The 62,637-nt window shown below is 42.9% G+C and overlaps 1 protein-coding gene across 1 annotated transcript; it reads left to right on the forward strand.

Annotated features, from left to right (window-relative positions):
• The first annotated feature begins 26,813 nt into the window (after positions 1–26,813).
• On the forward strand, positions 26,814–31,362 carry RGS2 (regulator of G protein signaling 2). Its single transcript, XM_034779811.1, has 5 exons — positions 26,814–27,013; positions 28,341–28,442; positions 28,553–28,614; positions 29,527–29,693; positions 30,286–31,362. Exons 1-5 carry the CDS (start codon positions 26,907–26,909, stop codon positions 30,478–30,480), a joined length of 633 nt encoding a protein of 210 aa, XP_034635702.1. The 5' UTR covers positions 26,814–26,906; the 3' UTR covers positions 30,481–31,362.
• The last annotated feature ends 31,275 nt before the right edge of the window (positions 31,363–62,637 follow it).

Consider the following 62,637-nt stretch of genomic DNA (forward strand, 5'->3'; position numbering starts at 1 on the left):
GGGGGGGGGGGGGAGGGGGGGGGGGGGGAGGTGGGGGGGGGGGGGGGGGGGGGGGGGGGGGGGGGGGGGGGGGGGGGGTCTGACCCGGCCCCAGATGCCATGCAGGGGAAGAGGAAGTCCCGTCCTCCCCAGCCCAATTGGGACTAGCAGCTGAGCCCAGCGCAGGGTAGGATCCACCAGCCGGGTCTTCCCAGTCCCTCCTCCTGCCCCACAGTGATTTACCTCTCTGCTGGTTGCCTTGGGCACCCAAAACATACTGCTGGGAGGATCACATGACCGCTCTTGTGGCTTCCCTATCAGAAAATCATTTTTTTTGCAGAGAAGCAAAGAAATCTGGGGGCGGGAGGCATAAATTCTGCACTTGCGCAGTGGTGCAGAATTTCCCCAGGAGTACAGAAATGCAACTCTTAAAAGGTTTAATTCCACATCTTCACTCTACAGGCAATTCATTCAAAACAGCCTGCAGAGCCAGAAAAGACTTTAAATTACAAGATGAACAAGGAAGCCACAAACAGATGTTTCTGTAGAATTAAAACAAAGTATTTGAGTATGGCAGCTAGTGGTTTCTCTTGTTCCCCATTGTCAATGTTTGCTTTGTTTCACTTAATACAAAACATCTCTCCTCTGCTCACATTCTGGCAGCAATTTGCTGAATATAGATCCCTCTGGAGCTAAATGCCTGTCAGGGAGGTCACTAGAAACCAACGTAAGGTGTTCCATTCCCAAAATCAGCTGTGCTAATGCTCTGCTCCCAGATTATTCCAGCATGCAAGCAAGGGAACCAGCTTGGGACCTGAATTCAGATCCACAGCTCCGAATCCAGCTACCTAGCCCCCATTCCTACTTACAGTGACTACACCCATCTGCAACTAGATATGTGTTGGTGTGGGAGAAGGGAGCACACTGGAGTTACAGACCAGAGCCTCAACTGGTGAAAATCAGCATAGCTGCACTGAAGTCAATGGAGCTATACTGTTTATATCAAAGATGATTTAGTTCTAAGTGTTTTGTTTCAGGCACAGATCAATATTGCTCAGCACATATCTGCTTTTGTTTGCTTTCTTAGCCCTTTATGAAATCTTTTCCTTTTCCCAGTATGAACTATTTTGAAAATGACATTCAAATTGTCCGTAAAGAAGTAATTCTTCAGTTGTGAGAAGGAAAGCAAAAGCTCAATGAGTAAGCTCCATGACTCCTTATTTGCTCCAGGAGCAATTACAGAAGCAGAGGGAAAATCCAATGTCAAAGTATGTAAGCAAAGTAATCTTTATTCAAAGGAGAGCCATAGCTCGTGGCAAGGAGACTGGAATCTGGCTGTCCAGCCTTCAGAGATCACGCCATACAGTAACATGACAAACAATCTCTTCAGAAATGAATACAAAGATCTTCTCATCAATTAAGCTGTGGATCACAATTAAAAGAATGATAATTCTTTGTTCAAGGAACCAAAAAGTTAGAGAGAGGCAGAAAGCCAGCAGTAATAGCAGCTCCAGAGCAAGCTGCAACAACTTTTATGAGGCTGAGCCACAGAACACTTAGTCAGTCATAGCAGGTCTCCATCTTCTTGAGGCTGTATCTGTATCATTGGTTCCTACTCGATTTTGTTAAATATCAACAGGATTATCAAATTCTCCCCTATGGGCAAACAGGAGAGTAGCCATAGAGTGAAAGATTGTTTTTGTTATTAGATGATGGCTCATATTTAGGAAGCAAAAATTAGGGTACAGTTGAATAAAATGCCACCAGTTTTCTAATTTATAAAACAAACTAAGCATTAGGATACCAAGAAAAGGACTAGACCACTCTTTGTCCATCATCCTAGTGTAAATGCAAATATCAACCAGCTAAGAAAACAAAACAAAACCCAAACAGGTTCTTCTGGCTCAGCGTGAGGTTGAAACAAAACAAACCTTTGTTTCAATTCCATATTTTTTGTTTGTTTTAATAAATACAAATCAAATAAAATGGGCAGGCTGAAGCCTTAGTAAGAAAACTCAAATTAGGAAACAGGTTTGAAGCATATGGCGAGGTTGCGTAATCTACCTGCACAAGCGCCACTGCACAGCAGAAGAAGAGGAAACAAGAAACCAACCACCACATCCTTGTTTACTTACAGCCAACTGTTTTAGATGCCCCTAACAGAAACATTTGTTTTTCAGCTGGGGTGGAGGAGAGGAGGGAGTTGCAAGTACAGATGCTGCTTCTTCTCCAGACTCCCTTTCTTTCTCTGTGAAATCTGGGACAGGCAGGATGAAAAAGATTCACAGCTTGAACGATCTGAGTCAAATAAATTCTGTAACAAAGGGAAGACAAGAAAACCACTTGTAGAGAGTGGGCCAACTCACACCTATGCAAACCCATGCATCTTAAGGAGTTACTGAAGTCAACCAGCTGGGTTTCATGGTTGTAATTGAAATCAGATTCTTGCCCTTTACCAGCAAATACACACTGCATATGCCAGGATGGTAAAGAATTAGTGCCAAAATGTTCTAAAGCTTGTCTGGACACAAGTAGCTATTTGAGTGTCCATTGACAGGTGTAAGTTGGGCGCACACAAGATATTTGAAGATTTGGTGTTGGTAACAGTCACGTGTCCCAAGCATTTTGCATTTGCTTTGCTTCAAGAGATAGTGAATTTAGACCTCAGGCACTCAATTGGTATTTTCAAAAGCAATCTGGGTACTCAAGGACTATTCCAATAAAGCAAGAGGAACATCTAAGTCAGGAGGAACAGGTTAAGGTACTCAAGCAGCAGCCCCTCAGTGGCTGCCTGTCTCACAGTGTAGATTAATGCAACCATACTCTAAGCAGAATGTAATCACCAAACAAAGTGCTAACTCTGAGCAAGCAGGAGAGAAAGATTAATAAAATTTTCTGGAAGCTTGAAGGTGAGGCCAAAGGTTGGCAGGGATGGGGTACGCCTATAGAAGCAATATGCTGCCAGCATAGCGATGGCAGTACAGCTCCAAACACCTGTTCTGAGGACTTCACATAGACCCTGAGCAGGGAGAGTGGACTAAGAGAACCCTATGGTAGCCCACACAAGAGAACCCTTGATATCTGAAGCTGTTACAAAAACATTAACTGCAGATGCTTCCAGTCAGACCCATCCTTTGTAGAATTTTGCATTTTATTTCCTGCCCCAAACACAGAAGTGAAACTTTTCATCATGACTACAAATCCACTTAGCTGACTAATACAGCAGATGTTAAATCCTCAAACAGCACTTAATTATCCTGTACTTCAGTATTCTGAAGAGAAAAAAAACCTCGTCTTTAGAATATAAGAAGACAAATATTTAGTCTACACACTACTTCCTCCCTGAACTAAAGCTTTTGAACCAATCTTAAAAAAATAAACCTGTAAGCTGTGTGGATACAGCTAAATCTCTTCATAGTACCTGACATGTCCATCCAAATCAATATTAACTAAATCCACTCCAGTAAATTGGCATTTAAAGATTTTTTGCAGTTGAGGGGCATGTTTGGTTGTTACAACATGTGTCACAATGCAAAGCACATGAAGCAAAACTCCCCGCAGATTGGAAAGGTGGATTTCAGCACCAAAAGTTTGCTCTCCTGAAACATGCAGATCAATCTGAAACGAGAAGTTTCAGAAACTTAAAAGATTCCATTTGTAAATTTTCCATCCAAAATGCTTGAAATGCTCTTTCTACAAGAGAGGATTCCTTCACTTCTAAGAATAAACAAAAATATTTAGCTTTTTCCTGTATATCTCAGGACTATCATCTTCACAGGTTCCAAAATGCAGTTTCATTATTCTACATTCCAGTGATGCTAGTAATTTAAAAAAAGCATTAGCCAAATTCTAACTAGTTTTTATGGCAGAGACCATCACCATGGTTTCTGTACTTTCAGGTGTTTTGCCACTCAGAGCAGAAATCATTTTTGGTTCTCACACCCCATATCCCCAAGTGGATCAGTCAAAAAAAGACCCCATACCCACACCAGACCGGACAAGCGGCCAAATGTTTTGGCACCCTCCTCTTTAGGCTGAACACACACACATCTCACACACAGAGACTCGGATTTAGTGCCTCTGGAAGTTAGCACCCAGGGCGACCTCCCAAATTATCTAGCCCAGGGGTGGGCAAACATTTTGGGCCAAGGACCACATCTGGGTGGGGAAATTGTATGCAGGGCAGGGGCAGAGGCTTAGGGTGTGGGAGGGAGTGTGGGGTGTGGAAGGGGGTGCAGTGTGCAGGAAGGGGCTCAGGGCAAGAGATTGGGGCAGAGGAGAGGTGTGGGGTATATGAAGGGGCTCAGGGAAAGGGGTTGGGGTGCAGGAGGGGTGCAAACTGTGGGAGGGGGCTCAGGGCAGGGGATTGGGGTGCAGCAGGGAGCTCAGGGCAGTGACCTGCGGTGCAGGAGGGGTGTTAGGTGCAGGCAGGGGGCTTAGGGCAAGGGGTGTTTGGGCTTCGGCCCAGCGCCGCTTACCTAAAGCAGCTCTGGGGTGGCAGTAGCGCACACCAGGGCCAGGGCAGACTCTCTGCCTGCCAGCCCTGTCCCTGGCCCCGCTCCAGGAAGTGCTGCGGCCCCCTGGGGGGGGAGGGCTCTGGTGCACTGCCCCTGCCGTGCCTCCAGGTACCTCCCCCAAAGCTCCCATTGGCTGCGGTTCCCTGTTCCCAGCCAATGGGAGCTGCGGGGGCGGTGCCTGGAGGCAAGGGCAACACACGGAGCCCTCTGCCTCCTTCCCCAGGGGCAGCAGGGACATGAAGCCGGCTGCTTCTAAGAGTGATGCAGGGCCCATGGCGCCACGGGGGGCAATCCCGTGGGCCAGATCCAAAGCCCTGATGGGCCGGATCCGGCCCGCCAGCTATAGTTTGCCCAACCCTGACTTAGCCCTATAGGCCAGGCCTATACTTGCATCTCAATTACTTGTATACAACCTCAGTTACATGGGATCGCATCTTTGACTATATAGCTTTATCATCAACCTATGTTGCAAAATAAGATTCACTGAAATTAGTTCCAAGACTTTTTATTGCTAGATTATTCAGAGAGACAATCAAACTCACACAAAAGTCAGTGCTAAAAGAAAACCTCCAGAAAAAAAACTCATTGTAATTTAAGTAATCACATGTTCAACCATTCTGTGCAAACACTGCAGGCTTCTGCAAGGGCTTTGTTATTGCAGAGAGTTATCATATAGTCCAGCCATGGACAATACTAAAGGATAGGAGTGAAAATACAACAAAAATAGAGAGTTATAGCTTCAGAGGGTGTAAACCAATGTAGATCAACTCCATGCAGATTTACACCAGAGGACAATCTGAAGCTCTCAGGCAGATGGCACTTCATAAAGAAACATTTTAGTGACTTACAGCTTGCACATTTCACTTGACTGTGAGTAGTTAATCAATAGCTCTAGCTGACTGTTTTTTGAATTAAGTGTACTATTATATTATTTTTGAAAAGATACATTAAGTTTTGGTATTCCAGACTAGAACATGCCCAGAGCTGTTGATCTCTAACTTCTTTTTCCTTCACTGTAAACTTGGCACCTCGAATAAGTTTAGGAGGTCTTCAGAATGCATTATAAAAGCCCAAAAAGTTAATTTTCAAAATAAGGGTCAACAGAATCATAGAAGGGACTTCAAGAGGTCATCTATTCCAGTCCCCTGCACTCATGGCAGGATTAAGTATTATCTACCATTACAGACGGGTGTTTGTCTGATAATTTTTCTCCCTCCTCCTCACAGCAACCTTTTATGTACTTGAAAACTTATGTCCCCTCTCAGTCTTCTCTTCTCCAGACTAAAACCCAATTTTGAATTATACTGGACAATGACCATTACTTTACATGCATATAGTACTTTCCATCTGAATGTCTCAAAGCACTGTTGCATTGTAGATTTTACTGCGTCTATCAGTCCTGGAAAGAAAAGGAAATTTAGATATTTAAATGGTCAGGTTAAACAAGCCACAATTTGGTCTCCATCCTCAAATCAGAACTCCTACATGTAGGTTTCTGAACACTAAGAACCAAATCCTTCTCGCCTTATTCATGCAATTAGTATCACCTTACTAGTGTGAGTAAGACAAGTAAGATTTTTCCCTTGAGGGTCATTAGATATTATTGTGTTCTTGTTTCATTCAGCTATTTAGACAGCTTACACTTCTTTTTAAAATGCCTGTTTTTTCCTACATCTCATCTTCACGTGCCTGTACAGTTGTTTTTCTAAATTGGCTTTTGGATATATATAATTTTTTAATTAAATATCTTATTAGAACTAATGGCTCATGGCTCTTGCAATCCCTCAAGAGTAACTGAAAGACTCAGCAACAGGTGTGAAATTAATCTATCATAACTGTTGTATACTAGCAGCCTGTTTAGAGCATTAATATTTGATTGAAATAAGGAACATTAGGTACAGAATGTAAAAAAGGAATAGTAATTCCTTAAAATATGGAAGAAGTTATCCTTCCTTCTTAGTGCAGAACAACACACCATAATGATAATTATTCTGCTAGGCAACTGCTTTGTTATTCATGGATTTAAATGATTTGAACACAGCTGCTAATCTAGTCAGGCATCAGTGGAGGATAGCATAGATGCACAAGGCAGGGGGGTATCATTCTAAAGAGAATTTTTGTTCTTATCTCCATCTTTTTTATGGTTTGCATGTGACTGCTACACTCTTTCCTGATCTTTATATGTATATGTTCAAAATATCCCCAAAGGATTGATATAAATTTTCATTTTCCCTTAGTTCTTTCCAAAATCCACTATTATCAGCAATGTCAGTTCATTATTCAGATACAAGTTTTGTTTGGCAAGTCACCAAAAACTAAGACTGATTTAAACACTAAAGATTTAAGTAAACAATTCTGCTTGGGCGGCAGAAATGCTGGAGCCGGCCCTGGTAACAGTGTATGTTTATGTCATGGGGCCCACGCACCACTAGGTGCCTCTGCCTGGCCATCCTGGGTATTAGCTCAGCCAGGTGCTGCCCTCCTCAGGCAATGACCTTACCCATCATCTTTTTTCACCTACTGGGTCCCTCTCACTCCAGGAATCACAGCCTCCTCTTTGTGACTTGGCCCTATAGCCACGCCACTACAGGGTTCCTCCTTCTGGGGAGGGGGTGGAACAAAGTCTTTCCAGAACAAATCATCCCAGGCAGTCTACTGTCCTTTGCCTGATCTATACCAGGTCCTCAGTAGCTGGTAGGGGAACCCAGGCCCTCTACTCCGGGTTTCAGCTCAGGGGCCCTCTAATCAGCTGCCATGGTTTGCACTCCTATCTTGCTGCTTTCCCCTGAGCCTTTCCTACCCTTTCTGGTCCTCCCTCTACTCTGAGTTTGCCAACCCAAACTCCCTCCTGCTAGGGAGCAACTATAGGCTGCTTGCTGCAAGCCCCACCTTCCCTCACCCAGGGAGTGACTACAGCCCACTTCCCTGCAGTGCCTAGCTCCTGGGCTTTATATAGGCCCCTCCTGATCCATGCTTATTCAGTCCTTGGTTTCTTTGCAAAGATTGCCCTCGAGGTTGAGTTGTGGCAATGGTTGGTCAGAGGTAGAGCTGTCCACTAAAAACTGGGTTGTCTTTCCTTTACAAAATTCTTGTGCTATTATGGGACTCTGCAGCATGGACCCAGACAGAATTCCATGCTCTGAGCCTGTGACTATACATCACAAATCAAACACTGGGAAAAGAGGAGGTAGCTGCATAATTACTCCATGGCTTTTAAAACCTATTATCTAATTAGGAGACAGCATCCACAACTCCTTTCCCATGATCCTTGGGGATGGTGTGTGAGAAGCCCCGTGGTTTGCCACTGACCAGCAGCTCTGAAACAGAGCTGTCAACCAGGAACACAGCATTGTTCAACAGGGTGCTGTCTCCATAGTGGCCATTGAAAGTGAAGGAGACATCAACAAGCCAATCCACATGGCTACTATTTTGTGATGGGGGTACTCACAAAGACATTACTTGGTTTATCTCTCGCCCACAGCAGATGCTTGCTGGGTGACATGGTTGGCTGTATCTCTGGGGCTTTAATAGTGGCTTTGATCTTTGTTTGGGAAAAAGAGGAGCCCCATGATTTATGGAGGTCTCCTCAGGACGGCTTCTTGTGCGGCTCTACAGATACCCAGTCTACCTTTCTAGAATTTATTTCTCCCCAAGTTTACTCACAGATCCCATTTTCTCTTCCTTGATATCAGCCATAATTAAGCTATGTATACTACCTTTCAAGGCAACATGCTATACCTTAATGTTTCCTTTTAAATTCTATGTACCGTATATTGGATTATTTACGATATGTAAGTGAAGAATGTTGAATACATTGTTGCTTTCTGTTTATTAGCGGCATGTTGTTCTCATTTCTAAATACTGTTCGTAGTTTAGTTTGCTGGCTCGTTGTTGTTTTGATAAATGTTGTCCAAATACTGGGCTAATAAACTTAAATTATTTTTTAACTATCACAAAAAAGATTCTCAACTACTGGCTTCTATGGGGAGGTGAGTTGCAAAACCCTAAAATTACTTAGGCTTTGTACATAATCCTATTGGTAATTAAATAAAGACGAGGAGAGCCCATTTTCAAGTGTGGATCCCTTAAGACACTCAAATCTTTCATTTAGATATTCAAGCTATCCTTTATAATGAGCGTGATCAACCGGAGTACGTTAAAAGCAAGACTTGGATGTGCTATTGAGGCATCCAGTCTGAAAACTAGACCACAATCTGGATTCATTTATAATGTATTTAAAAGACAGTTGGCCAAAATTTTGTCATGACGTTACATGCAGACTGTTGGAGTTCTTAGTGCAGTTCTAACGCAGCTCTTAGCTCTGCACTGCAAACTGTTTGTGTTACACATAACACCCCAGGATGTTTGCTGAGCATGAAACTATCTGTAACCATTCTCTCCACCATTGTGTATTTAGCTGACAGGACTAATAGCTTTGAGCAAGTCCAACACCAAAATAACCACACAGTATGCCTCCACTGATTTCAGTGCAGTTGCTCCTGATTTACACACGTGTAAATGAGAGACGAACGATAATCACCATGTCCCACATGTTTAAAATATCTGGCAGCCACTGCTCTCCGCATGGAAAAATTCACATTCAGCCTATTAAATGCTGGAGTTTGTTAGTGTTAATAGGTTTGTTTAAGTGCTTGGTCTAGTAACCTATTAAAACTAGTGCTATCATTTATAACTCTGATCCAATTCAAGAACGGCTTGGCCTCTGGGACTAATGTAGTTTCATTTTGAGACTCAGAAGATATTTTGGTTTGCATAAGGATTGAATAGATCACTGATCTGTCAGGCTACTTTGAGCAAATGCCTTTCCCAACCTTCTCTAGGTCAAAATCCATACAGTCAACCAGATCCTGGCCTCTGTCAGTACTGCTGGAGTGGGGCAAAGCAGGTCAACATGGAAAGAAACCCAACTTAACCAGCTGGAAGGGGATTCTCCCCATGCAAGAGAACATTCAGCTGGTGTAGAGGCAGTAGCACCAGCTCTATTTCACTTGGCTGCCTGGCCTTGGCCTCGGCGGCACATCATCAGAGATGCGGCTGGATGAGTGGAGTGTAGCCAGAGAACACGTCTCTGCTCCAGTAACCCCCAGCTGGTGTGAAGGCCCCACAGGCAATAGAACTTTTTCTCTGTCACACTGACTGTTTGTACCAGGCATTAGCACACTTTCCTCAAGTCAAACATTGTGAGAGAGCATGAGGAGACACTCACATCTTCTCTCCTAGTCACAATCCCATTTGCAGGCTCACACTGTTCTAGTGCAATGTATATATGTAGCACTAACAGGAAAGTGAAAGCACCTTAACAAAATCATCCATACAGAAGTCAGGTAATAAGCTTTAAAAATGAAATCAATTTTTTACAAAAGTGAATCCTACTGTGAGCTTTGCGTCTACATCTCCTCCCCCTTGCCCTCACACCTCCCTGCAACCCTCCCCATCTACATCACTCTCTCTTACACACAGACCTATTCAAGTTCCTGCTTTGGCCACAAAACTCCTATTTTTTGCTGCTTCCTCAACTTCTCCTGCTTAGGAGTTCAGTCCTGATCTGGAGAACACAGACACATCTCTATGATTAGAGCCACTCTCAACTATGTCCCTGTGGTTACAGTCCTCCAGGAGCATGGCAGAGACAGAGACATGGCATAGAGAGAACATAGTCCCTCAACTCACCCATGGCCATAGTCTTGGAGCTATGGCTAGATTGACACTGGGCAGTTCCTCTTGCCTTCCCTCCAGGACCATCAGGGTCTATGAGTAACAGCTAGGGAACAGAAGCCAAAGCCAGAGAGATCTTCTCACCCTCCAGGTCAGGCAGGAGCTGGCAGGGCAGCCAGAGAATCCTGTCTTACCCCTCTCCAATCCAAAAGTAATGGAGCAGTCAGAACAAGACGCTTGGCTAGGGGTGATGCCAGAGCCCCCCAGGAACAGCAATTCCTATGTTACTAAAGCTCAGTTCATGCCATAGCTCATCAGTCTTGATTTCTGGCAATCAGGTCATTTGCTGGCAGTTATGTAAATAAGTCTGTGCATATTCAGTAATATGAACATTAGTGTATTGAGATTTTTCCAAATAAACTCTTCAGATTTCTGGACCTTTGGTGGTACCTGTTGTGCCCCTCAAGCACCCCACTGAGAAGCCTCCAGCTTCCTCAGGTTAGCTCTGTTCCTCCCTCCCATTGTAGCTGCAAAGTCCCCTTATAACCCCTGCTTCTTTACAGCAGATACGAGAGCTGGGTGAAAATTTTTCAGTGAATAGTAAATTTGCCAAAAAATGTATTTGCGGGGAAATAATAACTATTTGCACGTTCCACTTCAGTTCAGCAAGTAGTTTCAGATGGGGGAAAAAACGGGAAACATCAGTTAAAATGGTTTGTTTTGGCCATTTCAGAATAGAATGTTCCAACATTTCATTTTTAAACATATTTTTGACAGTTCATTACAAAATTTAGCTAATTAAAATGGTTGGAGAAAACTCCTGAATACGCACACACACACAGATGTAAGAAAACGTTTGTTTCCTCACAACTTCCCCTGTTTTGGGGAGTAAAACCAAAACCAATTTCAATCCAAGTTTGAACTGAACAAAGTTTTTTGGTTTGGCCCCCTGTAACAATGCGGTTCTGGCGGGATCCAACCGAGAGTGCCAATTCAGGACAAATTGCTTAAAACAGGGCAGTTACAGCCCTAAGCTGGAGTTTTTCCACCTCTAAGGCAAACCAGCCAGACTAAGAGGACTTTGGTCTCACCCCACTGGCTAACCACAAGTCACACAGGCAATTCCCTTAGACACTCCAGTTTCCCAGTATCACCACCAGTGCCACACGTTATGGGGACAAATGGTTATGAAAACCGATACCCCATTAAAAGAAAAAAGGTTCTCTCGATCCCAAAGGACCAAGCCCCAGACCCAGGTCAATATACAAATCAGATCTTACCCACAAATCACGCTGTTGCCAATCCTTTAGAATCTAAAATCTAAAGGTTTATTCATAAAAGGAAAAAGATAGAGATGAGAGTTAGAATTGGTTAAATGGAATCAATTACATACAGTAATGGCAAAGTTCTTGGTTCAGACTTGTAGCAGTGATAGAATAAACTGCAGGTTCAGATCAAATCTCTGGAATACATCCCCAGCTGGGATGGGTCATCAGTCCTTTGTGCAGAGCTTCAGTTTGTAGCAAAGTCCCTCCAAAGGTAAGAAGCAGGATTGAAGACAAGATGGAGATCAGGCATCAGCCTTTTATAGTCTTTTCCAGGTGTAAGAATACCTCTTTGTTCTTATTGTGGAAAATCACAGCAAGATGGAGTCTGCAGTCACATGAGCACGTCCCTGCATACTTTGCTGAGTTACAAGGCGTATCTGCCTTCCCTCAATGGGTCAGTTGTATAGCTGATGGTCCTTAATGGGCCATCAAGCAGGCTAGGTAGAGATAACACCAACTTGTCTGGGATGTTTCCCAGAAGCATAGCATAAGTTTGAAATACAGACAGTATAGAGCCAATATTCATAACTTCAAGCACAAAATTGATACACACATATAGACAGCATAATTATAACCAGCAAACCATAACCCTGTCTTAGACACCTCATTTGACTCCCTTTATACAAGATGTGGTGCCACTACAGGACTTTGGTTGCAACCATGTTCTATATGGTCCCAGTTCAAATTAATAACGTGACACCCCCAAAACAGAAAAATCAATTATCCATTCAGCTCTAATGAATACTTAGAAGCAACTATAGAGGAGAAAGTGCCATCATCTACAACTGCTGTACACAGTTTGAGATCTGCTGGCTGGTTTTGCAACCTTAATTTGTCCCCTTTGCATACACGTATTATAATAGTCTTTCATACTATTTTTTCCACAGAACCCTTGCCACCTTCATTGCATCAAATGGACCAATATGAATCATGTTGTGTAGCAAAGGAGAAGGCTCTAATATAATGCACACACAAGGGAGCCAAATTAAAGTTGCATGGGCAGCATTCAGTTTGGTGTTTTCTAATTTGAGAGTGCTTAACTTTGCAACCTTTTAATCCTCAACTTTATACTTCCTAATTTTTTATTGTTTAATTTATTGATGAGAGCAATTAACCTTAAATAAATGTTCATGGATTTCCTTCATTTAATAGAAAGAAAATTTTATACTTGTCCTGCTTACATAATAAAGCACACATTTGTTGTCCTCGCTGTATGTTTTATTGCCATTGTTATCTGTGTGAAGTTCCATCTCACCACTCAATGCCAAGCTGAACAATATACTGAAAGTAATTAAACTAAACTGTATTCAAACAAAACATGTTTGTTTTCAATGCAATATCAGTTTTACTGCAACTTCTTAATTACATCCTTTTTTGTAATAGTATAATAGAAAACTGAGTCAGGACTCCATCAGGAAAACTGAAATGAAAGATCCCCGTCCCCAGGGCAATCTGCCTCTGAGCTTTTGGGGACCCAAGGCCTCCAGTTTCTCCAAGAGCTGTCTGGGAGCAAGCCAAGAAATACCATTTCAATTCCTGTAACAGGCTGTTGAGACTTGCCCTTCTGCAAAAAAATGTGATCTATTGATTTTTTGAAAAATTGGGAATTGGGAAGTCATCCCATAGGAAGGAAATTGGTTTTTCAGCCACCTCTAATCTTTATCATTCACAGAGTACTGTCTGCCATGATAGAGAAGAAGGAGTAACAACTGGCTGTAGTGCTTGCAAAAGGGATTATTGTAGAGGCATACAGCCATACACTCCCATTACACTAGCTCTCAGACACACGTCCTGTGCTGCCTACAGTCATCACAGAAGGTATCCTTAACTTAGAACAAATAGTTATTTAAGGGACTGTTGACTACACTACAGGCAGATAACATGGTAAAGAGGGTGCCTATATCTAGATTTGATGAACAGATCTCACTGTTGATGTCCTTATTCACACCCAATTTCACAAATATGTCCTTTTTGGAGAAACAAAACAGTTCACCATTTGAACAAAGACAGAGCTGGTGCTTTGCATAACATAATTTAGCCTCAAACAAGGTTAATCATATATCTGTTTCCTAGCTGATGTAATACAGTTGAACATTTGTTAAGAAAATGCAGAGTTTAAAATATACAGGTTCGCGCTAAGCTGTTTGTTTTCTGTATTGACAAAAGGTGTAACAAATAAGAGAATGTTCTGTCCTTTAACATTTAGAACGTTTTCATAGGCCCCACTTCAGTTAGGTTATCTAGGGAAGGGAGGAAAAAAAGCAGACCTTGCATAACCATCAGGAACAGTACAGCAATCCCAGAATGCTTAGGGAACAGGCTGTTCCCATTTGCATCCTAGATTAAGGTATTTGCCTTTAAAAATTAAAACAAAACAGCCAAATGTCACAAGGTGCTAGAGTCGGGGGAAAAGATGGCATAGTGCGTAACCAGTTTGTTGCATAAATTGATAGTATTTTTATCCTTTCACTAGAGCAAATACGCAAATACCCATGTAATGACACCACTGTAAGGGGACATAGTCCTGGTTTATCTACTTTTTGTTGAGCTTCAGCTCTATTTTTGGAAGGTTTATAAACTGACTCCAGTACTTATGTAAAACAAAGAAGAGTGACTGAAAAGCTGAATGTGATTAGTAGCCAGAGAGTTGCATTTAGTTTATTTAATAAAAAAAAAAAAATCACACAGACAGAAGATTTCACTTTTATGTGAAAAATCCTTTTTTACAGGGGGAACATATTTTGTTTTCTATTAAGAAGAGAATGTGCACTTTTAATTGCTTTAGCACAATTGTGGGTTAAACAGACTAAATTTGGATACAGGAATCCTTTATTCTGATAATTTTGGATTTGGATATTCTGTTAATAGCTTTGGAGTTGGAAAGTACCAGTTGACCCCCTCCTATTTTTGATGTAGAAAGCATCTCTTAAAAAAAAAAAAAAGCAAGCATTCACGTCCACAAGTAATAGTAGTAAATAAAGTGATGGAGGCTTCGTGGCCTTTGACAAAAGTTCTGATCCATGTTGTACATAAGCCTTACGATGCAAAGACTTCCTCCCTTCCAGTGGAAGTGCTTGCCACTTTTGCCATATCAAATGTGCCCCTGTTTAACATACAGTTTCATCTGCTCTTTTGTTGAGAGACTCATCGGATTAAATATTAAATATCTGATACATTCAATCATTCTACATAAACAACGAGGAGTCCTTGAGGCACCTTAGAGACTAACAAATTTATTTGGGCATAAGCTTTTGTGGGCTAAAACCCACTTCATCAGATGCATGGAGTGAAAAATACAGTAAGCAGTATTAATATTACAGCACATGAAAAGATGGGAGTTCCCTTACCAAGTGGTGGGTCAGTGCTAATAAGGCCAATTCAATTAAGGTGGAAGTGGCCTATTCTCAACAGTTGACAAGAAGGGGTGAATATCAAGAGAGGGAAAAGTACTTTTTGTAGTGACCCATCCACTCCAAGTTTTTATTCAGGCCTAATTTGATGGTGCCCAGTTTGCAAATTAATTCCAGTTCTTCAGTTTCTCATTGAAGTTGTTTTCGAAGTTTTTTTGTTGAAGAATTGCCACTTTTAAGTCTGTTATTGAGTGTCCTGGGAGATTGAAGAGTTCTCCTACTGGTTTTTGAATGTTACAATTCTTGATGTCTGATTTGTGTCCATTTATTCTTTTGCATAGAGACTGTCCGATTTGGCCAATGTACATGGCGGAGGGGCATTGCTGGCACATGACGGCATATATCACATTGGTAGATGTGCAGGTGAACTAGCCCCTGATGGTGTGGCTAATGTGGTTAGGTCCTATGATGGCGTCCCTTGAATAGATATGCGGACAGAGTTGGCAACAGGGTTTTTTGCAGGGATTGGCTCCTGGATTAGCATTTTTGTTGTGTGGTGTGTAGTTACTGGTGAGTATTTGCTTCAGGTTGGGGGACTGTCTGTAAATGAGGACTGGCCTGTCTTCCAAGGTCTGTGAGAGTGAGGGATCGTCCTTCAGGATAGGTTGTAGATCCTTGATGATGCGATGGAGAGGTTTTAGTTGGGGGCTGTAGGTGACGGCTAGTGGCGTTCTGTTACTTTCTTTGTTGGGCCTGTCCTGTAGTAGGTGACTTCTGGATACCCTTCTGGCTCTGTCAGTCTGTTTCTTCACTTCACCAGGTGAGTATTGTAGTTTTAAGAATGCTTGATAGAGATCCTGTAGGTGTTTGTCTCTGTGGGATTGGAGCAAATGCAGTTGTATCTTAGAACTTGGCTGTAGACAATGGATGGTGTGATGTGGTCTGGATTAAAGTTGGAGACATGTAGGTAAGTATAGCGGTTAGTAAGTTTCCGGTATAGGGTGGTGTTTATGTGCCCATCGCTTATTTGCACTGTAGTGTCCAGGAAGTGGATCTCTTGTGTGGACTGGTCCAGGCTGAGGTTGATGGTGGGGTGGAAATTGTTGAAATCCTGGTGGAATTCCTCAAAGACCTCCTTCCCATGGGTCCAGATGATGAAGATGTCATCAATGTAGCGCAAGTAGAGTAGGGGCACTAGGGGACGAGAGGTGAGGAAGCATTGTTCTAAGCCAGCCATAAAAATGTTGGCATACTGTGGGGCGATGCAGGCACCCATAGCAGTGCCACTGACTTGAAGGTATAAATTGTCCCCAAATCTGAAATAGTTGTGGGTGAAGTCAAAGTCACAAAGTTCAGCCACCAGGTTTGCTGTGACATTATCAGGGATGCTATTCCTAGCAGCTTGTAGTCCATCTTTGTGTGGAATCTTGATGTAGAGAGCTTCTACATCTATAGTGGCTAGGATGGTGTTTTCTGGAAGATCACCAATGGATTGTAGCTTCCTCAGGAAGTCAGTGGTGTCTTGAAGATAGCTGGGAATGCTGGTAGCGTAGGGCCTGAGGAGAGAATCTACAAAGCCAATCCTGCTGTCAGGGTGCCAATGCCTGAGATGATGGGGCATCCAGGATTCCCAGGTTTATGGATCTTGGGTAGCAGATAGAATACCCCTGGTCAGGGCTCAAGGGGTGTGTCTGTGTAGATTTGTTACTGTGCTTCTTCAGGGAGTTTTTTGAGCAGATGGTGTAGTTTCTTTTGGTAACCCTCAGTGGGATCAGACGGTAATGGCCTGTAGACTGTGGTGTCAGAGAGTTGACTAGCAGCCTCTTGTTCATATTCCGACCTGTTCATGATGACGACAGCACCTCCTTTGTCAGCCTTTTTGATTATAATATCAGAGTTGTTTCTGAGGCTGTAAATGGCACTGTGTTCTGCACAGCTGAGGTTATGGGGCAAGTGATGCTGCTTTTCCACGATTTCAGCCTGTGCACATCGGTGGAAGCACTCAATATAGAAGTCCAATCTAAATTTGTTAGTCTCTACGGTGCCACTAGGACTCCTCGTTGTTTTTGCTGACTAACACGGTATAACGGTGCAACAACTCACCCTGCGGCACCTCCTGCTGGTCATCCAGGAAATTAGCTCTCCAGCCTTTGGAGCGCCCTCTGCAGGCCCAAGTCTCACCTGTCGCTGGTCCTGTGTCCCTCCCAGATCCCAGTGCTCCTTTCCCTTGGGTGCTGCCCCCTGGCAGTACCCCTTCAGCTCTCTGGGTCTCATTTCCCAGGGGAACCCCCAGCCCCCTACCGCCACTTCGCCTCAGTGGCTACTGCCAGTCACCATCTGGCCCCCACTCACTGGGGCAGACTGCAGTCTGTAAAGGCCATGCATCACTGGCGGGGGGGTTGGACCTGTTGCCTCTGCCTAACCTTGGGCTGTCCCTCTGCAACCCCAGTACCTGCCTTAGGCCCTCAGCTAGGCCTGCAGCCTGGGGGTTTTCCAGGCTGGAGCTCCCCAGCTCCCCTAGCCTTCCCCCAGCCCTGCTCCACTGTCAGTACCCTGCTCAGCTCTCCAGCAGCCAGGCCCTTCTCTCTCTACAGGCAGAGAGAGAGAGAGTCTCTGGGCTCCTGACTCACAGCCTCTTATAGGGGCCAGCTGGGCCTGATTGGGGCATGGTCCCAGCTGTTACTTCCCCAATCAACCCAGGCTTTGCTTCGCAGCCTCAGCCCTATCCCAGGGCTAGCTTTGACCCTTCCAGGGCCGGAACAGGTGACCACCCCGCTACACGCAGCTACCACTCTGAAACCTGTCATTCTACATAGCGCCCTTCAACACAAACAATCCCAGAGTTCTATAATGATATATAGAGAGATCATTTTATCCACCAGTGAAATACAGTCTTCTCGGGTAAAGCACAGCAGCCATTTAAAAGTATTTGGGGGCGCCGGGCAGGGGGGCAGGGAATGGGAAATGAGGAAACACATGCCAGATCCTAACCCGTTGAAGTCACTGGAAAGACTCCCATTAACTTCAGTGGCCTTCGGATTAGGGTCTAGAAATAAACCATATACCATTGAAATTACAAGGGGAATTAGGACGTTAGAATGTAATTAATAGCTCTCAAATGAGGCAAAGACTCTGAGGTTAACATCCGTGTTTTGACAGAAAATGCCACAAGCTGCAGCAGTTCTATCACTCCTCCAGAAGATGGTGCCATCAGCAGCAGAATACCCTTTGTACCATGCTAGAGCATTAGTTATTAAGCAGTAGTGTCATTGGATCACCACCCATGTGCCTCATCATGGCTAGGCACTGTGCCCCCCAGCCACTATGCCTCACGTTTCCCAAGATGGCTCTGGTGGCTCATGGTTCAGCCATCCGGTCAGGTCACTATAAAAGTCAAACCAACCCCAATACCCTCTCTGTGGTAGCTGGGTCCAAATTCACAGTCCCAAAACAAACACAAATAAATGAGTCTTTGCCCCAGCCAAGCTTAGTTCTCAGTCCCTGTCATGTATTATCCACCCTCTGGTTCAGCTCTCAGACCTCACTCTTCCCCGCAGGTGGAGTACTCCGTGCCATGGCCTGGATTAACAACCAGTCATAGATCCCTGTGAAACTCAAAGAGTCCAGTGTCAGGCCTCTAGAGTCTAGGCATGATCAGACTGGCCACACTCCTGTTCGGTTCATGACTCCAACCAGGCTTGTCTCCCCAGCTTTGAGCTCTCCTTCCTGCCCAGGCAGGGCTGACTGTGCTCACTGCAATTTGTTACCCATTCCAGACCATTTGGGGTTTATATGCCCCAATCACAAGTAGCATCTCAAGGCCTCGATCAATATCAGGGCCCTGTTGTGCTAGACTTTGCACAAATGCATAAGGATAGCTCTCTCTGCCCTCAGGAGCCTACTTCAAGCATGAAGTCAAGGCAAAAATGCCACCTACTGAATCAACACCATCATCTGTAGCACACTGGTGTTCCTTATAGGTTTCCCATCCAACCTTCTAATTGATCCATCTCTGTTTAGCGACTGATATCTAACAAGAGCACAGCACAAGATAGTATAGCTGCAAACACAGAACTATTGGTAGGAAATACTTCATTTACAGACACACCTATGCACCTTAGGACACACGTATCACAGGCAAAAAGACATGATCCAACCCTCTCAAAGCCTTAATCTTATTCTTTCACTTTTTTTAATTATTTATGAAACCGTTCTGCCAGGTGGCAGATGGCAGCAACAACGACCAGGTTCAATAAGCCTATGGGCCTTTTCTAAAAATAAAAGAACTGGATGGCTTGAGCCACCATGCAAAGCCATACTTCCACTTCTGACTCCAGAAAACTAAAAGGTAACCTCCCTGGTCACAAGTCTAGGTTTGCCTCATCCCTGCCCCCACTCCCAAGCACACAGGAATCCTCTTTAACAAAAGCCTGGGAAAACGCAAACATTTACATAAAATAAGCATAGCAAAACCAAACAGTATAATCCATCTCCACAGGGTTTTAGTTTGCCCCACGGGTAGAGGGCCAAAATCTCAATACCCACCCACCTAAAGCTCAATTATTAGACCAGCTGGGTCTAGGGGTGATCAGGGTGAATGCTAGTGGGTGACTCTCCCTAATTGTCCACTTCAATCCAGCAATCCCTGCTACACTAGGTCCTGCTTCACTGACTCTGGTCCTGCAGAGTCAAGTCCACTCCATCACTTCTGGTCCAGTCCAATCCTATCCTGTAACATCGAGTTTGTGCTGCTGCCAGTCCAGACCGGCAGAATCTACTACACCACTGCTGGTCAGGTTACACAGAGTCTGCTCTGCAAAGGATTTCAGATCTCTGGTGGGGAACGAAGAGCACCACGAGATAACTAGACAGACTCTTATATCAGGGGGTAGCCATGTTAGTCTGTATCTACAAAAACAACAAGGAGTCTGGTGGCACCTTAAAGACTAACAGATTTATTTGGGCATAAGCTTTCGTGAGTAAAAACCTCACTTCTTCGGATGCACTTTCACTCTATGCAGGTTTTTACTCACGAAAGCTTATGCCCAAATAAATCTGTTAGTCTTTAAGGTGCCACCAGACTCCTTGTTGTTTTTGTAGACAGACTCTTGGCCCTCTGGACAGAGTCCTTGGTCTCTCAGAAGTCTTCACCTCTCCCTCCTGTCTTAAATTTTGGCCTCCATGCCCTTTTAGGTCGGGGGACTCACTTTACCCCAGGCTATACCACTCATAATTTCTCCCTCAACATAAAAAAACCATTTACATCTCATGGATCGGTAACTGGTTAAAAGATAGGAAACAAAGGGAAGGAATAAATTGTTATTTTTCAGAATGGAGACAGGTAAAGTGGTGTCCCCCTGGGGTCTGTACTGGGACATATTCATAAATTATCTGGAAAAAGGGGTAAACAGTAGGGTGGCAAAATTTGCAGATGATACAAAATTACTCAAGATAGTTAAGTCCAAAGTAGACTGCGAAAAGCTACAAAGGGATCTCACAAAACTGGGTAACAAAATGCAGATGAAATTCAATGTTGATAAATGCAAAGTAATGCACATTGGAAAACATAATCCCAACTATACATATAAAATGATGGGGTCTAGATTAGCTGTTACCACTCAAAAGAGATATCTTGGAGTCATTGTGGCTAGTTCTCAGAAAACATCCACTCAATGTGCAGCAACAGTCAAAAAAGCTAACAGAATATTGGGAATCATTAAGAAAGGGATAGATAATAAAACAGAAAATATCATATTGCCTCTATATAAATCCATAGTATGCCCACATCTTGAATACTGCATGCAGATATGGTCACCTCATCTCAAAAAAGATATATTGGAATTGGAAAAGGTTCAGAAAAGGGCAACAAAAATGATTAGGAGTATGTAACAGCTTCCATATGAGGAGAGATTAATAAGATTGGGACTTTTCAGCTTGAAAAAGAGATGACTAAGGGGGGATATGATAAAGATCTATAAAATCAGGACTGCTGTGGAGAAAGTAAATAAAGAAGTTTTATTTACTCCTTCTCATAACACAAGAATTGGGGGTCACCAAATGACATTAATAGGCAACAGGTTTAAAGCAAACAAAAGGAAGTATTTTTTCACACAACACACAGTCAACCTGTGGAACTCTTTGCCAGAGGATGTTGTGAAGGCCAAGACTATAACAGGGTTAAAAAAAGAACTAGATAAATTCATGGAGGATAGGTCCATCAATGGCTATTAACTGGATGGGCAGGGATAGTATCCCTAGCCTCTGTTTGCCAGAAGCTGGGAATGGGCGACAAGGGATGGATCACTTGATGGATTCTCTCTGGGGCACCTGGTATTGGCCACTATCGGAAGACAGGATACTAGGCTAGATAGACCCTTGGTCTGACCAAGTATGGCCATCTTATGTTATTTTCCAAAAGCAGAACACAACCAAACTCCAAATAAACCATAAAACATACAGAAATGCACTGGGATAAAATTAAATATGTAAAGCCAAGCCTGCCAGAATTAGCTTTTCCCCTTCGTTCCCATACTCTTTGGCACATCACACTAGCCTTTTAATTCTGGGGCTAATATTTATTTAATCTACAGAGGCATAGATAGATAAATGATTAGAATTTTATTTTTTTTAAAGTCAGTTTAGAGAATTTTCTTTCCTGAAGCTCTTACAATAGCAACTGAATAAAACACAAACAATTCAAAGGCAGAAGCATAGGGGGGGAAGAGTCAGAATCTTCAGTCATCCAGGTAAGGGAAAGACGGGTAAGGGAAAGAAAGAGGCAGGATTTAGCTAGCAGAAGAGGAAAGATGCTTAGAGCACAGTAAGAGGAACTGATTCCCACATGCAGCTATTTACCAGTGCATTAGTTTGCAGAGTAGGAGGGAATCTTCCCTGATTCAGAACTAATTTATATCTACTCATCCATAACTATTTTGCTTCTATAATAATTTCCACTCCCAAACACAGACATTGCTTTCTTTAAAGGAATAGAATTGTGTGGATTTAGTGTTGTGAAAAGGGGAGATTTTTAGCTCTGGCTAGACCCACACATAGGCTGTGGTGAGAGCAGTGCCATTTTCCTCACACAAATCTGCCTATAAGCTTCAGTCCTGACCTGTAACACCTTCATCATCTCCTGTATTTCTCTTCAACAGACTGTCAATTGTGGGAGAGTTTTGTAATGGGAACAAACATCCACTAGGGTCAGGAATAAGACTACCACAGTCATTTCCACATGCTACAGAGCCAAAGGAAAATTTGTCCTCTCTAATTTGTCGCATGGATCTGTATTGCATATACTGCACTTTTCAGTGTGTCTAGCCTGGGAATTCCATTGGTGCAAAGAGGGCAGAACCTGCCACTGAGAGTGACAATAGCAAAAATTTTGATCTCCATGGGTGAAAGGTAAACTCATTAAGGGCCTGATCCAGCTCTCATTTAAGTCAATGGCCAAACTCCTACTGACTTCAGTGGGGTGCAGGTTCAAGACTAAGACGTTCTATCACCTGCCTCCTTTCTTGACCCCCCCTTAATAATGGGCTAAAATTCATACAAATACACTGAAGTCTAGAGAAACAAGTGGAGAAAAAGATTTGAAGTTACATTTGCAGTTGGCCTAAACTGCCACTTCCTCATGGATTTGAAAGGTGTTGTGTCAGCATTCACCAGTGGTGAATTAGAACTAACTGGGACAAATGATTTTTCTCAGTTACAGAAATGAAACTCCTAGTCACCAAAATCCAATTCCCACAGAAGTCAAGAGGAGTTGCCCCTGTGTAACTGAGCATAGACTGTGGTCCATACATGCTGACATTTTGGAGAGATTTAACAGAAAAATAGTGACTAACCATGCAGACTTGAAGACCAGAAATAGCGCACACAGCAAGTTTACACATTCTGCTATATCAATGCAGCTGACGGCTGGTATTCAGCTCCAGTCCAGGACTTCTCTGCCAATCAATAACCAATTAATTATCTGGTGGTTTTCAGATTAGACTAATGTCTGGTAAGAGAAGAAGTAGGCCAAGGTTAAGATGACAACTCATTTTCACCTTTGTAACTGGTATGTGTTCATCTTTGGAGATGCATTCAGATCCCACAGAAATGTAAGACTACTGTGCTATTTTGCCACTCCAGCCTAGGAAAGCTAGAAATCAGGGAAAGAGAATAGTTTCTAACAACAAGAGTTGGTGCCACTAAAATAGTCTGTTCACTGAGCACAGAGATAAATAATATTCTTTCTCCAAATCTCTTACTTGAGAAGCCAGATTTAGGATGTTTTTTTACATGTTACAATAAAAGAGTTTGCTAGCAATATGTTAACCAGCAGAGGGTGTCCTGGTATAAACTAGTACTTTTTCCCCCTCTATGTATATATCTCCAAAGCATTTGGATATAGAACTCATTTTAGCTTCTGTTCTTTGAACTGTAGCTTGCATTGTGCTGAACTGTACGAGATGTTTCTCTGAGGAACAATGCCCAGCAGAGACTGATCTGAGCCAAACTGATTTATTTCATGGTGATCAGTTAGATCAAAAGTTGAGTTCCCCAAAATAAGTGTAAATATAACTAAGCCTAGAATTCCTCACAACTCCTACTCCAATTGTAGAATGCACATAAATCAAAGCTGTCAAAAGGTATGTGGCTGGTACTGGAATATGCAGGAAAAAAATTCAATTTTTTCCTAACTCTTTAATACTTTTATTTAATAAGTGCTTTTTCAGTTATCCCCATTTTATTTTCCTTGCAATAAGTTTCCTAAACTTTACCAAGCTGCTCTGAATGGCTTTTGTATCCTGTAGCTCATAATCTGATTTGGGCCTTATCTACACTAGATTTTTATGGGAATCTCTCGTTACTGCATTACCACAGGTGGAGCCATGCCAGTTGTAACAATGGGGGCGCACTAATGCAAACAAGGTACACCAGGCTGCTGACATTTCTACCAGTATTATCCAAAGCTGTTCTGAGCAGGATTAGATGACATGGTGGGTATCAATGTCAGTGCCTTGTTTACGTGAGTATTCCAACGAGTGAGGCTGAGTCAATGGGAGATTGCCAAAGTGCAGCGTAGACACAGCCTGTTTGATTTACAGAGCTGTGCTGAGCTGACTGGACTCCAAACATTTTCATCCTCACATTAGAGTCAAAGGTCAGTATCCCCGTGAATCCTGCAAATGACGCTGATGGTAGCTTGCCAACAGTGGTTGAGAAGCTTGCAAAATTCTGAAGTACTTGTGCCTCACCAGCATATGTGAAACTCTTACAGGTGACAACACAGTCCACTGGGGATTAGGGATGGGCAAACCTGTTTGATTTGAAACTGCCCTAGGCTTTACCCCAGTTAGAACCTATTCCAAGGGTCAAAGTACAGTAGTCCATGTGAGAGGTTTCGTCTCTCTCACTGAACACCAACATCTTAATTAATTAAGATAAGCTTTGGTTAAGCATCTACAATTTGGGGTCTTATCCAAATCAAACCTATGAATCTTCTGATGTTTGCTCAACCCATGAAAATACACTATTGACAACCATAGAAGAGGCTTGCAGGGAACAGCTGAGATATTCCCAGGCATCTGCCAAACAGTACAGTTGGCTCTAGTTGGTACACCTCTACCCCAATATAACACGGTCCTCGGGAGCCAAAAATCCCTATCGCGTTATAGGTGAAACCCTGTTATATCGGGGTAGCGGCGGCAGGGCTCCAGCAGTGATTTAAAGAGCCCGGGGCTCCGGCCATGGGGAGCCCCCCGGCCCTTTAAATCGCCACCCGAGCCCCGCTGTCGGAGCCCCGGGGTTACCGCGCTATATGCAGACCCGTATTATATCAGGTCGCGTTATATCAGGGTAGAGGTGTATATGGAAAGTCTCAGCATGAATCATGCATTTTATCTTGTTTTTATTGTGAACTGCTTTATTGCTTTTTTTCCCAATTAACTATAAAAATGGAAGTTCCTGTTAAACAAGAGTCTTATCACCTGTTGAATCTCTAAGCGTGGGGGGGGGAGGGGTGAATAAATAGTGATGCAGAAATGATGCAAACTGGAAACAGGATTAGAGATATTTTAAAAATTACTCTAAAACTCTACCTTAACTATATAGATTTAAATAGAAATATATAGACTGTATTATAGAAGAACTAACATGAGTTTAATTTAAGATTGCATTGTGCTAATGATATATGTTACAATAAAAATACTGCTATTTTGTTTTTAAGATGGAAGCTATACAAAATGTTTCCTTGTACTTTCTTGCTGTAATATTAAGCTTTTACGTAAGGTGAGTTACTTGTTTGCATGCTGAACTATATTCTCCATCTGTGCATTTACAGTGGCTGATGAAATAAACGATACTGAAGGTGGTAGGAGGCATGCTGCAATAATCATAGGTCAGGAACATTACAATTTGAGCTGTATTCTATGTTGGTAGAGGGAGAAAAAGTACTGGTTTATACCAGGACACCCTCTGCTGGTTAAGATATTGTGGGAGGTAGCACATGCATCTTGAAATTGTAGCTAAAGGTTGAGGCATAGGGATAAACTATTACAGCTGCCTGCACCAGCAGTAATTTGCACAACTGATTGGCAAATGGCAGAGTTATGAAAGCATATGGAAGACACGCCTGCTAGATTTGGCACTCAGTCCTACTCTAGTGGCAGCTGAGACCTCTGGATCTTAATACCTGAGCCTGACCCTCTAACGCATGCTGCTAAAAGACCCAGATCTGCGAGCCAAGGTTGTAGCAGGCTCATCAATCTTTAGTTGGTCTTGCCAACACTAGTGGGGGACAGAGTGCCACACCCTGCAGGCATGGCTTACATCTACATGTTCATAATGCTTATGAGGGGAAAAAATTAGTTCAAGTTATCACTGAGATAAAATCTACCATGTATTGTACACTCAAACTTTCCATATCTTTCTTTTCTAAGGGAATCTGAATCTGGCCTTAGAATCCTCCTCTATTTTTTCTAATGGGCTGTGCACAGTCAAAAGAATTGGCTTCTTGGAAAACAAAAACAATTTTAGCATATGGGTTGTTATAAAAATGAATTTCTAATGTATAGAACTGAACATAAACCTGTTGCCTAACCCTCACCAGGTACTAGAGAAAATTAGCCCCTTCCTATGCCAAGTCATTGTGATCCCCTAAAAGCCTATCAGGCAAATATTAGAACAAGAACAAGCACAGGTTGTACAAACATTTCCAAGTGCAAAACTTTTTGCAATACAGGAACTGTAACCCTTTAGTCCCAAAGGGATAATGTTAGTAATACAGATGGTTCAGCAGCGATCCTGGTACATCTTCTCCTTACCAGACACAGGGGTAAGGAGTAATGAGAAATATGAGGCATTTCTTAGCTTAGCTGGCATTTTAAAAATGAATGGTAGAACACAAGCGAGACAATTCCCGACTACTTTCAGATTGCCGAAAGTACAGTAGCAAATCTTATTTTGTTAGCACTATTGTTAACATATTAATCCGGTAATAGAAATGTATTCATGTGCTTAGCCCTTTTCAAGGTATATTTTCCTTTTGCCGGCTGGGATGGGGCCAAGGGGGTAACTTTATAAGCACAGCAGCTAGACCCCCTTGCACTATTTCTACCTATTATCTTTCTCTCCATGTAGGATAATAAGCCAAGTCATTGATCCTACACTTCTGTCTTCAGATGTGCAGGGCATTCAAGCTTTGTGCATACACACACAACAGCCAAAAAAAGAGCTCTCCACCTTGCTGGAATCTGCAATCAGGCGGTTGCGAGAACCAGACCGGTTTTTTGCCAGAGAAGACTGCATAAAGCAAAAGGGAACACTGCGTCAGCACTGTACTCAGTGTAAGAGCCTTTTAAGGACGTGACAGGGGAGTGTGCTTTGGTGTGCTTCCCCACAAGCAAATCAGCGTGCTCAGGAGGTGTAACCGAAACCCAACCCATTCCCCTACTGCCTTCTATAAAGAGAGGCTGCCTTTCTCGCTTTTCAAGTTCAACTTCTGATTGAAGAAAAGGCTGCTGCAGTGGCTGGCAGATCAGCGATAGACCCTGGGATAAAACAAAAGTATGCAAAGTGCAATCTTCTTTGCTCTTCAGCACAACTGTGGACAAATGGAGAAAACTCCCAGCAGCTGCCAAAACGAGGAGAAGAAAGGAAAGATGAAGAGAACTATGTGAGTTTATATATTTATAGCAGGTCTAATTCATATAAAGAGCCACCCTTTGCTTTCAGAACAATGATTCAAACTAGGGAGGTTGCATCTCTGTAGGGAAAAAAGAAACTATTTATATTATTCCTTCATCTATTTGACAGTTGACTTTTTTAAAAAATCACTTTGGGTGCCATATGTGAGCAGTGCAAGAGTGGGTTAATTTATGTATTTGATGTCATCAGGAGTTTTTAAAAATGGAGAAATATCTCCACTGCAAAAACCCTGATGTGCAAAAAATCCTGTATTTGCTGAACCGGTCATTTGATGAGAAATGTAACTGTCAGTGGCAGTCAGAAAGAATGTAGATCTTGTGCAGAAATGGTTTATTTCAGTTCATGTTTGAGTGGTGAAAATGTAAGCACATTTTCTCCCCATTCGTTGTTCACGTAGCAAGCTGTGCAATTTTACATTGGATTGGTGTCTTTAAATGGCTCTGTCATTTAAACTTTTTTACAGGGTTTGCTCCTTGCCAAAGCAAAACAAAAACAAAAAAACGTGAAAATCTTCCATTATTATATTTATAATGAATATCCTGTTTGCACTGTCTGGATAAGACATGATATTTTAAATGTAAGGGACAAAATTATTCTGCAATTCCCAGTTTCATATAGAGGCTAGTGGAGATGATTTTGTGCTGCAGCTCCTACAGAGTTTAATCTCACCTGTTCTACAGATTTCACGATATAGCCCTAATCTGGAGTATCTTCCACACTGAAAATATATTCTTTTAGATTGGGGAGATCCAGTTTTTGGCTCTTCCAAAAATTAGGCAGGAAGAGATTAAATCTCCAAATCCATGTTGATGCACAATTGAAGAGGGTCTTCTAAATATCTGAGCACCAGGAGGCCTCCACCCAATAATTTTCATTCAGCTAAAACTTTCATTGAGTACAGACAACAGTGGTGGGCCCCTAGGGAAGAACAGAGGTCAGTGTGCTGTGTTCCTCACATACAGAAGCACACCTCTGGTTATGAAATTCATAGATGCCTTAGTTACAATTAGTCACTTTCCAGTAACTGTGGGCTCTCTTGCTCCAGTCAGTGGAAAAAAATGCTGTTGACTGAAATAGAAGGATTGGGTCCTATTTTTTTGAAATGGAGAAAGATTTGGGGCTTGACCCACAGTTATTAAGCAGGCAAAACTACCATCAACTTCAAGGGAAATTTTGCATTCTCTTCATAGACTGCAGGATTAGTCCCATCTCTGGTCAAAATGTGCAAAGCTGGAAGGATAGTTTCAGTTAACTCATTTTAATGTATTTCCCCCCTCTTCCTCTTTCTCTTCTAGCATTAAGGATTGGAAAACAAGGTTGAGCTATTTCCTGCAAAACTCTTCCACTTCTACAAAAACAAAGTCCAACAAAAAAGGAATGCAACATACTTACTTCAGGTAACTTAAATATACAGATTTCACTCAAATGAGTCTCAAATATTTTAACATGCAAGGAACAGAAATATATGCTGTGCAATCTAACTAATGTTCTCCGTCCTTTTATATAGACCTTCTCCTGAAGAAGCCCAGCTGTGGTCAGAAGCTTTTGATGAACTTCTAGCTAATAAATGTAAGTCAGTCTGAAAAGAGTAACAAATCAATGTAAAAATATAAACATGTTATGGTCTTGCTGTAGGTTTTGTAATAGAAAAGGCTACTTCAGATAAGAATAAGCAATGGTTTCCCATGTACATCAGGATTATAAATTGCCATTTGAACCTCATGCATGCAGCTTGATATTGGTCTCAGACACTTCTATTTTAAACAACCCAAAGCCCCACTTCATAAAAAGCATGTTCTTTATCAAACATTTTTGTGCACTTAGGAATCCACTCCAAGACAAATCCTTGTTCCAGTGCTATTAGAAATATACACATTAAGCCACTGTGGGCTTGATCCTGCAATGGAGTCAATGAGAGTTGAATCCTCTGTGGGTTTTATAGCCGCTCTGCAAAGAAACCACTTAAATGCTGAACCAAAATATATATTCTATCAGCATTTGATAATCAACTTTGAGTCACTCTTTCCATTGCAAATGTCTTCCAGAGATTTATAGCTCTGTTGCAAATATTTACTCCAGTCTAAAGGTTAACATACTAGAACTCAGATCTGGAGAGAAACTGTATAATGAGGAGTTTTGTTTTATGGTTGTTGGTTTTTTTGTTTTGTTTTGTTTTGTTGTTTTTTGTAAACCTAGCCGTCTGTTAAAGGAAGTGTGCTGATTTTACATGGTTTTCATTTTTTGCACTTTTCCTTCAAAAATAGCTTCAGTTATTTAAAAAGAAAGTCTGGCAAACTGTGGGAGCCTAAATATATACTTTATACACATATACATAGGCAATTATTGAAAGTGTCCTGACAGCTCTGAAAGAAATATGAACACTGTGAACAAATATATTTTTGGTAGGGAAAGACTATTGCTAAATGCAAGATTCCTGGAATATTTTCAGCTCATACATTTCTCCCTTTTCTTGCTCCCCAGATGGTCTTGCAGCTTTTCGAGCTTTTTTGAAATCAGAGTTCTGCGAGGAGAACATCGATTTCTGGCTGGCCTGTGAGGACTTCAAGAAAATCAAGTCACCTCAGAAGCTGATATCCAAGGCTAAAAAGATCTACAATGACTTCATTGAAAAAGAAGCTCCCAAAGAGGTAAAAAGCTGATTTAAAAAAAACCATCACTGCTAGTAATGAGCACTCAATTTAAGCACCACTTCAAGGCTCTCTGAAATTCCCACCCCCATGTCCACCGTGGGCCCATGTTTTGAAATTTTGTTGCCCAAAATGCATTTATGCCCCTGAATGCTGATTATTAACATCCAGATATTACCTTGATACTATAATTTATTCATCCCGGTTTCCCATGTTGGAAAAATGGGCCAGCAGTGTTTTCACAGAGATTCTGGCTCAGATCCTCAGCCTGGGTACATCAGCAAAAATCACTAAAGTCTACAGTGTATTTAAAGAGCATCAGCATTGAAATATGATTGTCATCATTTGAGTCTTTTCAGTTGCCCTAAAGTGCAATACATTACAGAAAATGTTCCTCATTACAAAACTAGGGATCTTATCTTGCAACCTTCTGAAGGAGGAGGCCTTCAGTAGCTTCACTGGGAGCTTTGTCTGCCACAAGGTTGTAGTATTAGGCCCTTAGTGTTAATGAAATCTCACTTTTATCTAACTTGTCTATGGTATTTGCTTGAGGTGAACACTTTCAGTAACACATTCCCACATTCTATTTCAGATAAACATAGACTTTCAAACCAAGAACATGATTGCCCAGAATATCCAAGAAGCAACACACACTTGCTTCAGTGCTGCACAGAAGAGAGTCTACAGCTTGATGGAGAATAACGCGTACCCACGATTTTTGGAGTCTGAATTCTATCAGGAACTGTGTAAAAAGTCACAGATTACCAGGGAGCCTCAAGGGACATGAACTCTGGAGGGAAGTGAAGTGGAGAATTCTATTTCACCTGCTAAGGAAGAAGGCCATGTGTCCTAGCAGCTCCATAATCTGAAAGATTGAAATCCTGAATGTACAGAAGGTTTGCCCAGATGTAGTTGGGGGGGGGGAAACGGACAGAAATATAGCCTAAGGTGGTTTACAGTTGAGTGGTAAACAGTGATGTTAGAAGCCTAGGGATGGAGCCAGGAAAGCTGCTGGCCAGTGTCCAGGGATGATGCATTTTCCATCAGTGAACAGTGCAGAGAGAAGGTATTTCCATGCATTATCATAGCAATGTATATTGTCAGACTCCTTTTGTCACACTGAGAGCGTTGATGCTGTAGGTCAGATAAGATCTGCCTCTTTTAAGAGTAAACAAGCTCTGAGACAGCACAGTGTAATCAAACATTTCTGGGAATTTGGACAGCTTTGAATAATTGATCGCATATTTTTTTTCCTAAACAACTGGTGGTGTGTTATCACTCACTCACTTCTTAATACTGGTTCAGCTAACTAAAAATTTGCCAGCAGCAAATAGATGCATCAGTCTTCCATGTGACACCAAACACTGTCACTGTATAATGCAAAGAGATAAAGAGGGATACATTACACCTCTTTGGAGCAGAAGATGCTGAGTAGCTAACTACACTATACAGGGCCAAATTCTGTCAGTGGGGTTGCATGCAGTGAAAGTAAGGGTAGAATCTGGCCCATAGCAAACAGGAGCTGTATAATACTATGTTATGTAGACTAAGGCGGTGTTGAACACTCCTATTTATGCCAGGAATGCCACAAATCCTGTCTTGAGGACAGCAAAACTTCAATGAAGTGGTCTTTGAATTTTTTTTTATAATAAATTATTTTGATACAAGATTTCTCCGAGTATATATTTTTTTGCTTCCTAACAACTTGTCTTGCCTATACTCCATATATTAAAAAAAAAAAAATCTAGCTACACAAGACACTATCCAGCGATGTACAGATAGGCAGGGGAGAACAGATTGGGAATGGGTGCTATTCTACAGCAACCATTCCTTTACAAGTGGGAGCTTAACTCCTAGCATTCGATAAGACTAGCATAAAGCTCTTAGAATAAGAACTGGCAGTGTCCCCAAAACAAAAAAAAAGGCAGGCAGGCATGCAAGCTTGATTAGTGCAAAGAAAAGCCTCCCAAAGTTTGCAAGACCAAGGAAAGCTTAAAAATCAGTGGAGAAATAAAGCACGCAAAAGAGAAAATTATACTCCTCCCACCAGCCCTAGTTGAAACAACTGGTAGGCAATGAGCCCCACAGATGAGGTACATATATCGCTGGACATGGCCACAAATCTCAGAGGTGGATTTGCCAGTTAGAAAAGAGCAATCAGTCTGTTTCCATTTTTTTTAAATGGATCACACACCTTTACTTATTGGGACTGGAAGAGAAACAGGCAGCAGCATTATTCCTTCATCAGGTCAGATGAGTCTGCACTTGAAAAAGTAGTACCCGCACAGTACAGCTGCAAGTCTGCTACTTCAGACAAGACCTAAGGGATCTGACCCCCAGATCATGAAAACCTGCTCAGAGCAGGATTAAGTGACAGATGTAAAAACACGTCAGCCTTGGCTAGGCCAGTGTTTACATTGTTGCTAGCAGCAATATAGCTGTACGATTGTTGTCAGATGGGTACTAATTTTTTCTAGTATTGACAAAGTAGTCAGTGGAGTCGACAAAAATTCCACCCCCCCAACGAGCAGCAGCAGCATTGTCGGCAGGAGAGCGCTCCTACCAACAAATGAGGTTCACACCGGCACTTTTTGTCGGTAAAACTTCTGTCGTTCAGGGTGGGGAGTTATTTAACACCCCTGAACAACAAAAAGTTTTGCTGATGAAATTCCAGTGTAGACAAAGCCTTACATTATGCCTCTGATAAGGGTCTTTCTTCACTAGACAAGCACCACAGCTAAGCATTGCTAACTCTGTTCTTACAACAGTTGAGTGTACCCCAGGGTGGATAAAAACAATGATTTAAAAAAAAAAAAAAGATTTTTTGATAAAATGCTTTTTGAGGAAGGAACCTATCTAAAGATCATTTTAATTAAGATACATTATAGCTCAAAGATATCTCATCATGGAATAGGGATTATAAATTCTAATTCTATAGTTTGAGACAATATAATTCATGTAATGTTTAAGAAAAGTTTTGTAAATGAGTTCCAATAGTTCATGGATTAGGGACCCAATTTTATGGGGTTCCAGAGGCTTCTGTATAGATTATTTAGGTTAATCTTTCTATCTACCCAATGGGACTCAGTGCTCAGTCTAGAAGATACCATCAGAGACACTCAGTTTAGTAGTTCTCAAACTGTGGATTTGTGTCTCCAGAGATAACATGCTCGTTAACAGTAAAAATATTTTAAATAAATAAATAAGATATAGAGGTGAGAAATAACAGACCTCAACCCTATTCTCCCTCTGCAAATTTGTGTACACAGAGTCAATCCTTTACCTCTCTCTAAAAGTGCAAAGTTTCAAAAAGTTCAATGAACAGAAGATTGTTGGGGACAGAATAAATCTGGACAAGGAGAAGAAGTCTGGAGATAAATGTGAGAAGGGAAGGACAGGCAGTAGAAACAAAAATGAAACTGTTTGAGCAGCATATTCCAGAAGTCTTGAGGTCTTTCTGAGTGTAGCCTTCATTAATTTGAGATCTACCATACCATTCTCTCACTAGAAAGGAAAAACCTATAATGTAGGGTGACCAGACGTCCCGATTTTTAGCTGTTTGTCCCGCGTCCCGACCGATCTCTATCCCGATATTTTGCTCTGCCGGCAGCACCCATTTTTTGGGGTTTTTTTGCTCGGCTTTTTTTTTTTTTTTTTTTTTGCCCCCCCCCTGTGTCCCAATATTTTCTTCATCTCATCTGGTCACCCTACTATAATGGCAGAAGGCCATAAAAGAGACCCAGTTTGGGAATATTTTAATGAAGTTCTGCTACCTGTGAGTAAGACAGGTATGCGTGCAAAATGCAAACAGTGCAACAAAGAAATGCAAGGCCTGGTTGCCCAAATGAAACAACATCTTGAGAAGTGTTCCTTTTCAGGAGGAAGCTGTGTTGAAGATGATGAAAGGAACATGTCTGAACATGCAGGATCTTCAGTAACAACCAACAAGAATGCACTTTTAAGTAGAAATCCATGATTAAATTGAGTCTTCCTGACTAGTGATTTAAATCATGATTTCATGATTTCATGAATCAAATTGATTTAAATCAAATCCACCCTGGATTTGTAATGTTACATTACAAAACCTTTTTATTAAAATAGTTGGGTCTCTCACACACACACTCTCCCTCCCTCCCTCCAACTGCTGCTGTACCAGTCTGCTGTGGGAATCCAACAGTACCTATTCAACAGTTCCTAGAACAGCCCCATTGGACAAAGAGCAATGTGGACATTAGTAAAGTAAGGCAATACCTAAAGGGCATTCTGGGAGGTTGCTATTAACATCCCCATATCCCTTGAGAAATAATTGTATGTATTCTTTTGATGCCTAAAAAGTTACCGTGTTGGGCGACACATGTCCTGCACTCTGGGCATCCTTACAATACAATTGGCACTTTTATATCAGTATCCAAGGACAACAGATATCCTGCTCTGCTCATTCCTTTCACAAGTAGCTGAATAGTTAACTCTCCCTCCTTCCCCAAGCAATGCTCCAACTAACAAAGAAAGACTCCCATTGCACACAACCTCTTCTCCAAATGCCTAGGAGGAAAAAAAATGGGCCTTGGAGCATCTCTGAACGTGGTTAGCCGCTCCAGGCTGGGCAGATCAAGTGTGAGCACCCTCTGGAGTAGAAGGGCCTTGACAGAGAATGCCCTCTCTGCAGTTTACAGGTAGTTTAGTGCCTAGACTAGCACAAGGAGACAGATAATCAGGTCCCAAACTATTCACTTTGAATTCTACTTAGAAACTCATCATCACAAGCAAAATCATAGGATGAGCTTAGTGAAGACAAGGCAGTGCTTTGCTCTGCAAGCAGATTTACTTACTGAATTCCTGGTGTTGCAGGATTGACTGGCTGCTAAGGGCTGAAAATGGCAGTAGGAGGAATTCTACAGGGAATGAGACCTTCTAGACTGCCAGACCTGGGAGAGGTGGTCTCAAAGCTGGCGCGCTCTTGGGCTATTGCAACCTTTCCATTATTGCTTTGTTTAGGTGCCTTCTAGCTGGCCTGCATCACATTGAGCGCTCATTTTGTGCTAGAAGCATAATCAATGACTGCAGGAATAAAGTGATGCTGGCGATCCAGGTCTTAACAATCTTAAATGAGGGAGAGGAGACCTGTTACTATCCTTATAGCAGAGTTGTGAGACTTGTGATGAAATCCTGACAATATTTGGTGGTTTTTATTTTTTAAAAGGTCCAACTCCTGGAGACAACTGACTCGGTGAGAATCTCAGCTTTTATTTTACAGCTGTGGAGAGCTTGAAAATGTGACTCAAAACAAACCCTATAGGTTCAAAAACCTGAAGGTAAATAAAGAGCCCCCAAATTTGTTATTTTTAAAGATTCTCGTTAATTTTAAGCCAACCTCATGATTTTTTTTAATGTTTGGGGTTGGCACCACTAGAGCTGACATTGCCCTGACATTGGAGCACCAGTCAACCTGTATCAGTAACCAGGGTGTGGGTGCTTGAGCCTAGTGTTTGGGACAGGAGTCAGGAAGCAGACAGCAGATGCCAGAGCCAAGGGTCACAGACAAAGTCAAGAGCTAAGAGTCAGAGGCCAGCATCACAACCAGAACCAAAGACCAGATGCCAGAACAAAGTGTTAGAAGCCAGGAATTAGAGCAAAGGGTGAGAACCAAGTTACCTGGAGCAAGGTGAGTCAGACTAGACAGGACTAGGTATGAGTATACACAAGAGCTATCACAGCTATGAACAAATGCCTGAAATAGTCATGGACCTGCTGCTGGATTTAAGAGCTGCTGCCCTTTCCAACCAATCAGACCATGTAGCCAATCATGCAGTCTTCTAGAGGCTAGCTGTACGTGTTAGGTTGTCCAAAGACAGGCTCTGCTACAAGCCGTACTTCCTGACAGCGTGGTTCAGAGTTCTGCTTGCCATTGACAAGAGAGTGTTTATACATCTTGGTGATGGGAAGTCTATGGTCTTGAGGTGTATCTGGTCACCTGCAAAGGGGTATGGTCAAAGTTCTAAATATCCCTGAGATAACTAAAAGGGTTTGATTCCAGGTGGAGGGTGGTGTTTCCAATGTGGGCAAGTATCCATTAAAGGTGGTTGGGATTTTAAAAGCAAAGGGATTCAGCCACACATCTTCCATTAATGTATGTCGATAGACCCCTTGCATGACTTTGAAATTCTCAACTAACACTCATATGTCCATTCTGTATCCACCAAAGATGTGAATTGAAAAGGTTGTGACTCCATTGTGACCCCTGGAACAATTTCTGGAAATTTAAATTGGCTAAAAAAGAGGCAAAAAAGAATTCAAATTCAAAAAAGAATTACACATTTTCAGAACTCTAGCTTGTGTGAGAGAAGACAAATTGCAGTCTCTGCTCCACACCGCAGACATTAATGAAGTCTCTATCCCCACAGGGAGACCCCGCTTAGTCAAAGCTCCTTGTCTTATGAAACCTTACCCTGACTACAACAGCAGGGACAAGTTTAAGTATGGAGCTAGACAACAATAGTAGTTTAAATTGGAGTAGTTTGCTGCACAGTATGAATACACCATCCACAAAGCACTCAACTAAACACCCAGCATGCCCTGAACTCCATGTAAAACCCGGGAAGGACTTTCAGGGGACAATTCCTCCTGTGGTTGTTGTAAGTCTTGCTCAGAACTCTGGAGGGGACATTACACAGTTAAACAGCAATACTTATGCCCAACCGCAACCAAAGAAGGAGGCCACACCACTTGGCAAACAAACTTATATTAAGTGTTTTTGCTAGACATATTTATACTTAGTTGTTGAAAAATATACTGAGTATATTAACAAGCACATTGTTCCACTCATGCCATTTGAAATTATGGGGCAATGATTTCCTTATAAAAGAGCTTCTAGAAGTGGGGGAATCTACAGACATCCTCCACTGGGACATTTAAAAAAATACCTACCACTTGGGTGTAATGTAAAATGAAAAAAATACATAAATAAATAAATCACCCTTCAGAAGTATTTTTATGAGCCTTCAGGATAAGCCATTTCTGGTAAGAGTGACAGTACCAGAGAGGGAGCAAATTTCATCAGAGAAACCCATTCCAACCTTATCTTCATTTTGGTGATGGAAAGTTAACAAGGGTTTCCTCTGAGTCTCCTCCAGCACATTACTTCTTGGTTCCTCATGGGTCCACATGAACTGCGTGCATGCATGAACAAATGTGTAGTGACCTAATTCTACAGGTTACCATGCCAACAGAAAGGCCCCCTCAATTCTTGACCTTGGAGCAACTGGAATTTTTTAGGAGGCTCTGTGGCAAAATTTGTGGCCAATATTTTTAGAAACATGTCATAAAAAGCGAGGCTCATGCAGTTTTGTAGATTCACTCTTCAACACTACCCTGAGCTTCCTAAAATGGGAGATGATGGTTGACCAGAATCCAAACCTGGGGGAAGATAGTACCATGCTCTCTCTCTAGTTATGGCTTTAAAATGAGGCTCCTTTCTACTGGTAGACAATTGCTCCTGAATATAATCATTAAGATCAGAGTTTCCATAAGCTACAAAGTACACATGGGCAACAATTATATGATGGTCCCTTACAAATATTCCTGTTCAAGATAAATACTTATTCTGTCAATTAGCTTATCTTTCCAAGCCAGCTCTCTGGCTTTGTATTTTAACTGAATATTTTGCTGCATTTCTGCACTACAGATTTAAAACAGACCAAAGTTAGTGGATTCTTGGATCTGATCCTAACTTCAGGCTTTCAGAGGACTCACAGTTAATCTAATATTTATAGGGCTTGGAAAGTCAACTGACCTATATGGAAAATGCACTTATAAGTGGAACTGGGTGTTTATTTAGCTGGTGTGCTTCTTAGACATCCACAGACGTCAAAGGAAAATCAAAATAATGAAAAGAAAGGACATGCAAGAAAGGGGAGCAAAAGAGGGAGGCAAGGAACTGTACTGAATACGTTCTTTAAAATAGCTCTGAGGCAGGCAAGGATTAACCCTTTCAGTGGCACTGGGCTGCGATGAGGAATGTCATGACTTGGCCCTCTGCACCTAAAGGCAGGAATTAAGAAGTTTGTGCTCCCACACCATGCAGGCATGGTGCAAACTCACAAAACTACATACACAGATTGTGTCAGACACAGGCCTGATCCTTTGGAGAGACTCCCTTTGACTCCAGTGTGCTTTGGATCAGGTCCAAGGCATACAGGAAGTATCCATTGGGTCCTAGTGTAATTCATGACTGAGTATAATCAAAAGTTTTCTGTATTTGCATATCTTTTTTATTTACTAAAGGGCCTAGTCCAGACCAACAACTCCCATTTACTTCAAAGGGCTTTGGAACAGGTGTTAGATGTTGCTGCTCATGTATTGTTGTCCTGGGTTGCAGCCTACATGGCTTAAAGGAGTCTGGTGGCACCTTAAAGACTAACTAACTGTCGAAGAAGTGAGGTTTTTACTCACGAAAGCTTATGCCCAAATAAATCTGTTAGTCTTTAAGGTGCCACCAGACTCCTTGTTGTTTTTATAGATACAGACTAACACGGCTACCCCCTGATACTTGACCTACATGGCTTATTGATTCAGGACTCTTCTTTCCTTTAGTTGCATTTGAATCCATCCCCCATCAGCAGTAATTTTGCTTTTACTAGTCATCGGGTTTAGGAGAGAACATTACCATCATCAAATGCAGCAGCTGTGGTAGCATGTAGTTGACCCTGTTGCAATGCATTCTAGAGCTTAGAGATGAAAGTGCTGGATAAAGTATGCAATGTAAGTGGGTCATGATGAAGAGTTGAGAAAAATAACACATGTGAACCTGAAGTTCAAAATTAAGGTAGTAAGATTAGCACCAGCTTTATGGAGCTCACAATGGACAATTTAGTTTACATGATTAAATCTCTCATCGGCTCTCATGCTTTTATCATGTCCCAGGTGTCAATCTGGTTCCAGCATGCTAATGCCTTTATAGCCACATAGGTGGACTGAACCGCTATTGTATCCCCCTGCAAGTTTCCTCAGCTCCTCTTTTTGTCCAGTAGAGAAAAATAAATTGCCTGCAATTGGGCTCTGCAAAGGTCAAGATCTAGGCTGTCCCAGCTAAAAGGTATCAATGTTGTCCTCACCGTCATGCAAAAATGTTTATGTGGGGAACTCAGACTTGCAGATTGGGAACAAACCTATACTTTGGAAGAATTGGCTGAGCAGGGATATCATATAGGTTTCGCAATAGGTCAATGCTGAGGGCTTTGTCCCTTTTCTAACACTAAAGCAGTGCTATGATCTGACCCTTCAGCAGAGTGGCAGTTTTTACAGCTAAGACACTCGCTAACATATCATTTGGCCTCCACAGCCTAAGATTTCCAGAACTACTAGGAACTTTTAGAAATAATTCAAACTCCCCAGGCCCATGTCGACTATGTATACTTTGTTAATGGCAGGGAACTCTGTTAATCTGGAGTTCTTTGTGAAAGTATGGAAAGGGGATTTATCATAGCCCATAAAATCTCCAGTGGCAGAGCATATTACATAATGCTAAAACTGCCTCTGTGGATCTCAGGCTATGCTTGATGTAACAAAGATTGTATTCAAAATGTTCTGGATGCCACAGAGGTAGCCTTATCCTCTGACATTTGATGGCACTCTATTAAAGAAAAAAGGATCATGATGCATATGTTATGGGACTGTCCAACCGTCAGGCAGTAGCGGAAAGAGATGGACACAAGAGTAAAAATAAATGATTTACTTCAGAAGCCAAAAAACTCTGCTAAAAATTATATCCTAGGATATTTATCTGCTAAGCTGGGTTTAACTCCACATACAAAGACTTTTGTTCTTGAGGGCTAAAATGATCACCAAGTTCATGATGAGCTAATGCCCACCACACATTAGTAGTATTCAGACCTGTTTGAGTTAGCTGCCAAAGAAAGAATAGTGTCATGCTGTAGAGATCAGTTATATGAATTTGAAGTTATTTGGACTCTTTTTCTAGATACTCTTGGATCAAAAAAAATGTAGAGAGGAATGACAGACCTCCATTTTACCAAACCATATCTTCCCTTTTCCCTCCCTTCTGTCACCTCCTTCCATCTTCTCCATATTCTCATATGTCTTCTATGATGTTATTGTAGCACCACCCAAATGTGTTGTGTCTGTATAGTATTGTCTTGTATTTGGGCAGCTTTGACAAGTTGTAAATGGCAATGACTAGACTCAAACACAGCACCAGCCACTGCTAAACCACCTTCCCCAGATGCCTCTTCTAATATACCTAACTTGCAGCATTCCCTCCTTTTTTAGTCCTGGATTCATCCGACTCAAAAACCTGACATGTTGTTCTGGCTTTGTGCATGATGAATATTCAGCAGGGAGTTAAACAAGCCCTCAGATCACCCACCTCAGTGTCTCTAGTAACCTGAGATGAGAACTGAATCCACATCCCAAGAGAGAAAAAAGTTTAGGGTAACAGATACTTTTGTCAAAAACTCAAGACACTAATTGTCAGCCAGTTGACAAACAGCATTTTAGCTATATAATAATACTTTGCACTTCTATAGGGCCCTCCAACCAACAATCACAAAGTGCTTCTCCTACATTAATAGATTAACTGTCACTGTTTCTCTGTGACGTATTACTAGCCCCATGAAACAGATGGGCAAACTAAGGCACTGACAAGTTAAGTGACTTGTTCAAGGTACCACAGCAAATTTGGGATCTGATCCAAAGCCCACAAAGTCAATGAAAAGACTCCCATCAACTTCAGTGGGCTTTGGATCAGGCCCTTAAACAGAAGCCCTGGGTTCTGTTCCCAGCTCTGTAAATTGTTTAGAAGAGAACTGTCCTTTCAAAACCTTAAAAATAGAAAACCCAGTCAAGCAACAAATTCACTTCAGAAAGTCATGGCTCAGAGAAAAGGAATAACATGTTAAGAATAAGAAAGTTGTCAAATTGTTTATGAAAATACAGATCCTTCACTTTTGCCAATGAGCACTTTCCCTGACTCACGTACCTGATACAGTACATTTCTGTCTGGCAAATGTCCATACCCTTGATTTTTAGCTCAAGTAAACATCAAATACTTTTTTTTTTTTAATAAAAAGAAGATCAGGCAAATTTGCAGGCAAACACTAATTGCACAATCCTCCTGTCCTGGGCCTAGTCCAGAGAGCAAAAATAGGAAGAACATTTGACATTGCAGAACAAAAAATATCTGATAAGTAAAAAATATAAATATTATTTTACATCGTGTGCCCGACCAAGTATAGCAGATCTATGAACTGCACAAGATACTTCCTGTCCTGTACTTTAGGATTTCTCTGGAAACTTGTGAGTTGAGAACTTTCATACCCTGCAATACTTAAAATTTAAAATGAGAAAACAAGAAAAAGTACCTTTTCTTTTTTAGGCATTTATTGTTTGTACTGGATTCACAGCTCTGGGTACTGAGCCTCTGTATTTATCTATAGAATAGGTGAAACATGGATAGTGGTATTGAAAACTTCCCCACATTCTCTTAAGTATTTAAAGCGCCCACTGCAGCAGTATTTCCGCAGTTTCAATGTAACTTGAGGGACCAGTGCTGGCGGTGCTTTTGCTGAGCTTGCCAACAAGGTGGCAGATTGTGATGGTGATTTGTAAATATGATATGGGGATCTGCACATTAGGAATAGGGCTGACACCATGCTCCTTTGCACATAGGCAATTAATAGCCACCTGAGAGAAAAAAACAGTTTGGCTGTCAACAGTTCTGGGTGCCTTAATACTACAAAAGGAGACTAACAAACAGAAGAGAGTTCAGAGGAGAAAAGACAGAAATGTTAAAGGACTGGAGAGAATGACCTTTCAGGAAAGATTCAAAGAACTTGCAGATGATACAAAACCACTCAAGATCCAGGCAGTGGGTCCCAGGCAGACTGTGAAGAGCTACAAAAGGATCTCTCAAAACTGGGTGACTGGGCAACAAAATGGCAGTTGAAATTCAATGCTGAAAAATGCAAAGAAATGCACATTGGAAAACATAATCCCAATTACACATATAAAATGATGGGGTCTAAATTAGCTGTTACCACTCAAGAAAGATCTTGGAGTCATTGTGGATAGTTCTCTGAAAACATCTGCTCAATGTGCAGCGCAGGCAAAAAAGCTAACAGAATGTTAGGAATCATTAAGAAAGGGTTAGATAATAAGATAGAAAATATCATACTGCCTCTATATAAATCCATGGTACACCCACATCTTGAATACTAAGTGCAGATGTGGTCGCACCATCTCAAAAAAGATATATTGGAATTGGAAAAGGTTCAGAAAAGGGCAACAAAAATTATTAGGGGTATGTAACGGCTGCCGTATGAGGAGCAATTAATAAGACTTGGACTTTTCAGCCTGGAAAAGAGACTACTAAGGGGGGATATGATAGAGGTCTATAAAATCATGACTGGTGTGGAGAAAGTAAATAAGGAAGTATTATTTACTTCTTCTCATAACACAAAAACTAGGGGCCACCATATGAAATTAATAGGCAGCAGGTTTAAAACAAACAAAAGGAAGTATTTTTTCACACAGCACACAGTCACCCTGTGGAACTCTTTGCCAGAGGATGTTTTGAAGGCTAAGACTATAAGAGGGTTCAAAAAAGAACTAGATAAATTCATGAATGATAGGTCCATCAATGGCTATTAGCCAGGATGGGCAGGGATGGTGTCCCTAGCCTCTGTTTGCCAAAAGCTGGGAATGGACGACAGGGGATCTTGATGATTACCTGGTCTGTTCATTCTCTCTGGGGCATCTGGCATTGGCCTCTGTCGGAAGACAGGATATTGGGCTAGATGGACCTTTGGTCTGACTCAGTATGGCTGTTCTTATGTTCTTAACTAAACTCAGATCACTACCTGGTATAAATTGGCATAGCTAAACTGAATGTTGCTATATCAATTTACACTATCTGGGAATCTAAATTTTGTGCAGCTTAGCTAATAAACAATGAAGGGCAGGATCATTATTATTAATTATTATTATTATTATTATTATTATTTGTATTGCATGGACCAAGACCCTGCTGTGCTAGGTGATGTACAAGAACAGAACTAAAAGAAGGTCTCTGCCCCAAAGAGCTTATAAAGTAATTATTTAATAGTAATAATTGTAAAAGTATTTGAAGGGGCCACATACTAGGGACAGAGAGGGATATAGCTAGGAGCAATGGTATAAACTGAAGAAAAAAGATACTGAGCAGGAAAATCTCTTTCTGTGAATGAAATTTGTTAGATTGGGAAGCTATTTCCCAAGAAAAGTAGGGGAAGCCCCATCACCTAGGACAGTTAAAACTAAACTGGTCAAAGTATATGGGGAACAATCATGCATGGGTAAAGGGAACAGACTAGATGTATAACAATTATGTATTGGAATCATATTAATCAGAGATGATGTAGGGTTTCAACCGGCAACCCAGAAATTAAAGACTCATGTCCTATTACCACATAAAGCAACATTAAAAAAATATAATTAAATATAAGCTGGGGAAAATAAAGATCTGTTAACCAAGATTTTTTCCATTAGCCAATAGGAAATGACTAATCATGACTCAAATCATAAACCAAGTAGTAACACAACTTGCAATAACAGCTGAAGGCTCTCACAGACTCCTCAGAGGAAATACTTCTTTAGGAGTGTGCAGAAGTGACAAGAGCCTTAGAATGTCATTTAGATAAGATGAGGGTTTGGCCAGTTGCTAGCAGTGTCAGGAGGAGGAGTTGGGAGGGAATCCAAGTGCAAATAAAAACAAGGTGAACAAGGATATGACTGTTGCCAAGGCCCACGTGGGATGACTAGTTGGCACAAAGCTTTTGTGCTGTGTGCACAAGAGTAGGGTGGATTAAGTGTCTCTGATGAAGCACTGGGTGCAGCAAATTGTTTGATAGCAGATTAGCAGAAGAAAGGAAAGATCCCTGAAGTGAAGCTTGTTCAGGGCCTGCTCTTGACTGCAGAAGCACAAAGCAATCCTAGAACAGGGATGCAATCCACCTGCAACCCCCACATGACCAGTGAGTCCAGAACTGTCCAGATTACTTAAAAACTGAGGAGCACAAGCCCAAGACAGGGCAGGTGCAGCCTGGCTAGGAAATGTGCTGAATCAGCAGAAGCCAAGTTTCCTGGGGAACATCTGCCAATAAGTGCCAGCCAGACTTTAAACCCATCTTCCTCTACAGCCAAATCCACTCACTCCATGTGCACTCCCTTAAGATGAATCCCTTTCCACCAGTGCAACTGCCCCCACTGACTCAGAAAGTGCAGTTTGTGCCTGTGGGACTGATCCTGGCCCACGGACTATTTTCTAGAATAAATCACTTGCTTGTGTAAGGGCAGGTCTACACTACCCACCTGAATTGGCGGGTAGAAATCAATCTCTCGGGGATCGAATTATCGCGTCTCGTCGGGACGTGACAATCGATCCCCGAATCGACGCTTCTACTCCAGCAGCAGAGGTCGGAGTAAGCGCCTTCGACGGGGGAGCCACGGAGGTCGATTTGCTGCCGTCCTCACAGCGGGGTAAGTCGGCTCCGATACGTCGAATTCAGCTACGCTATTCGCGTAGCTGAATTTGCGTATCTTAAATCGACCCTCCCCCCTCCCCCCCGTAGTGAGGACGTAGCCTAAGTCACATAACCACAGACATAAAGACAGGATTATGTTAATAGCCTTTTCCCCAAAACAGACCCGTCTGAATGTTTTTAAATCTTGATAAGCCATTAACATGAAGTCTCTTCCTAATAGGTCTCACATGAAAGGTCTTGAGAAACATCACCAGCTGGAAAACAGCTGTTCTGATGCATCCTTCCAAATCCACTTCTAACAGGCTGTGGCTGATAACACACAGTGTTACAGTGTACGGACCTGAAATGTGCACTTCACACACTTTAAATTTCCTCTGCTCCTTACAGCAGCTGAGGTAACACAACGACTTACAGTAGCTTTTGATCAGCTGCCTTTATAACCAGCCTTGCATTCTGGAGCCCCTTGAGTTAGGAAAATAGGATTCAAGATACCATAAAAAGAGGCAAAAATCACTATGGAAAGTGATTATAATTATGGTGACTTGCATTTCTATAATAATCCCAAAGTGCTATTTTAAGACCAAGATCTTTTGATCTCTACTCTGCTTCCTGTAAATCAAACTCTTGACAGAGTAAAAAACCTTGGCAGCAGGTGGACTCATAAAAACAATTTTAGCTGCTGGGGATTTCTTCCGTAACAGGCTGTGCTGCAACATTACTAAGATACTTGCTTCACAAGGCTTGATTGTATGGTAACTTGTGGGGTGGCTACACTATGGAAAGAGAGCCGGGTTTGGAAATGGTTTCACAAAAGGATTGAAAGGTGGCTCCTGTCTAAACCAGCTGTGAACTTTGGTCACTGCTTGAGAAGCACCAAACCTTGTTCAAAGCCATCTTCGCAAGTTTGTTGAGCATGCTTTTTTGAAAATGGTTCTGAATATAGTTTGGCCCTCTTCCTAACAGCAGCTGGAACAGGTTCAGTTTGGACCATGTTTTGAAACAGTTTTCAAACAGCTCGCTTTCTGGTGTAGACATGTAAGGAAGGTTGAACTAACCAACCTGAAGGATCAAAAACTTTGGCATCAGTCATACTTTCTTCTTTATGCTCCTGATTCCTAAAACTCTGCTTCACCTTTCCTCTCTAGCACATCATAAGTCTGTTTGTAATGAATAATATCATCTCAGAGATTCACACCACCAAAAGGTGGCAACTCCTTCCTAGTCAATCAATCCAGAAAGGTTACATAACAAGAAATTGTTTACTCGGCCATCAGGATACTTTGTTTAAAATGTTCAAGGCCTGTAGGAGCAACACTATATTTGCAAGTGCTAGATACGCCCACAGAAAGTGTGATCATTAAGGTGCACAAACAGAGAAGGAATTCTGCAGTGAGATGAAACTAGTAATTAAAGAACAGAAAATAGCTAGCTGGTTTAACACAGTTAATGGTTTGGCATTACAGCTCACAGTGACGGTTTACTGAAGCACAGCACTCCCACATACCTTAATGTTCACATGTCGATCTGAGGTCAGAATGTGATCCTAAAATAAGGCTGTATCCACACTGGTAATTTGCCCTAATTTCAACCACCAACATAACTGCACCAGTGTGATCCCTTAGATCATTCTACTTTAGGAATACCATATAATGGGGACTATACAGGCAAAGCACTCCCAGAGTGGATGCAGCTTATACTGGCAAAGCTGTGCTTTTACAGGTATGGCTTATTCCACCCCACCTAAATAAATCAAGTTTACTGGCAAAAGTGCAGTTCAACAGCATCTGGATTAGGGCTTCTACCAGCACATCAGTGTCAGTCACATCTCTTCACACGCCTGACCACTAAAGCTATGCCAGCAGAAGTCTAACATAGACAAGGCCTTGGTGTAGTCTTGACAGGCAAAGCTGCTATGTGCCAGGCTTTGTCGTTTCCCCCACTTTCAGAGAAAGTTAAATTGTACCAAAGTGCAAATTATGGCGTTCTAAGGGTTACCCCATCTGCCTAGCAGTTTAGACAGCTGCAGCTAAACCAGAGTCCGTCCACCAATGGCTGAAATCACCAGAGCAGACAAGACTTATGTTAAAAGCTAGCTGTCAGTTCAGAGGTACAAAACCCAACAAAAACATGAGAATGCTACTTATAGTAAATAAAATAAAAATCCATAACCATATTTCTAAGTAACGTATCAGGCTAAATACATCCCTGCTGCAAATCCTCTGCCTGCAATCAAGTTACAATATTAAAAAAAAAATTGCTGTTATCTATCACTTTTGAACACCACCAAATGGTAAAATTTCCTGAGAGGACTGGGGCCAGTCCAGCATGCTCAGGCATTTAGTGTATTTAATAAAGAAGTTTAGTTTTAACTTAGCTCATCACCTATCTTCTCTTATTGAGGATTTATTATAGGACATTCATCTTCCTCCTGACCATCATTCATAACATGCTCTGCCCTGGAATAGACAAATGACTTGTAGAGAACATAAGTGAACCCTAATAGTAACCAAGGTTGTTACTGGATCTAAGCTCTGTTATCAGGCAGTTACCAAAGTTATATTTTGACTAGGGCTAAACAAACTGATTCAGTTTAAAGAAAGAACTGATCTGAACTTTTACCCAAAGCTCAAGCCCAACCCAAACCTTTGTTGAGGTTAAAAAAAATGTTTACTTAGGTCTTTGGTTTGTTGCTTAGGACAGGTGTATGTATTTTAATTCTCACACACCTTCTAGTTTAATCTGGGAGTGGAGAGTTGGCTTTATGAGATGTATTAGTTATTATTCCAACTGGGATGAAGAAAGAAAGTATCAGAATCTCACCAGAATTACATATCTGAGTCTGTTGGGTCTGCAGAAATGTCATAAGTTTAGAGAGTTGGATGTTTATCTGCACCAACCCAATTAACTCTTGTTTATTATTTATATAATTTGATTTGGTTTTTATTCAACCACTGATTTCCAGCAGTTGACATAGCTTCACTACTTAAAGTCCCCCAAAAAGCCATAATTTGCACTGGTCAAGCTAAACTCAGGCAGGAATAAATATGCTCAACAAGTGAAAATCACATTTTCCTTGTCTACACTGGGGGTTTGCAGCTACCCTAGTGGCAGATCATCAGTGGTTGAATCTCAAGTACAGACAAGGCTGTACAGCCATGCCAAAAGTGTGTTAGATGACACACACAAAAATATGAGGTCGCTGCTTCAAGAAACTCAGTCTCTGAAGTAAAGCTTATACTCATTAGAGTTCATGCATCAGTAACTCTGAGATACTCATGAGAACAGGTTTTACATTTGAAACAGCTTTGAGATTTAATTTCTCTGTTTTGTTGCATTGTCATCCACTAGTGGAGCAGGTGTCCCCAGCTCTATAATACTGGCCTGGCTTTTCTTTCATTAATCCTGTTGTAGTGGCTGTATGCATACGAATTTTGTTACTATTCTGGGAGGTTTTACTTCCTGGCAAATCTTATATTTTCTTAACTTCTTAAAGGATCAGAGGGGTAGCCGTGTTAGTCTGAATCTGTACAAAGCAACAGAGGGTCCTGTGGCACCTTTAAGACTAACAGACTTCATCTTGCGTCTGATGGAGTGGGCATTCACCCACGAAAGCTTATGCTCCAATACTTCTGCTAGTCTTAAAGGTGCCACAGGACCCTCTGTTGCTTTCTTAAAGGAGACGCCTCACATTCTAAGCATCCATGAAGGGCCCAGCTGTTAGGGAAACAGCTGTGCACTGTTCAATGCCACCTTTGGTAGCACAATAATCCCAACTCCTAGAACTATGGGCCAAATCCTCAAAAGTGCTGGAACTTCCCTTCCAACATCTGATTTTGACAAGCTAACTTGTTACTGCTCCAGGCTTATTGCTGGCTTTAACAGCTGAAATAAGCCACAACATGATGTGCATTACTAGCTACCAGTGCACTTTGCAGGTGATTGAAGGCACTCATCTTTCTGTCTGGTGTCACACAATACCTTTAAGACATTCACTAACAGCCAGATCCAACATACATTGAAATGAAAGTCTTTTCAATGGGCCCAGCATGACCCACACTTAGCGCTTAATCAGGGGCAATAAACTTAAACACCAGAAATGTAATTGTTGGGCCAATGTTCAGTTAACAGTATCACTTCTTTAAACCTAAAACCAAAAGAAACATAACCACAAATGAAGGGAGGAATCTATAGAAAACAATTGCTTTTAAATAAACATTCCCCTGATAGGTTTGAAACACAAATATTCAGGCTCTAAAAACCTGAAAACAAAACTGACTGTAAGCAATACTGAAAATGACAATGGCTTTTGCTCAAGTTGAGGCCTGGACTACACACATTGTACTGGTATATCTTTTAATTAGGGGGTGTGAATTTTCATTGAAATAGTTATACAGTTACAGTTATAGCAATACAATTGTGCATGCAGACAAGGAAAGAAAGGCAAACAACGAAACAACGAAACAAAGAATAACTTGTTACAAGTAAATTATTTTAAACATCTTCCCTTTTTAGTAATAATCAAAGCAGTTATTAGAAAGAGAAATGTGTTTGGTTACAACGTATGAGGCCAGATCCTCAACTAGTGTAAATTTGTATAGTTCCATTGACAGGATCTGGCCAAGGATTTTAAGTTAACTGTGTCCAAAAAGGGATTTTTCAAAGCTGAACATTAAGCCCCTGTCTTCACTATAAAAAAAAAAAAAAGGTGTGTCTTCACTCGAGTGAGCTAACTCAGTTTAAAATCCTAGGGAGAATAAGACCGTTTGTAATTTTCACGAGTTGTCAGGTCAAGGTAAGAACATGCCTTCCCTCCCACTTCTCTCTCTCGCTCTTCTCCTCCCCCACCCCCTTAAGTGAAGACACGGACTAGGGCCCCTCTCCTACAATGTGATCTGTGCTGGTGTTATTAAGGATGATTTGTTGTTTTTAAAAATCAATCAATCAATCATCCCTGAATTAAGTTCATTTCCCTTTCAGACTGCTTGGAAAACATACTTGTGGATATTCCCCTCCTTTCAGTTCCCCTGAAACTACCTTCAAAAGTTCTAAATGTGATAGCACACAGTTCTGCTGCTATCACAGCTGGACTCTGCAGTTGGAGACAGGGGACGAAGGCATCTTCCCATATATGGGAACGGTTGTGAGTGTTCCTACGGCTGAAAATTTTTGAGGGACAGGAGGTCCTATCCTCTCCCATGATCAGATGGTCACAAGTAGCGTCCAAGAATGTATGGCACAGCATACACAGGCTACTGTGGCCATAGCACTATCTCAGCTTCCCAGGGACCATGATTACAGAGGCAGCCTCTTCATTAGCACCTCTTTCGCTCTGTGGCCATTACATCCCCAGGTTATTACTAACCTTTTCACCTTGCACCATCCAACACTAATAATTAGAACTGGTGGAAAATTAGAATTTCCATTTTCTTAAAACATTGATTTTGTGGAAACTGCATGTTCTGACAAAGAAACATTGACCTACAATTCCTGACCAGCTCTAGTGATAACTCTGGTGCAACCAAATCAACCATTTTCTTTTTTTGATGCTCATGTACAGCATTAGAGGGTGGAAGCTCTGTAGTAGCCTTCTGAGACGAGGCAACTCTCCCTCATAAATTACTACTTCATCAATTTATATTCTGTGCTGCACAATCACCCCATCAGAAGTCAGTATTAGGTGGATGTTCAGGTAGGGTGAAATCTGCTCTATCCACAAGAAGATGCAGTAAAGGGGCAGTCTGTGCACAGAGTGGGGAGGGTGTAGAGAGGTGAAGGGGCAAGTTCCAGGATTATTGGGTATCAGTATAAGCATAGACTGCTCCTCTACCCCAGGCCACTCCTATTCACAGCCTTCTACACTGGCCTATGTGGGGCTAGTGTAGTGGGAAGAGGGTGCACAGGTCCCAGAGTCTCATAACTTTCAGATCCTCCTTTTAGATGATAAATGGCAAAAACTTTCTTTTTTCCTTTTCAGATCACCTTCAAATGATCCCCTCAGGTTAGGGATCTGTCAAATGCATTTCTCTGTAAAGTGCTATGGACATTGATGGCACAATATAAATAAAATATATTGTGGCTAACCTTAGATTAATTAAAGAACTTTTATTACAATAATGATGACTATGCAAAAACCTTTCTTGTTTCTCAAATTCAACAGGAAATTAGCTCTGTCAATCCTGATGACAGTTCTGATCCTGATCCCACAGGTTTTGTTAGATTTTTGAAACCAGGATGGTTGGCATAAAGGTTGGCAATTACATAAAAGTGACCAGGCATAAGACATTTTTCATCTGAATCCAGGTGCCAGAATCTCCTTCTTGGTTATTAAACCAAAGAAAACCTCAGAAGCCAAAGCCAGGGTTGGACAATTAACTAAGGCCATGTCTTCACTAGCACTTATGCTGGAAAAACTTTTGTTGCTCAGAAGTATTAAAAAACCCACACTCCTGAGCAACATAAGTTTTGCTGGCATAAGTGCTTGTGTGCACAGCATTAAATCAGCGGGAGACGCTCTCCCATCAGCATAATGTGGCTACATGAGTGATCTTACAGCGGCACAGCTGTATTGGTACAGCTGTGCCGCTGTAAGCTTGCTAGTGTAGACATGGCCTAAGGCTTCAGTTTACTGAAATAAAAACATTTTAATTAATTCCATGTTCCTGTTAAACATTAGTGCTTGTCTACATAGGAGCATTGAGTGGAGCAGCTATAGAGGAATAAGTCGTTCTGCAATAGCACCCCCTCAGGACATTCTTATTCTGGAATAAGGGCATGTTTTTTCTGATTTCGAAGTGGAAGCAGAGTTAGGCCAGTGCTGAGTGCTAGCACACTAAAAATAGCTGTGTGGACATCATAGCACTAGCAGCAGCTCGGGCTAGCCACCTGAGCATGGACCCAGAAGGCAGGGTGGGCTTGAGCTTGGGGGCTAGCCTGAGCCTCCATTGGGGCCTCAACATCCACACAGCTATTTTTAGTGCTCTAGCGTGAGCCCCGCCAACACAAATCTGTCTCCCCAGGCTGGAAAGCTCACTCCCAGCTGCAGAGTAGACATACCCGAAGGGTGAACGCAGAGTCAGTGCTCATTTTCCACTCGAGAGAGAGGAATCTGAATGCCCATGAAAGGTCTGGGAATACAGTTTACAAACTACACCCAGCCTTAGAACCTGCCTCCCAGGGCACCCCCGTGGACAGCCATCCCCCTTGATGTTTCTCTCCCACCTCCCCTTTCCCAGTGGAAGCACTGCTCACCTATGTGATAGTTATCAATGGAGCTCCTGCTACACCTGACACTACCCAACCCTATCGAGAGACAAAAGGCGCAGGAACAGAAGTTCATGCATTTTATGTAGCATGAATGATTTCCACTCTCGTCTCTGGTGTTATTTCTGCCAGGTCACCCAGGGCAGCATTCCCAAACAGCAGCTGTCTGTCTCCCCTTACCACTATCTATACAGTAGGGACTAGCCCCAACCATATGGTGAATATAAAGGTACTTGCTGGGAGCCTGCAGAAAAAGGGCACAAGGGTGGGAGCAGGGAATTTAAATTTAACCCCTTTGGGGGGGCACAGAAGCGCACTGCCCCCGCTCCCCACCCTGGCCCCAGGAGGAGCTTGATCTTCCCTGCCTTCGCAGCCCCAGGGGGCCAGAAAAGTTCTGTGCACCTGACCATTACTGGGTAGGGTTACCATATTTCAGCAAGCAAAAAAGAGGAGGGAGGAGCCCCGCCCTAGCCTCGCCCCCGTCCTGCCCTAGCCCCGCCCCTGACCCTCCCACTTCCCCCCCTCAGAACCCCCAACCCTCCCCCTGCTCCTTGTCCCCTGACTGCCCCCTCCTGGGACCCTTGCCCCTAACTGCCCCCCAGGACTCCACCCCTTACCTAAGCCTCCCTGCCTCTTGTCCCCTGACTCCCCCCTCCTGAGACCCTCCTCCCATCCTAACTGGCCCCCTAGAACCCTACTCCCTACCTGTACCCTGACTGCCCCAACCCTTATCCACACCCCTACCCCCAGACAGACCCCTGGGACTCCCACGCCCCATCCAACCACTCTCCACCCCCTGACAGCCTCCCCCAGAACTCCCGACCCATCTAAACCCCTCTGCTCACTGTCCCCTGACTGCTCCAATCCCTCTCCCCACTCCTGCCCCCTAACAGCCCCCCCCCAGAACTCCCAGACACCCTCCCTGTCCCTTGTCCCCTAACTGCCCCCTCCTAAGACCCCCCCCAACTGCCCCCCAGGACCCTACCCCCTACCTGTACCCTGACTGCCCAAAACTTTATCCACACCCCGACCCCCAGAAAGCCCCCCCCGAACTCCCGACCCCCCCCTTCTCTTGACTGCCCCCTCCAGAACCTCCCTGCCCCTTCTCCGACCCCCTGGCCCCCTTGTTGTTGGCCTTCGCCTAATGTCTCTGTGAGCTTGCTCAGGCCTGAACCGTTCGTCCCGGCACGCTGGGCAGCAGTGGGGGAGGAGCTCCAGACTGCCGGAGGTGATCTGCGAATGCAGGGAGGGAGGGAGCTCTGCTGCAGGGGAGAGGAGGAGAGGCTCTCTCTGGCTGTTGGAGCCCCATGTAAGTGGCACCATCCGGCCGGCTGCCCTGTTAGCCCCGCGCGCTCTGCATGCGGGGGGAGGGGGGAAGTCCGGACATTTACAAATTCCCCCCGGACTCTATTTTTAGCTCAAAAAGCCGGACATGTCCGGGGGAATCCGGACGAATGGTAACCCTATTACTGGGGGAGGAGACGGGGCATGCCTCTGCTTGCCTTCTCTGTGCATGCCCTTGGGTGGGATCATCCCACATTAGCAGTGCTTCCTGCCATGCCTGCAGCTTGAGGCCTTTCAGGTCCTTCTTGCATAACTGCTCCACCCCACAGCAAGAGAGGGGAGGAGCACAAGACCCAAGTAATCAGGATCTTCAATCTATTGTTCTGCAGCTATAGAAACCAATAGCAGGTTGCAGCAAAGCTGACAGGCTTCCCACAGCACGTAGTGGGGCTGTAATTAGGGATATAAAGCTTTACTTTTATCTGAACTGGTTGAAACTCCCATCCTTCTCTCTCTCTCTCTCTCTCTCATCTTGACACTGCTGATAAATCAATATAATTGCAATGCACAAATAATGCCCTTTTAGCTACTATGCACAAATGGCAGCTGTTTGTGAAAGTTAAAGATCTTAGCTATTTAAAAAGTCACCAAGATATATGTTGGTGTCATTAGGCACTAACAACTAAGCACAAAATCTTTTTTTATGGTTTTGTGGAATTTACAGGCAGATTATTAACTACAATTGTCCAAGTGCAAAGAGGAAAAAGAGGGGGAGTGCAATGGCAGCAGAGAAGGAAGAAAGAAATAAGATGTAATTCACATGATGTCAAAGTTAATGGGAAAGATCAGAAAGATAAGAAAGATGATATGCACTACCTTTATCATATAGTCCTAAGGCTGACAACATGTTTTGTGTAACAGACATTTGTGTTCTGAAGCATCAAAGCATGCACTTGCATTTCCTTAACATTATGGTTACTCATGTGTTAAAGTAAATTAAAGTTATCACAATGAACAGGGGCAGTAGGTTCATATAATGTTTGGTGGTGCCCAGAATGGGTCCAAGTCCTGTCCCCCTTCCCCCCCACACACACCTGCCTAAGGCTCTGGGAGGGAGTTTGGGTGTGGGGTGCAGGCTCAGGGCTGGGGAAAGGGGTTGGGGTGCAGGAGGGGACATGGGGAATGGGTTCTGGGAGGGAGTTTGGGTGCAGGGTCTGGGCTGGGGCAGGGGGTTGGGGTGCAGGAGAGTGTGAGGGATGCAGCCCTTACCTGGGGCAGCTCCTGAAAGTGTCCCGCACCCTGCTCTGACAGCAGCTCCTAGGCCAGGGGCTGAAGGGGTCTCCACGCGCTGCTGCCTGCAAGCACCGCCCACGTAGCTCCCATTGGCCACATTTGGCAGAGTCAGTGCTCAGGGTGGAGGCAGCGTGTGGAGACTACCCGCCCCTTCCCCTCCCATGCCGGCCGCTTCCGGAAGTGGAGCTGGTGAGCAGGAAGCTGCCTTAACCTTGTTGCCCTCCTGCTAGTGACGGCGGGGGCCCCAGGCCCTTTTAAATTGCCCGGGGGCAGCAGGCAGGGCCAGGGTAGGCGCGGGGAGGGGGGTGGCAGCTGGGGTCTGGGGGGAACGCTCTGGGGGAGGTGCGCAGGGGCAGGCAGGCGGGATCGGGAGAGAGACCCGGTCCTGAACTTTGGTGGAGCTGGGCCCCCGTGCTCTCATATTGGTGGAGCACGGGCACCACAAGCTCATAGAACACGCCGCCCCAGACACTGAATGGGGCATAGATAGCACAGTGGGAAGCAGTTTAAGTAGAGATCAAAACAGCAGTAACTGAACTAAACTGCAAAAAGAACAGGAGTACTTGTGGCACCTTAGAGACTAACAAATTTATTAGAGCATAAGCTTTCATGGGCTACAGCCCACTTCTTTGGATGCATAGAATGGAACATATATTGAGGAGATATATTAGGGTTACCATATTTAAAAAATAAAAAAAGAGGGCACTCCACGGGCCCTGGCCCCGCCCCTTTTCCACCCCGCCCACCACCAACTCCGCCCCTTCCCACCCCAACTCCGCCCCTTCCCCGCCCCTTCCCCAAAGTCCCCACCCTAACTCCCCCTCCTCCCTCCCAGCCACGCGAAAAGGGCTGCCCAAGCGCTACCGGCTTCACGGTTTGCCGGGCAGCCTCCAGATCCTGTGCCCCCGGCTGGGCGCTTCCCCTCACGGGCTCCAGCTGCTACTCTGTAAACTAAACTGCAAGAATGATATGAAGAGCTACAAGAATGATTCGAGGTCTGTAAAACATACCCTATAGTGAGAGACTTAACTTTTTCTTTGATGGATTAAATACTATAGCCATGGCTGGACAGGGTGGACTGGTGCTCTCAGGTTGTACTGAGAACTGTCGGTGCTTGGCTAGCTGGTTTCACATACTGAGGGTTAACTGATCATTTGTGCAGACTGGAAGGAATTTTCCCTCCAGTCAGATTGAGTTATTTTTTCAGTCTTCCTTTGGAGTGTGAGGTGTGGCTTGCTTGCCAGGATTGCTTAGTAGGGTGGTCATTGCACTCACATGTTCCCAGAATACTGGATGTTAAGGTACTTCCAGGAACAGCAGGGCATGCCCCCACTGGCATGAGCTCACACAGACCACACCTCATGGGGGGAGGGGGCTGGGGGACACCATTTTGAAGAGCATGCTGGCCTGTCCTTGCCAGTGTGACCTAACACACAGGGTGTGGGTGAAAGCGTGCCAGTGAGGGACAAAGGAGCATGCTCTTCAAAATAGCATCCCTCAGCCAATACCAGACAAAACCAAGTCTAATTTTGTCTCGGTACTGGCAGGGGGCAACCCCCCCAAAAGAGGACTGTCTGGTTCAAAACCAGATGAGTGGCTTTCCTATCACCTGGGTATAGCACCTTGATGAATTCCCCACCATTGCAGGCGCCAGGGCTTTGGTGCACTTCAGTCCCTCCTATTCTCTGCCTAATAGTCTAGTGTTCTGTGGAATGTAATACCTTGGTCTAATTTCAGTTGTTGGGTTTAGTGTGTGGGTTCTGGGAGGTGTTGGAGGCCTGTGATGTACAGATGGTCGGACTAATGATCTGGTGGTCCCTTCTAGCCTTAAAATTCTATAACTCTATGAAACTGGAGTGTAAGTGACTTTATCACAGTCCACAAGTGCCTCCATGGGAAAGAGCTGTATGACAATAGCTAGCTCATCAATCTATCAAAAAAAAGGCATAAAGAGATCCAATGGACGGAAGCTGAAGCTAGACAAATTCAGGCTCTATATTGCCTGTGTTCTGCAGGAGTTCAGACTAGATCACAGTGGTCCCTCCTGAATGTAAAATCTACAAGTAAACTCTTTATAGGTCATATCATGTTTGCCTGCAGGTTTGCACAACACCTAAAACAATGGGGCCCTGATCCTAACTGGAGTCTTTGACTGCTATAACATTACAAACACCACCTAGCTCACTGACACCAGCTCCCAAGCTGCTCTTCTCTCTATCTCTAAGCAAGCACAAATACAAGCTAGAACATCAGTTGCAACAATGTATTGTCTCTTTCTTTGTTCTGACACACACCTAGCTTTAGGAATAAGTCACATGGATTCCACATTATTCCATGTGTACACACTGAGATATGCACCCTTAACCATTTGATTAACATACTGTGCAAAGCCCAATGAAATACATAGTTCAAGAATAAAGACCAGATGGGCACTAATTGTTTCATTTTTAAAAAGCTTCATTGCTGCATTTTGCCTCATTCTGTAGATTTAAAAGTCATATAAAACAATTGTCATACTCCATCAAACTTTTTTTTAAATGTACACATACAGTGGCCCCTCCCCCCCACACACTATCTTGTCATGTCCGTTGATAATATTTCCAGTATCAGTCATTGCTATAGCAGGATATTCGCAAGCAGTCCTGCCCCTCCCACTTGATTCATTCAGCAAAGTCAACACCACTGCTACTGATGTCATTGTGACATCACTTCATGAACTGAGCAGGAGAAAGCAGGGTGATTAGGAAATAGACAGTTATTTATGTAGTAATATCCTGAAATGCAGCAGGGAGATGAAATAGCCATGCCATAGTAAGCTGGTGGGCATTTGGTAGAATATTGTAATGGATTTCTCATCCAACCCCATCCCTAGGTGGGTGAAGTTTGACAGGAGAGGAGTGGGAGAAATAGAAAGTGAAAGTAAACAAGTGTTTGGGGGCATTGTGCTGCCTATAAACAGTATTAGAGGAGGGCTCTACCTGCATTAAAAAGGGATTGCTGGGTTTAAACAATGTTGCTAACTCTTGGAATATTTGGTGTTTTTCTTAAAGCCCCAACACAGAGTCCTGTGTTTATGTGAGACTCTCAGATTTCATTTTTAAAAGTTTCTAGCCATCAGGGTTGCAAAGCAAAGCTTGAACTGGTGAACTCTAAAGCCGAGGCACAAAGAGTACAAGGCAAATAAAAGGAACCCAAGAAGTGGCATTTAAAAAAAAATCTCATGGTTTTCTGTAGCTTGACTCATCAGTTTTGAACAATTGAGATTAGTACTACTGATGTAGACAATGCGATCTCACCTTCTTTTAGATACCGCTAATGCTGCAATGCATGTTTGTTGGAGCATAGCAGCAGCTTTAACTGATTTAAAACTTCATTATTAATTATTATTGTACAGATTTGCTTCTGGACATTTAAGTTCAGATTTCATCCACGGCTTCTTAAAATAGTGACTGTCTACCCAGTTTATACATGTAAATACCATTTATGGATGCAATTTCAGAGACTGAGGAGAGATCCACATTTGAAATATGTACTGTGTGTTGAAGACTAATATAATTTAAACTGGCCACAATACTAAAACTGACAAAATAAAGGTTCCTCATGGAAAGGACGATAGGCTCTTTAGTGAAGCACTGTTATCTTTTTGTCCTATTCCTGCAGAGAGACAGATTTTAGAGCCCAGGGATAACATATGCAGACCCAGAAATAAACATTGCAACTTTGTTGGCACACCCCAGGGAAATCTCTATCAAATTCCAGTAGATGAGCATCTCAATTAAAATAACCACAAGCCTTTCCTTGACAACAGTCTGGAACAGCCCTGACCCAGCCGTTGGTGACCAGCTGTTGGTATAGGGGCCAGCACTGGTGCAGCAAAGCGTAGACAAGGATATGCCATGGTTACAGACACCTTTGAAAGTAACACAGATGGGCTAGAATACAATATTTGAAAGGTAAATGTGAATCCAGAAGTGCACTCAGCAGGTCAAAGAGGCCGTTTCAAAACTGCCAAATTGCTGCAGCATCACAGAGAATATTGAACTCATATGCTTCCACTACTGGTCACACAACCCATGTAACTGCCTTTATCTGATTCACTGCATTCATTGCCATCCCTGGTGAGTTCTGGCCTTTTTCTTAAAGGCTCCAACTCCTGGAGTCATGGTATTATATGAAAATTTTGGCTTTGATTTTTTAATAAAGTAAATCTCTAGTTCTCATCGTTTTAGGGAAAAGCTTAAAAACATGAATGCCAAAGGTTCACAAACAGAAAGTAAATAATAAGAACCTCCAATTTATTATTTTTTAGATTTCATAATTTTAAAGCAATCTCATGATTTTTGGAGGATTGACTCATATTTTGAACATTTGAGCTTGTCAATATGGCATTAGCAATTGGCTCATAACATTTGTGATGTCAGTGAGCTCAGTAAGGTAAAATCATATGGCCTGTCCAGTGCAACGAATGGAAACAGCAGGGAAATTGAGGATTTTAGCAAGAAGAATCAGCAGTAACTTGACTCATGTGCCTAAACAATTGCAGGATCAGACTGAAATATGACAACTACATCAAATAGACACTGACCCAAAACCCACAGAAGTCAATAGGAGTCTCTCCACTGACTTCAGCTGGCTTTTTTCTTCTGGCCCCAAACTGTTACCACTGGAATCATTCACCTATTGTACCATAGTTTACAGTTTAGTAAACAAGTTATAAATAGCTTGCAGCAGTAAAATTTGTAATTCAAATGAGGTGGAGAAGTCTAAATGATATTCCTTTTAATAAATAATCCAGCCAAGATGATAATTGTCACTCTCCAGTACTTCTAAACAGAAAAGTACTCTCAGTAGCTTAATATATGTAGTTAATTAACTGTTTTAGGCAGGTTTCAGAGTAGCAGCCGTGTTAGTCTGTATCCGCAAAAAGAACAGGAGTACTTGTGGCTCCTTAGAGACTAACAAATTTGTTAGTCTCTAAGGTGCCACAAGTACTCCTGTTCTTTTTGTTTTAGGCAAGGATTCAAGTGCATGTCAGTCAGGTTTTTGGTGCATGGGAGGTAAAGAGGTTTCCAATTGTTATGCTATCAAATAATTAAGGGCCAGAATACTCCATCACCCCTTACTCATATTGGGTAGTACAGTAACTCATCGTTTAACGTTGTAGTTATGTTCCTGAAAAATGCTACTTTAAGCAAAACGATGTTAAGCTAATCCAATTTCCCTATAAGAATTAATGTAAATGGGTGGGGGTTAGGTTCCAGGAAAAAAATTTCACCAGACAAAAGACTATATTATATATTTACATACACACACACAGTATAAGTTTTAAACAAACAATTTAATACTGTGCACAGCAATTATGATTGTGAAGCTTGGTTGAGTAGGAGAAGTCGGAGGGTGGAAGAGGATGGGATAGTTCCCAGGGAATGCCTTACTGCTAAATGATGAACTAGCACTGGGCTAAGCCCTCAAGGGTTAACACATTGTTAATGTAGCCTCACACTCTACAAGGCAGCACGAATGGAGGGAGAGGAGACAGCATGGCAGACAGAGACAGAGACACACATCATGTGTGAGAGAAAGAGAGAGAGAGACGCATATTGCCCCTTTAAGTACGCTGACCACCCTCTAAGTACATTGCCATTTTAAGTAGATTAGCAAGTTGAGACAGCAGCTGCTGCCAGCAAGCTCTCTCCTTCCTGAGCCCTGTCTTGTCCCCCCCCCACACACCCTCGCTCTGTGGAGCAGGGGGAAGGAGTGGGGGAGAGGGGACACCCAGACATTAACACCCCTCTTCTCCCACCCCTTGCACAGCAAGCAGGAGGCTCCCCGGAGCAGCTCCAAGGCAGACGGTAGGAGCAGCACACAGCAGTGGGGGGAGGGACAGCTGAACTGCCTGGCAATTGATAGCCTGCTGCACAGCTACCAGCCACTCAGGGAACTCAGGGGTGCAGGGAGCTCATAGGGGTGCTGTCGGTCCACCCTGGTTCCAAGCCCCCACCACTATCTCCAGTGAGCTGCTCTTTCTGCAAGCAGTGGACAAAGCAGGCGGCTGCCAAATAACATTATAAGGGAGCATTGTTCAACTTTAAACAGGCATGTTCTCTAATTGATCAGCAACGTAACAACGAAACAATGTTAACCAGGATGACTTTAAGTGAGGAGTTACTGTATCTTATTCCACAAATAGTCCCACTGAAGTTAAGATCATTCGTAATGTAAAGCACTACTCAGCATGAGTAAGGATTTCTATCTGGACATAGGGGAGATACAGTGGCACAATATGGCCCTAAGTTTTTCTCTTGTCACAAAGGGCAGGATTCTGATACTTTAACACTCCTTTGGTAGCAAAGTGGGCCCCACCGACTTCACTAAGGATATTTGTAGAGTGAGTTACCACTCACCTTTGATAGCACCTTAGTCCATTACTCCATTGACATTTTTGGGATTAGCTACTACTCAGCATAAGAGGCATCTGACCCCAAGTAAAGGTGACAACAATGTCATGCTCCAAAATAGTTTATGAAGTCTAAAGCCCAGATCCTGCACTTGGATCCATATGGATACAGGGGCCTATCTACACAGATACATTTGAGAGGCCATGGCCCTAAATTGTTGGGTTTCTAGTACACTTTTGAAAATCAAAGCCCAGATCTACTGCAGAACTCTAATACACTGTTGCAAAATGTTTTACTTCTGTTCTGCAGTTGAAATAAATGTTGAAGATGTGTAATGTAAAATACAAGGAAAAAAACCCCAACACAACCTAAAAATCTCTGCAATTAAACCTAAAGAGCACAGGGGGTTGTTTTGTTTTGTTTGTTTGTTTTTAAGCTTTGCAGTTTAAATCTGACTGTGTCCCTTTAAAACACAGGAGGTGAGAAAAGCCTTTCTACAGCCACATGTTTTAAGCAATTGGATAACCACAAGCAAAACGAAAAATCCCCACCACTTAACATAAGGCACTTGAAGGCAAGGTTATTTATAAGCAAAACCTATGAGGAGAGCTATTAACATCATTTTAAACAAAAAACTTTTAAACTGTTGTCATATTTTCCTTAAACATTTTGAGGACTCAATTACTCTTTTAGAATAAATGCTAATGTGATTTATGTGCTACAAACACAGCCTAAAAAAGTGCTGTAAAGTAATTGCCTTTATAGTTACTTTTCACTGTCTTTGTTTCTTGACGTAGAGCGACTAAAAGGAGAACATCTCTCTTACATAGAAGGAGATCCTGTTATGAGCAAACTCCTGCACCTGCATGGAGTCCTCTTAACTGTGAGCACCCAGAGACATGCTTGCATAGAACCCATTGTGGGAGCAGGGCCTTTTATACAACCAAATCTTGCGGGAGGGGTGTGGTAAGTCTTAAGGGGCAGAACTGACAAAGTTCCATTGCACGGGGATGGGTGTTCCTAGCCATGGAGAGGCCATAAAAGGAGACTCTATTCCATGAATTAGTTCAGGAGGGTGGGAAGACAACTCTGATTTACTGACCCAACTTCCTCCCTTCTTTCCCCCTTCTTCCACTAGAGGAAAACAAAGGGCAGTGCTTTAAGTGCTCCAGGTTGCAATGCACCGCAAACCTGGTAGAGAAAATTGCTAAGCAGCAAGTCAGATTGCTGAGGGGTGCACATATTTAGAATCTCCTGTGGGAAAACCCCTTCTGATTGGCTGCTTTTCCCCACTTACCAATCTTTTGGGAAAGAGAAGCCAATCAGAGCTGATGCAGGAAAAGGCGCCGCTCTCTCCCTCTCCTCACAGGAGCTGACACTGTTCTCACAGGAAAGGAGGAAGGAGCAGAAGAAGCCCAGTAGTGCAGAGTGATTCCACTCCTTCCACCTCTGAGCAATACTCCTCCCCCTCCCCTTAACACCCAGCCTTGCAATAGGTAAAGGGGGCCTAGCTACAGCCACCCCTCTGGCCTGGGAATGGAGGTGAAGGAACCCAGGAGCTACATGAGGAGCAGAGGTGATGTGGTGGTAGGCAGGGCCAGCTCTAGGATTTTTGCCGCCCCAAGCAAAATCAATTTTGGCCGCCCCCCGTGTTTTTTTCTTACCCCGCCCCCCGGCCCTGCCTCAACTCCGCCCCTTCCCCAAATCCCCAGCCCTGCCTCCTCCCCCCAGGCTTTCAAGCCTAGGAGGGAGGGAGGGAGAGGGAGAAGCAGCGCGTGCGCCGCAGCCGCTCGGGGTCTCCCCCTCCCTCCTAGGTTCGAGAGCCTGGGAGGGGGGGCGAGCAGCGGCGCGCGAGCGGCAGCAGCGGAGGTGAACTAGGGCAGCCGTGGCACATTTTTAGGGGCGGCATGGCCCGCGCCAGAATGCCGCCCCTAAAAATGTGCCGCCCCAAGCACCAGCTTGTTTTGCTGGTGCCTAGAGCTGGCACTGGTGGTAGGGGTACAGAATTGATTTGGGGTGGAGAGCAGAATTAATTGCTAGGTAGAAGAGAGGCCGATGTAAAGGTGATAGATCCCCCCACTTTTTTCACACCACTTGAAGCATTGCAGAGGGGCTGCTTCCATTACTTTGGTTCTGAAGCTGCAGCCACAGCTACAGTGTGCCTCTGGTGGTGCT

This window comes from Trachemys scripta, chromosome 8, assembly GCF_013100865.1.
Source record: "Trachemys scripta elegans isolate TJP31775 chromosome 8, CAS_Tse_1.0, whole genome shotgun sequence".
Taxonomy (NCBI): domain Eukaryota; kingdom Metazoa; phylum Chordata; order Testudines; family Emydidae; genus Trachemys; species Trachemys scripta.

What these genes read in the sequence shown, in the direction of transcription:
- RGS2 (XM_034779811.1), top strand. Translation starts at nt 26,907, where the DNA reads ATGCAAAGTGCAATCTTCTTTGCTCTTCAGCACAACTGTGGACAAATG. An exon ending in GGAAAGATGAAGAGAACTAT is followed by an intron (nt 27,014 to 28,340) that starts GTGAGTTTATAT and finishes TTTCTCTTCTAG; the next exon opens with CATTAAGGATTGGAAAACAA. An exon ending in ATGCAACATACTTACTTCAG is followed by an intron (nt 28,443 to 28,552) that starts GTAACTTAAATA and finishes CCTTTTATATAG; the next exon opens with ACCTTCTCCTGAAGAAGCCC.